The sequence below is a fragment of the Oryza sativa genome, chromosome 8, assembly GCF_034140825.1.
Source record: "Oryza sativa Japonica Group chromosome 8, ASM3414082v1".
Taxonomy (NCBI): Eukaryota; Viridiplantae; Streptophyta; class Magnoliopsida; order Poales; family Poaceae; genus Oryza; species Oryza sativa.
This window is the reverse complement of record NC_089042.1, coordinates 3967117-4038232: the sequence shown is the minus strand read 5'-3', so window position 1 is coordinate 4038232 and position 71116 is coordinate 3967117. Positions and strand designations below refer to the sequence as shown.

At 41.4% G+C, this 71116-nt stretch overlaps 6 protein-coding genes, 1 long non-coding RNA gene and 1 pseudogene across 8 annotated transcripts; 2 read left to right on the top strand and 6 right to left on the bottom strand.

Annotated features, from left to right (window-relative positions):
• Positions 1-2172: 2172 nt before the first annotated feature.
• Positions 2173-6607, bottom strand: LOC107276422 (beta-sesquiphellandrene synthase). The gene is made up of 7 exons (XM_015794080.3): positions 6467-6607; positions 5055-5307; positions 4609-4972; positions 4291-4509; positions 3773-3908; positions 2690-2941; positions 2173-2460 (listed from the first exon to the last, which is right to left on the bottom strand). Exons 1-7 carry the CDS (start codon positions 6605-6607, stop codon positions 2173-2175), a joined length of 1653 nt encoding a protein of 550 aa, XP_015649566.1.
• A 7025-nt stretch (positions 6608-13632) lies between these two features.
• Positions 13633-18888, bottom strand: LOC4344755 (zingiberene synthase). The gene is made up of 7 exons (XM_015793324.3): positions 18540-18888; positions 17907-18159; positions 17070-17433; positions 16761-16979; positions 15380-15515; positions 14275-14526; positions 13633-14162 (listed from the first exon to the last, which is right to left on the bottom strand). Exons 1-7 carry the CDS (start codon positions 18768-18770, stop codon positions 13869-13871), a joined length of 1749 nt encoding a protein of 582 aa, XP_015648810.2. The 5' UTR covers positions 18771-18888; the 3' UTR covers positions 13633-13868.
• A 6410-nt stretch (positions 18889-25298) lies between these two features.
• LOC9269911 (zingiberene synthase-like) lies at positions 25299-30501 on the bottom strand (annotated as a pseudogene). The gene is made up of 7 exons (XR_001547929.3): positions 30300-30501; positions 29404-29656; positions 28495-28858; positions 28186-28404; positions 26752-26887; positions 25931-26182; positions 25299-25825 (listed from the first exon to the last, which is right to left on the bottom strand). The product of XR_001547929.3 is annotated as a zingiberene synthase-like (transcript).
• An 8133-nt stretch (positions 30502-38634) lies between these two features.
• On the top strand, positions 38635-39608 carry LOC4344753 (uncharacterized). The gene is made up of 3 exons (XR_010734715.1): positions 38635-38772; positions 38915-38958; positions 39062-39608. It is a non-coding gene; the product is annotated as an uncharacterized lncRNA (long non-coding RNA).
• A 215-nt stretch (positions 39609-39823) lies between these two features.
• LOC4344752 (protein CHLORORESPIRATORY REDUCTION 6, chloroplastic) lies at positions 39824-41928 on the bottom strand. Its single transcript, XM_015793406.2, has 4 exons — positions 41591-41928; positions 40768-40902; positions 40471-40679; positions 39824-40363 (listed from the first exon to the last, which is right to left on the bottom strand). The coding sequence occupies exons 1-4, from the start codon at positions 41799-41801 to the stop codon at positions 40157-40159; spliced, it is 762 nt and encodes a 253-aa protein (XP_015648892.1). The 5' UTR covers positions 41802-41928; the 3' UTR covers positions 39824-40156.
• A 2517-nt stretch (positions 41929-44445) lies between these two features.
• LOC9269110 (putative UPF0481 protein At3g02645) lies at positions 44446-49944 on the top strand. The gene is made up of 2 exons (XM_015794087.3): positions 44446-44877; positions 48491-49944. Exons 1-2 carry the CDS (start codon positions 44480-44482, stop codon positions 49842-49844), a joined length of 1752 nt encoding a protein of 583 aa, XP_015649573.2. The 5' UTR covers positions 44446-44479; the 3' UTR covers positions 49845-49944.
• A 3533-nt stretch (positions 49945-53477) lies between these two features.
• On the bottom strand, positions 53478-54288 carry LOC107277531 (uncharacterized). Its single transcript, XM_026019953.2, has one exon. It carries the CDS (start codon positions 54238-54240, stop codon positions 53713-53715), a length of 528 nt encoding a protein of 175 aa, XP_025875738.1. The 5' UTR covers positions 54241-54288; the 3' UTR covers positions 53478-53712.
• Positions 54289-57386: 3098 nt separating this feature from the next.
• Positions 57387-62587, bottom strand: LOC4344750 (ABC transporter G family member 14). Its single transcript, XM_015795441.3, has 3 exons — positions 61914-62587; positions 60805-61681; positions 57387-58880 (listed from the first exon to the last, which is right to left on the bottom strand). The coding sequence occupies exons 1-3, from the start codon at positions 62217-62219 to the stop codon at positions 57790-57792; spliced, it is 2274 nt and encodes a 757-aa protein (XP_015650927.1). The 5' UTR covers positions 62220-62587; the 3' UTR covers positions 57387-57789.
• Between the last annotated feature and the right edge of the window lie 8529 nt (positions 62588-71116).

Below are 71116 nucleotides of genomic sequence, written 5' to 3'. Positions count from 1 at the left end.
TCTATGGGCAAGGTCCTCCTTTTATACTTCAAGGGGATACCACATGCACCCTCCCCTTTCCAAACTGGACTTTTCTTCTCTTTATGGACGGAGATTGGTATGGTTGCTGTCCGAATGACACTCCGATGGGACAGCCCACACCTACCTCCACTCCCGGCGGAGACAGGCGCAACGTGGGATCGTGGCTGCCCGTTGCTGACGCGACCAGTGCCAGACCGGTCATTCTTGTTCACCACGCGTCAGTTTAACAACATGCATGTTTGCCCTTCCTTGTGTAACACCTTGCCTGTAATGGTTAGGATGAAGCCTGGTATATATCGATCGGGGTTAACGTGCCATCTCTGGGATGTAACACGCTAGCTCCAGCTGGGGACGAGTGTTTAGAAGCTCACACCTTGACGGGATGGGGTAAGGCGTGCGTCAGACCGCCAGTCGCCACCTAACCCGTGATCTGACCGGTCTGTGACTGGTCACAGACCGGATAAAGGAACGCGCCGTACTGCGCTGTATGCAGCGTGACACGCTTGACCAGACTGCAATAAATGCTGTTAGGTGAGCACAGCTGTGCTCACTTATCCCATATATGTGGCGCAGACTTCCTTAAGGGGGTCGGGGTGCCTCGGCCCTCGGGGCCGGGGCAAGCGCAACCCGACCCCCCCTCGGGGGTAATCAGGAGGAGGGCGGACACCTCACCCTCGGGCCCGACGTCCCCGAAGGTGCCAGGCCACGTGGGCGATTGTGTCTGCCTCAAGCCTCTAGTCATGATACTCCCGGTCCCATATCACCGACAGTAGCTCACGATGGTTAATCGTGTTATGATAATTAATTGATAATTAAAACTTATCAAGGGTGGGTTGTGAGCACATGGTTTTAAAGGTTGTGCTCATGGCAATTAAGGACCGGTTCGCGAGCTACTGTTGTGAGAAATTAACCGTGCCAACCACAAGCCAGCGTGGGCAACGGCTTTACCTTTTGTATAGCATGGTTCATTGCGGGGCACCAGACTGTGAAGCGGCGAGAAGTCCGTGGGGGTCGCTGGGGAGTCCATGCCTCTGGTTATTGAGGGGGTGATTATGATCCAGGAACGGTGCGCTGTGGTGGATTGTGTTGTGCAAGGGGTACTGTCACAGTTCCTTTCTGAGGTACTGTGGTGGTATTGAGGCGCATGGTGACATGTCGTGGAGCTGTGTCTTGTGGGTACAGTGGTACACCTCTGGCCAGAGTAAAACTATTCGAATAACCGTGCCCGCGGTCATGGGTGAGTTGAGCAATGTTTTTCGTGATTAGTCTCACACCTCTCACAATAATTATTGATGCTATAACTGGTAATAATTTGTTTAGCTCCTGGTTTGGAGTTAGATCTGTACAGCCGGGTATGGTTGTTCAGGGTGGTTGGGCCTGTGCAGCATGGGTGTGCTGTGCAGTGTTGATTAAAATTGATGATTAATTACTCTACTGTTTTACTACTCTTAAATGTTTGCTAAATGCTGCTTTTGTAAATGAGCCTATATTATGACATCCTTTGGTATCCTTGTGCACTTGCATATTTACTGTGTAGCTTGCGGAGTATGTCATATGCTCACCTTGCAATAATCAATCAACCTCAGTTGAAGAAAAAGGATCCAGAAGGAGAAGACGTTTGGCTTATACCCCAGTTGAGCTGCCTGTGGGAGTGGAGCTGAAGCCATCGCTAGACCGTTAATTCCGCTGCTATTTTCTTTTCTTTTGTAAGTATGTAATGATGTTATTATGATGGATTTGTATATTAAATTGTCAGTTTGTGTACCTTGGCTGATTTCTGGACGAGGGTTTTATGCACAAATAAGTTCGGAAATTACTAGTGAATTTCCGGGCGTGACACAGACCCACATTTATAACATCTCAATAGTCAAAACTGACATATAAGTCGTCATCAATGGCAGGTGTTTGCTTCTACCTCTATCTATAACTGTCGAAATATTGAACCATTGTAGATTGTGTCATTACAAACGGTTCTAGCTGAGCCATTACACATAACAGGTCATAGATGAAGTTTTTTTTTTAAGTAGTAGTGATTTAATGTAGGGAAAGTATACCAATAAGGTGTAGATTTAGAGGTCATTAGGCCATGTCACATAATGTAATTTAGTACAAGTGCCAATAATTTTTTATACATGTATGAAATGCTCAGAACTATATCGGTTTAACATATAACGATGCTACCATATCCTTAATTGTATTCGCAAAAGTGTATGAGTCTGTTTTCTTATACATGTAATCGGCTGTTCGTGCAAGATCAACAATTGTCTCAGCCACTATTTTTGGTTGTTCTGTTGGTAGTGTAAGGTATTCTTTTACTATATCCTTCCATGAATCTTCAATCAACTCCTTTATCTTCACACATGCATCATGCATTGTTGTTCCATGCTGAAACATGTAACATTGCACAGTAGAAACATGGTGCTCCCCTTTTTGCTCACGCTGTACAAGGGATAGTAAGACAAAGTCAAACCACTATTAAGAAAAGATATGATGGAATTTTCCTTTAGTTTGGCCAATTATAAACTACATATAAATTTGTTAATCATGTGTTTGTTTGTATGAAGTTTATGTTTGTACTTCAAGTTCTATTCTAATAAAAGAATGGAGGTGTAAATGATGCAAGAATAAACATCTATGTAAATGCACATGTGTAAAACCATATAACGACCTTTGTTGAAACTATATCGTTGGATAATCTTGCCAATGTTGTGAAACACTTGAGAAGCTCCGGATATGTCAAAAGCCAATCAAGAGTTTCTTTAGTTATGATATCACCCATTACCACAAAGGAAGCACATGCTATCTCAAAAGCTCCAACAGTCGCTCTTGAAACCTCCAAATGTTCATCGACTGTTTTTGGGATATAATGTTCATCACGCCATTTAATCTCCTGTGAGTATCCTTGAACTAACCTCTTTAACTACAATGAACATAATGAAATATGATTTCAGATATTGAATTTCCATAAAATTAACTGTTGAGAAATATCATTTTACTAAAGAATTAGCTGAATAACAATATTAAAATACAATAGTTTGTTGTACTTATGCAAAGCATGTATACTTTATACGTACAATGGTTTGTTTTATATAGTTTAATTTGGAGCGGTATTTTTTGTATTAACCATTGTACATATAAATGATTTGCATAACAATGTGATTTCTACATACTATATAAAACAAACCATATAAAAGGGTGTTAATTAGTTTTAAGGAAATTCGAATTTAATTGGATTGCTCAACGTTTGTTTACATGGATCATACTACACATCATGATATACAGCCTAATCATAGGATGAAAAAAATATTACCTTCATCCCAAAATATAACTACCTAGGAGTGTAGGGGTGAGATAAAGGATCGGGGCAAAATGTCAAAAATGCCCCTCATTAATACATAGGGGTTTATGGGATTAAGGATAGTATGGGTGGTACATAGTCTCGGGAGCTAGTGAGGTGATGGGGCCATTAGGGGTAGCATGGGGAGTAATGGGGTAATTTAAACAATTTAAACATAAAGACTGATATATTTTGGGACGGAGGTACTATCGCTACGTAGCAATATCAAGATTTAATTTGGTCTAATATAAAATTGGATTATGTAAAGTAAACTTAGAGTGAAGAGGGCAAATTTTATTATTCTTGAACTCTAGTGTAGCTAACATAAATTATAATATGTCATCTTTAGCTGGATAAAGTATATAAATCACACATGTTTAACAAACTAACAAGTTTAATGGCATAAATACTTGCCAGCTCTTTGAGATAAAATACACGATAACTGTTACTTGTTCCAAGTTCCTCTTCAATCAAGTCAAATGTCTTCAATAAATACAAGTAAAAACACTTCATATATTCTGGAAGTCTCACTATTGCACTTTCATTACACCTGTATTTTACATTAGAGCATCAGGTATTTTACATAAACCAAAATACAACCATATCAGAAATTTAGAACTACAAGTCAATAATATTTCCCGAAATTGGTGCTACATGGCCCAGATTAATAATTTAACATACATAATGATTGAATAATCATTAAACCACATTGTAAGAATGGAGTTGCATTTTATACAATTTAATTTGTAAAATTTTTATTCTAGTTGGTTCAAGTCAGTAAATTTGTATGTACAAATGCATGCAATATATACCATCTCTGGGGGGGTTCGGGGTAAAAGTGAAGAAACCCCAAAGACAATGGTAAATTTCAGGAGGAGGATGAATATGAGATAAAAAAGCAACATTAACATTAGACTAAAACTAAAGATTACTTGTATATCGCTTCTGCAAGCATCATACTCTCCTCTGTTGTACCATGGGTGTCAAATATATCATCTATTATAGTGATATAGGCCATCATCTTTATAAGTATAATCCGTGACAGAGAATAATTGAATTCAGGGCATACTCCTGTCATCCAAAAATGCATTTCCACAATTCTATCTCGAATGAAACTTAGATTTGATTGAATATTAAGCTCCTTCCACCATCTGTAATAATGCATATAAAGATAAATCTACTAATTAAAAATAATAATTAAGAAGTACAACTTAGCTTTTTCAGTACATATCAAGTTTAAAGTGACTTACAATGTGATCTTTTTTAGCTCCTCACAATAAAGAAATTGAAGTAGGTTGAAATTCAACTTTGCAAATTCAAGTATGGTCTCATTTCGTCCAGAGATCTTTTCATAGATTGGGATATAGTTTCTTGTTTCTAATATTCGAACCCTCCTAAAAAGGGGTGTTTCAAGGGCAGAAGATACTTCTTCTTTTAACGGAGATTTCAAATGTTCCAATTTAGCTTCAAGGTGGGATTTCGTGAAGGCAATGGCTCCGTCAAGTACTTTGTCCCCACGAGTCCTTACATGTGCTGCATTATATAAGCCTAAGAGACTTCTTACTTCATCAGCAGCAAAACTTCCTTCCTTGTCTTTGAAACATAGAAATATATCTGCAAAGTTTGATAAAATAAAGTATTAATTTGTCACTGTCTTTTAACAATCTATTTTTTATTTTACCAATAAAAGACTTACCAGACGACACGTCATAGCCATTCTTCCTTAGAAGATAAAATCGAAGGGAAACTAGGTTTAGATCTTTATCGTCAAAATCGGAATTGTAAATGGAATACAGTAGATCATCTAGCTCGGTCTTGTAGTAGCTATCCAAACCAAGCCGTTGCAGTGTGAGCACAAGGTCTAGTATCTCAGATACTTCCTTTGAGCCCTTTACCATGCACCTAACTTCTTCTTTCAGCACCTCAGCCCTTTCTTTCATGCATGCATGCTTTAAAATGAGTAGGGTAGTGTGTATTAGTCAATTCTTCCATGCAATCGATCAGAAAGCTACGCCTATTACTTAAAAAAAAAGGAAAACAACTATGTTTATAGCTATATCTATACATATGCCTATAGTTATTAGGCATTGTTGTGATGCAAGGAATATCTCAACATGCCTAATTACTATAATATGATGTTAAATTATTGTGAGATATCGTACTCTTATTTAATATTTAATTGGAGTAGCAAAATTATCTGGGATCCATCGAGCGGAACATAATTATAATGGCTAATATTAAATAAGAGTCCACACATGCACAACTTATTATTATTATTATTATTATTGTTGTTGTTGTTGTTGTTGTTGTTGTTGTTGTTGTTGTTGTTGGTCCCTCCAAGGAAATTCACATTATAATTGGAGAAATAATGAATAATATATCAAATGAAATTAAAATAAAAGTAAGCACCCGTTACTACTTGTTAATTATTAATTCCTAATTTTGAAAATAAATTAACAGGAGTCCAATACAGATAGAACTTTGTATTTATTATTTTCGAAATTCTGAAATATTTAATTAAAAAACTATCACTGAGACTCCAAGGCTAGTACAGCTTTGCATTTGTTGATTTTGAATTTGGACATTATTTTTGTTAATGATAAATAAAGTTAAGACTCCAAACTTGGTAGAACATTACATGAAAAACTAAAACTGAAACTGTTGAACAACATATGAGTGCAAGTCAGGGATGGCATGCCAATTATTATTAATTTCAAGTTTTTATATTGTTAAACAACATGAAAAACTAAAACTGAAACTGTAAATCAGGTATAGTTTTCTTATTAATTCCATATTTATGATTTTTCTGTTCATTTAAACACTAAAATAAATAATCCATGAAAAATACAACTGTGTATTAATTTATTAATTTTGAGTTTCAAGATTACTAAATTAAGAAGATAAAAAACTATAAAAATATTAATTGGTATGCATAATGTTGTATATTAAAATTTTGGGAGTATCTATTGTTCGTTAAATACCATATACAATGTTTGTATATCATAGTATATATAAATAGCACGCGTGAATGCACGGGTTACTGAAATTCTTCAGCGCTATATTTGCAATTAATTGTTTTAAAACAAAATATTTGCGATTAATTGCTACCTGAGATTTATTTGGTGGCTGGTAATCGACGAAGAAATCACCCCACAGGGTGGGGTGGAATGTAGAAGCAGCCTTTTGCATCCTCTCGTTGTCTTCTTTCTCGGAGCAAACAGCTGCAGGTTTGATTACCATTCTATCCATCTTGATATATTAATTAGTTGTCTCTCCTTAAGTGTTCTTCACAATTTCTCTTCTTGCTGACTGAAACTGTGCTGCTCTGAACGGCTACTTATAGAGGGTGAGGCATCGATAGGCCAGCAACAAACGTTGTAATTAAAATGCTGGCATTGATCGTGTCCAAGTGAAGAATCTTTCCATGCAGCAGCCTGCCTTATGACCGAATTGGAAGATGTGATAGTTACAGTTGAACTTACATGAAGTAATTTTGATATAAAAATTTTTGACCATATGTAAATATTCTTTTGAGATGACGATGCAGGCAAGAAGAGGCCAACAACGTTCTAGCTTTGGCATTGAACAGGCCAAGTGATGCTGATGTATATATATATACTCTGACTGTACTGGCTGCTATCGATAGCGTTCCAAACAATGCAGTAATTTGATATACAGTCGATCCTGACCCTTATGTCAATTCATTCTATTTTTTCTAGAAGGAAATGTGCACAAGTGATGTAGCACCAAGAGTTAGAGTAGTACGTAACAGTAGTTTGACTCGGCAGGCTTTAAAATATTTCAGATCATTGTATTCCTATTCCAAACGAAGATAATTCAGGAAAGAGAACGAATGGGGAGAACAATAAAACTACCACCGATGAAGAGATTCCTTGCAGCACACTATAGAGCTCGCATGCTGTCGGTCGATCTTGGTGACAAAAGAAAGAGCTTTTTTACCGTCCATCCAAATTTCTTCTTACCTTTTGGTACCTGCAATCAGAACCATCCATATAGATAGATCCAACGGCTGTCAATACTTGGTACTGCTAGGTACAGAAATCTCCTCTGTGGTACCTCCCCTTCATCCGCATGCATTGAAAGAGTTGAAGGGCAAAATTGGGTTTTCACATGGCTAGGCTGGCTCATCCTTCTTGCGTTGGTTGTGAGTTTGATTCTCGCATGCCACTTATTTTTTTCTGCCGTCTTGCCACATTATTTTTCCCTACTGCCTGTGCTCCCGTTATCATCCTCGAGAGCGCGATATAAGGAGTTCTTCGTGCTCTCTCTCTCCATGGTGATGTGATTCCGGACTTCAATCTTCCTCTCATCCAAAATCAAACAAAAGGCTAAAGCCTAGAGGTGATGATCAGGTGATGCAAGATTTTTTTTTTTTAGGGGGGGGGGGTGGTGGGGGAAGGGAGGGCATCGGCTCCACCGCAACCACAGTCAGGGTCATGGGCGTCAGCGCATCCGCCGTTGGATCGCTAGCCGCCTTTAACAATAAATACAAACTGTCGCGCATGAAGGCATGTAAGTATAGTGGGCCTTTGATGGGATCACGATTTGCACGTGAGGACATTTGGCAGGTCACAAGTCCATTTCCTTCTTTTTCCTATCGTACCCTTACATAATCGACGATTAGATTTTGTTTGGTACCTCATAGTACCAGTACCTAGAGACATCATTTGCTGGACCGTAAAAGCCCACCTCATCAATCCATCAACCCTATGTAGTTTCACTTGCTCATCCCGTCCATCGCATTTACTCGCTAGATCAACACTCGCCTCGTGCTAGCTAGATCGTCTTCTCTTCTGTGGTCCACCCCATGTGATATATATCCCGGTCTCCGCATGCTATGAAAATTTGATCTATATAGTTGTGCTGTATTTGGGAAATTTTTGTCCTGTTCCTTTTTCTTATGTAAGCCTATTATTTGTTTAAGCAAAGTTGGTAATGGATGGATTTGGTTTAAGGAACAACACCATGTATGGGTGTACTATTCATCTAAAGCATGTATGGGTGTTTGGTGACTTCATTGAAATTCAATGTAGATAGACTAGTGTTCATGATGTCACACAAATGAATTAGTCTTTCTATATAGATCAATATTTGCCTATTAGGAAAGAGGATAGCAAGTTCGTAATTAACTTTTAAATTAATGAGATGTGTGATCTGCACATAGCTAACCAATATATTGTACTAATACGCTTAAATATGAGCAAATTTCATAAAACTACATATACTTTACACAATCTATCACAAAACTATATATTTAAGAACTTATTTCACAAAACTACAGATTCAATGTCTTCGTTTATCACAAAACTACAAGTACTTTGCACAATATATCATAAAACACAGATTTAAGAACTTGTTTCACAAAACAACAAATTTAATATCTTTATTTATCACAAAACTACAGGTTTAGTGTCTTCATTATCACAAAACTACATGTTTTAGCATTGTTAAAACCTGTAGTTTTATGATAATGGAGACACTAAATTTGTAGTTTTGTGATAAATGAAGACACTAAATGTATAGTTCTGTGATAAACAAATACACTAAATCGATAGTTTTGTAAAACAAGTTCTTAAATCTATAATTTTGTGATAGATTGTACAAAGTACATGTAGTTTTGTGATAAACGGACATACTAAATTTGTAGTTTTGTGAAATAAATTTTTAAATCTGTAGTTTTGTGATAAATTGTGCAAAATAACTATAGTTTTGGGAAATTTACTCCTTAAATATTAACTAGAAAATGACGTGAAGATAGCTATAACTAGCAAGTTTAATATTATAGCCAACTGCTAGCTCTAAAAATTGGCACATCATCTATTTTTATATAAATATATATTGCATCATTAATAATTGGCAAACCTCTCATACACATAATATTTTAAAGCCCATGTTATAGCTGTCTACAAATCTGCAAAGCTAACTTATTGTACTTGCTCACACCCAATTAAAGGCAGGCAACTCTTGTCTGAAAAATGCCCAAATTAATCTCTGCAAGTACCGATTGTAGCCATGCTTTTTTCTCTATATATGAAAAGAAAAGATTGTACCAAAACCATCTATATATGCAGTGGCATTGGCAAGTCCTTGTAGATACTCGATCATTATCATTGATACAGTGGTGGGTTATTGTCTCGTTTACCAGGACTCCAAGAAACAAGCTACAGATTCCCACCCAGAAAAAACTGCTGCAAATTCTCTCACGACAAAGCAAGTTTCAGATGTCTGAGTGACGCAGAAAATTTGCCACAAGCAGGGAAATTCTTCGTGCATTCATGGCATTTTCGTAGCTACTCCATGCAGCCTAAGTACATGTTGTAGTTAGTTAGCTGCCTGCGTACCAGCCGACGAAATTAACTTGGTCGATGTTGTAGTAGTCTCAGTGCATATGCTCGGAAAATCGCAACCTTGCTATATACTCCCTCCGTTTCACAATGTAACACTATGCCGGCCCATGCTAGCTGTGACGGGCCTAAACTATCATCTCTGACGGATTCGGCCCCTCGTCAAAGATTAGTGGTTAGTGATGACTCTCTTCACCTTTGACGGGTGAAGGGCCGTCAGTGGTGACCAGCCCCTATGACGGGCCACGTATAGAACCCGTCACAGGTAACTATTATCTCAAACGGCACATTAATTTGTGAGCCGTCAGTGATGTCTAAAATCCAGAAAAAAAAAGAAAAATAGACTGGAACCCGTCATAGGTGTGAAAAAACCCTAGCAAGAAAATTGGCGCACGCTGCATTGGTGGTGCTTGCTGTCATCAAACTGACAGCATCACAAAAACATCAAACTGACCACATCACAAAACTTCAACCTGACCAACAGTTCATTGTCCTCCATCACCGCATCACCATCTCATATAGCAATCATTCACAAAAGAGGATGGCAAGAATTTATCATACAACAATATCATATCATTCACAAAAGGGGCACACTAGCCGATAGTTCGTCGTCCTCCATGACGAACCAGCTATGGGAGACGCATGTGGAGGCGCCGCGCTCGCAGCCGCCGGGGAGGCGGCGGAGGATCTCGAAGAGGCACTCCACTGCTGCTGCACCACTAAACAAAAATCAAGAAACAAGAAACCACCATTAGAGCCCACATTCTCAAACCAAACACCTCAAATCAACAACAACAACAACAACAACAAGAACAAGAAGATTTAATTAAAAAAAAAACTCACCGAGGTGGCCGGTGGGTGGGGATGGAGGAGGCGGTATCTGTGCATCCCCGGCCTCTTGGAGGTCGGATCCGGCGGCTAGCGCGGTTGGTGGCGTTGGTGAGGGAGGCATCGGTGGCGTTGGCGGCCGGGAGGTGGGGGGAGGCACCGGCGGAGGTGGAGGCATAGGTGGCGGCCGGCTAGCGCGGGCGGAGGCGGAGGCGGAGGCGCGGCTGGAGGCGTCGCCGGCAGAGGCGGCGGAGGTGGAGACCGTTGCCGCCGTTGGGCCTCGGCCGCCTCCACTCCCGCCGTCGGCCGCCACCGCGCCACGGCTCCAGATCCATCGTCCGCCACCGCGCCTCCTCCCGCCCCTGTCGGATCTGGCGGCCGGGCCGCCGCCGCTGCCCCCGCCGACTCGGCGCCGCCGCGCCTCCCCTCCCGCCCTTGCCGGATCTGGCAGCCGGGCCGCCGCTGCCACCGCGCCTCCCTCCCGCCCCTACCGGATTTGGCGGCTGGGCCGGCGCCATCGCCCCCGCCGGCCCGGCGCCACCACGCCTCCCCTCCCGCCCCTACTGGATCTGGCGGCCGGGCCGGCGCTGCCACCGCCCCCGCCGGCCCGGCGCCACCGCGCCTCCACTGCTGCCCCTACACAGAGAAAGAGAGAAGTGGAAGAAATAGAGAACTGGAGAAGAGGGAGCCGGCCGGCCTTATCTCCTCCTGTGGGCCCCGCTGGGAGAGCAGATATATATATAGTGGCAGAAGTCATCTCAAACGGGCTAGGACTTAAAGCCGTTTGAGGTGAGTAACCTCACCTCTGACGGGCCGTCCGGCTGCGACCCGTCACAGGTAACTAGTCACCTGTGACTGGTTAGGACTTAAACCCGTTTGAGGTGAGGTAACCTCACCTATGACGGGTTCTATTTTCAACCCGTCACAGGTGACTAGTTACCAGTGATGGGTCGCAGCTGGATGCCTCACCGATGACGGCATCCCGTATGACCCGTCAAAGGTGACGGTCATCAGTGACCATTTTGTTTGCCCGTCACAAGTATCCCATCAGAGGTGTGAGGATCTGGTGTAGTGTACTTACATTGTGAAACAGAGGAAGTATATATATATCACTCTCATGCATACAGTTCATATCAAATGCGGATATATACCTTATCTGTGATGGCTCATGAAGGCTATCTCTATTAGTTGAACAGATTGATAGAGACAATTTGTTAGTGATGAGAAAGACTCATCCAGCCGATAGTGATGTAATTATCTGTAATGGTTATAATTGTGATTGTGACAATGTATGGTTGATCTAGCTGGCCAAGATGAGGGGGCTAGAGCTTTAACCATCTTTCGTACTTCATGGTATTTGTTATTTGATCCGCCCATTCTGCTAGATCCAAGCGGCTCAAGATGCAAGGTATCTAGTGGTACTTCAAGGGTCGTAACAACCTGTCTCTAGAACCGTATAGCCCAACCCATCCGACGAGAGGATCCACTTATACTTTTGTCATCGGTTCATGTAAAAGGGTTAACCTGGAATAGTATGGTTGGAGGGACAAACCATTTTCACCCTTACTAAACTAGTAGTGTGATACATAGTAAGCGTGTGCACCTAACTTTTATAGGCCACACAAGTGAATGGGGCTATGTCGATCGACTCCTCTGCGTGCAGATCTGAGTGATAGCCAAGAAGAAGTGACACATCATCAGCCATCCTGGTGATTTCATGGTTGGCCTTTGTTATCTAGCAATCATCGTTGGTAATGAGCGCGTGGTTGCAATGTTTCTGGGACCCCACGGATGCCTCTAATCGGGTTGGAGTAAGAAACAAGGACTAATTAAATGTTCTATATCTCAGAATTCATGTCCAAATTCAGGGGCTGCTGGCCTCAACAAATTAAGGCACAGTTGGATATTCGGAGATGTATTATATATATGCAGCATATATATGTTCTTTTTTCTCATTGATTTGATTTTTTTATATCATACTTACTAGCAATCATGACCGTGCGTTACAACGGGAATTAAAGAATTAATATTAGAAATTGCTTTGCACCGAACATTCGATGCTACGCATTATTGTCGGACATTGCACCTCTACTGTAGAGTTGACGTGAATGCTATCTTTATCCATCCGATCTATGCAAGCCCATACACACAAAAAATCATTCTCCAAGTTCTTCTACTTTGATATGATGTGATTTGCCAACTTTAGCCTAAAACATAAAATCACAATTATGATCAATGGAACACTCCATGATAGAACCGAACTGGAATCGATCTCCCTGATCGCATGCGAACTCGATGTGGCGCGTCGTGCGGGAGTATAGCAACGTACATGGGCAGGACAACGATCTAGTGTTGAAAACGGCTGCACCACGTGAGAGCGGGAGATGGACACACGGTCCCAATTCAAGACGAATGCGTCAGCGCTCGCTCACGGAATTATATAAAATTAAACCAACTTAAACACGGATGATGTACCAAGTCTTGGTAAGGTTCTCATCTTTGCATAAAATTAAACCACATTCTCCACTGCATGTGTGGGCCCCCTTCAAATCCTTAATTTGAGTTTCATTCTTGCGAACGTACTCTCCAGACGGGATACTTAACGTATTAGATATAGCACTACACGGGTCGGGTCACACAACACCTAGTATCCATCGTTTACGGCTAGGACTACTGGGGTCACCAATCCCATTTTCTCCCCTAGCTTTTGTTTCTGAGTGTCAATGTTGGCCTAGTAGAGTGATTTCGCCATTGGTGTCCTTTCCGATCTCAATGCTCAAACCATGCTACCATGCATTAACACAGTTGTAGATAAGGGTCCCTTGAGAATACGCCTCCTCAACGATCAATGGTTAATGGCGGTTAGGCTAGAATAGTTAATAGTGATATCATCATTTTAGAAAATGATGTGAAACTGGGCTTAACAACGGTGACATAATATTTTTTTTGTACCCATCAACTACGTACATGATGATCAGAACATCTAACCATTTATTCATCAGAATATTTGAACAATTTTGCCATGAGATCTATTCCAATTACCTAAAATATATATATAGTTGGAAACATAACAAGATCATATGAGCAATTAGTATATATCTTATTACTGGAGGGGAGAACATTGCACATAATATTGTGACAACAAGATAAGGAAAAACAATTCTTTAACCATGGAAACTTTCTAATGAAGCTTAACTAACGATGGTTTCATGATCAGCAGCCACCATCACATTATTGAAAACTAATTAATATTTGTTACAATTGTGAAACTCCTTACTTGATAATATAATATTTATAATGTAAATGCGTGTGGTGATTTAAATGCTATATGGCTCAACGTAAAGTGATGCTATCATATCCTTGATTGTATGTGAAAAGGTGAATGAATCTGCTTGCTTGTATATATAATCCCCAGTTCGTGCAAAATCAATAACTGTTCTTGCCACGATTTTTGGCTGAAGGTTTGTTGGTGCAAGGTATTCTTTCATCATATCCTTCCACGAATCTTCTATCAACTCCTTTATCCCAATGCATGCTTCATGTATTGTTGTACCATGCTGCAGCATGTAACACTGAATTGTGGAAGCATAGTGGTCCCCTGCTTGTTCACGCTGAAACATTCCATAGCATCATGTTTTAGTTATTTATAATTGAAGTTGAAGATTAATATTTATAAAACATAAATGAATATATAGGTGTAAAGATAGAGAGATATTAAATTACCTTTGTTGAAGCAATATCATTTGAGAGCCGTACACATGTTGTGTAAGACTTAATAAGTTTTGGATAAGTCAAAAGATAATCGAGAGTATCCTCTGTTATAAAATCACCCATCCCAACTAAAGAAGCACATGCTAGTTGAAAGGCACCAACAGTCATTCTGGAAAGTTCCAGGTGTTCCTCTATTGTTTTTGGAATGTAATGATCATCACGCCATTTTATCTCTTCAGAGTATCCTTTAATTAATATCTTGAACTACATTAAAGATGTAAAAGTGTGAATTCAGTCTGTATATTGGCATAATTTTGAAGAAATATCTTTTTACCCAAAAAAAAGATGATTAAGTCATTAGAAGATCGTAAAATAAAGTGGTTACCATAGTTCCCTCTAAGGGCATCCACAATGTGGTGCAAAAGTAGTCCATAAGCATTATAATATTTCATTCAGCCACCTATTACCTTTGTGCAACTAGTCCGTATAGAAAAAATAACAAAAGGTACCCATATGCAAATAGATTACCCATATGGCGGAATAAATAATATTATCTATCTCTACTCCTCTCTCTTTTTCTAATGATACCTTGTGTCTATATATATTGTGGGATTGCTATAGTTAAAGTTCATTTATATGTGTCCCATCTATATGGATCATTTTGTCATATACATAGTTGATGCCCTAGCTAAGGATAAAATAATCAGTTCTCTCCTCTAAAATACATATATTCTATTAAGCATATATATAATCATATCAAGATTTATATGTAGGATATGACCAACAATGAAGTTTCTATACGATTTGTAACAAAAGTTATATTGTAATCAAGGATAAATAACTATATCATTAAATTTCAGTCTATTTAATAATCCCCCCAACTCCCCTCCCCCTCCTTGTTCCCAAAATATAAAGCGACTAAGAGTTTTACATGGTCACCAAATATTGTACTTTGACCATTAATTTATTTCATGATATATCATCAACAACTATGAAAGTAACATTATATGAAAGCATATCCAAATACTACGAATCTAATACAAGGATATGGTAACTACATATTTAATTGTCATATATATAAGTTTTGCCACAAATTGTTTTGAGATAGGAGACTTACCAGCTCTTTGAAATAAAGCACTCGATAACTTTTGTTTGGACCTAGTGCCTCTTCAAATGAATCAAATGTCTTTAAATAATATAAGTAGAAATCCTTCATGTATTTTGGAAGTAGAACTGTTGCAGATTCATTGCACCTATATTTTACAATCTAGTGTCATTTAATATTTTCACAAAAAACAACCAAAAGTGTAATCATGTAGGGAGCCAAATTGCAAATATTTATTAGCGTATAGTGATTTTTGATTAAATGGTTGAAGATTGGCAAGTTTGTCTAGTATACACATTTATTTTATTGGCGTTAATATTTTTTTATGTATAACAGTTCTTATGTCATTTCTTGGTAGATCATATATCCAAGATATAAGATTAATTACGTGGCTAGCTTGATTGTCTGTTCTACCTTCCTAAACTCCTAAGGTTAAATAAAATGGAAGCATTATATATTCTTGGCAAAGGTTGGTGTATGGCATGACATAGGTTCAAAGTATTACTCATGATCATGGACTCATGGTGTGTTCAGTAGCAGTGTCCCAAATATAAGCTAGTGTTGTTGCATACATGTAGGATATTGCCAAATCATTACTTTGTCTAGATAATCCATGCTAAATTTATCTTTTGATGTTTGCATTATGATGATTGCTCTGGATTATATTTTTTTTGACCTCACATTGTCTTTCCACTACTTTATGTCCATAGTATGTGTTCTTTGATTTAAATTTTTAGGATGAATTACTTTAAATGAAATGAATGAATTATTATCAATTCTGCCATGTTTTATATCTATGTTTTTATTTTTTTATTTAACCTCAGAATAATTTTGATAATTGCAATATATGTAAGCATGGTATTTGTGGATTTTATATCATTGCCTGTATCGAAGAATATTATGATTTAACTTATGTATCAACTTCATATTGCATAAAACATGCATGGCAGCAAATGACCAACTGTTAATATTACAATGAGGTTTTAAGTAACCGTTACAATTAATGCCCAGATAGGTTAAATGTTTGCATTTCTTTTTCTAAGAGAAAATTGTTTTCCTTGATCTTTGGTAATTATATATAGGAGAAAATTTAATATGCTTACTCTTTTTCTCAATTAATGAGGCATACATGGGATTAATATATTAATACAACATGGTGAATAGATTACAAGTATCAGAACATGTACGGATATACATGTGCATTGCATATATATAATTTCATAGAGTTATTTGGCTCCTTTATACTATGATTTTGTTATAATTTACTTTTTATGTGTTTAGTCTATTGTGAAATTGATTCCACATACAACTAGAAATTTCACACTTAGTATAAACTAGCTACTACAAAATAAAGATGCAATTAATATTACCACATATTATAATGAAGGCTTACATATATATCGCTTTGGCAAGCATCATGCTCTCCTCGGTTGTAGCATATGTATCAAATATATCATCTAGAATGGTGATAAATGCTGTCATCTTTGTAAGTATAATTCGTAAAAGAGAATAATGGGGCTCCGAGCATGCTCCTGTCATCCAAAAATGCATTTCCACTATTCTATCCCGAATGAAGCTTAAGTTGGATTCAACGTTAAGCTCTTTCCACCATCTGTATTGTACATAAATGTAAGTACTAACTTATTTATCATAATTTCACGAAATTGTAGAATCATTATGCACTTTAAAGTAATTAACTTACCGTGTGATAGTTTTTAACTCCTCACAATAAATAAGTTGAAGGAGATTGACATTCAACTTTGCAAATTCTAATATGGCTTCATTTCGTGTAGTCGCGCTTTCATAAATAGGAATATAGTTTTGTGTTTCTATTATTCTAACCCTCCGGAATAGTGGTGTATCAAGAGCAAGAGACACTTCATCGGCTACCGGAGATTTCAAATGTTTCAATTCTGATCTTAGGCGGTTAGTAGTGAAAACAACTGCTTCATCAAGTACTTTTTCACCATGAGTCCTCATATATGCCGCATTATATAAGCTTAAAAGACTTCTTGTGTCATCAGCAACAAAACTCCCCTCTTTGTCTTTAAAATGTTGAAATATGTCTGCAATGCAAAGGTTGATCATGTTAACTTAAAAATACGAACATTAATTGCATGTCCCCAGCTATATATGTATAGGAGAATATGCAACACAATATAGTTATTAGGCTGCATGCATGAGTATACATGAAATACATTATACTGAAATATACTTCATTTAAATTTCTCCAATCTAATCTATATAGCTAGCTTGTTTAAAATATTTCAGTTACCAGTTGCCAGGGATGTTATTAGTATATAATATATTCAGTTCATAGATGCAAACTATATATTTTTTAAAAAAACTAATAGGGTATCAAATCCTTCTTGTGGTTTTGGAACAGGGAAAGTAAAAAAAAAAGGAATGTTCCTATGTGCTAAGGGTTTAATTATAGGCCAGTAGAAAATGCATGTCCTTGCATCTATCTGCAAAATTATTGGTTTGTTTATTTGAAAATCCTAATTAATTCTTATCATCAATAAGGCCTTAAAATTACCAGATGACACATCATAGCCGTTCTTCCGTAGAAGGTAAAATCGAAGAGAAACTAGGTGTAAATCTTTATCGTTGTAGTCGGTGTTGTAAACAGTGCAGAGAAGCTCATCTATCTCGGCCTTGTAGTAACTATCCAATCCAAGTCGTTGCAGCGTGATCACAAGATCCAATATCTCTGGTACTTCATTTGAGCCCTTTACTACCTTTCTAACTTCTTCTTTTAGCACTTCAGCCCTTTCTTTCATGTAAGCATGCTGCAAATTAAGGAATACACGTCTGTCAACGATGCAACAGAGAATTCTCCGTGTATAAATATAAATATCAGTAATGTTACCGACAGATGGCACAGATACACAATTAATCTCCAATATATACACTCATCCGCTAATAATTTACTATGGTAATATAATTAGTAAAAACGCAGTGTAAATGTAATACTAATGCTGAAGTGTTTCAAAATATTATTCTATCTTATTTCTTATGCCCAATATAAAAATATCCATGAACACTGGAGAAATTAGTTTATTATTAGAGTTTATAACGTTCAGCTATCACATAGTGTAAAATGTCTCACTTATTAATTTCCTATCTACACAGAGCCAGAGAATATATATAATTAAACAAGTATAATTACCTTAGGTGCAGTAGGTGGCTGGTAACTGATGAAGAAATCGCCCCAGAGGCTGGGGTGGAAGCCGGTAGGAGCCTTTCGCTCATCGTCTTCATTGGAGAAATTAGCTGCAGGTGTCGATGACATCTTCTGATCTCTTAACAAAAAGCTCTTTCCTATTAATTGTTGCCAACCTAATTTTATTATTGTTCTGCAACTATCTGGTGAGTGTCTACTATTTGCTGCATCTCGCATGGTATTTATAGACAGTTGCACAGGCAGGCTAGCTGAGCAAGCATCAGCATGATTTCATGTTGCCAAGTCAGAATGATGTACTCATGCTTGCGTGATCCACATGTGTATTTTTTTTCCCTGACTGCTTAGAGATACATACACACACATATGTCATGACTCAAGCAGATACCTACGAGTACACACCCCTTAAATAAGCTCGAGAGATGGTAGCAAACAGTTAGGTGGTGTTAATTTGGATCCAGGGACTTAACTTTAGTCTCTATATTTAGACACTAATTTAGAGTATTAAATATAGATTACTTACAAAACTAATTACATAGATGAAAGCTAATTTGCGAAACAAATTTTTTAAGCCTAATTAATCCATAATTAGAGAATGTTTACTGTAGCATCACATAGGCTAATCATGGATTAATTAGGCTCAATAGATTTGTCTCGCGAATTAGTTCAAGATTATAGATGGGTTTTATTAATAGTCTATGTTTAATATTTATAATTAGTGTCCAAACATCCGATGTGATAGGGACTTAAAAGTTTTAATCCCATCTAAACAGGGTCTTAATCTATTAGACTACCGTTACCTAGCTAACCAACATTTTATTAAAAGCATACATTTACATGTGGTAACTACAGAAACCAAGATTTAAATCTGATAGATGAAGTCATGCGCTCATAAGACCACGACTCCACCACCGCACTAAATATGATTCATGTATGTGTTTAATTATTCTATAGGCAAATACTGAAAGTAGGAGGGGTTTCTTTTTTAAAAAAAAATATCTAGAAGTATGAATTTCCTTGAGAAGTACCATTGCTCTTTTATCAAATAAGAACCAAGTCTGGCTTAGTATGAAACTGCTTCTTTAGCTTAGCTTTTCGGCGACAACTGAAACAAGACGAGTCATTAGCACAAAATTAGTTTTGTATTAAGTATGAAAAACTAAAAAAAAATTATTTGATCTTTTAAGACAATTTTTATAAAGAAAAGTACGTATTTAAAAAATGTATCGTTTATTAGTTGAATAAACATATATACTCACGATAAACAAGGTATGTCTCGATCGGTTGGTAGGAGGGGCCATGTGTATACAGTGTACAACGTACCCCTTCCACGTACGATTGATTCCATTAATTCAAGTGGTCTTGTTTTTAATTTCTGCTGATTGATTTGATACCAGTGTCCTAACTAATAAATAGGCTGTCCCTTATTTTCTTTTTATTTCTTCTTCAAATACATAAGTAATTACAAGGGAAAATTCTCACGTACGTGAAACATGTAGTAGTAGCTCACAGTCACAAGGACAAACATACCATGAGATTGATTGATGATTGGTACGTGTATACTATTCTCCCAGAAAACATTCAAATATGGCCAGCTATTTATCACTGGTTCAGCTTGCATCATCGGTCACACTCAGGCATATATAGCATTAATTAACATTAATATAGCATGGCCGATGCATGCATGGAGCATAGCCACATTCTTTTAGTGTGCATAAATGGACTTTGAACTGCCAGCTTGACACAAATATGAGAATGTAATGGAACTCTTTTAATCTCTCTAGCGGATCTCCACTCGTTTGTTCAAACACTATCCAAACAGTCATAAAAAATATCTCAAAAAATTGACAGCATATATTCATGTAACAAACATATATTGCACTCTGCAAAATCTCAAGTCTAAACTCGTCTCATACATTCGATTTTTTTATCATGTTTTAAAAAGGCAAATCAAGCGTATGAATGGTAGCGGTATTATATTCACACCTAAAATTATCATATCCTTTTTTTCAAATGAATATTAAGTTTGAAGTCGATTTTTTTTAAGTAGTAGTTGTGTCACTCTATACTGTCATTTGTTTCTAAAAAATTGCATCGAATTTAAGAGAAAAGGTCCCATATGTAAGGCTCAAGTGGGCCAAGACACTCACACTGCAAGAGCTAGAGAAGCAACGTGTGGCTTGGATTATGTCCCACCTCACCTAGCTGATGCAATTTATATGTTGGTAGTCACATGTAGCATGTGCCCTACGATGCTATATAAGGGCATGTACAATGGAGATCATAAGCACCTGTGGCCTCAGGCTGTCACATAGGATAAGGCCAATAAAAACCACGATGTCTACAATGGATACCACTGCTAAATATATTTTGTGTTTCAGCCCCTATCTATTTATGTGTTAGTCTCTATGATATTTGTTATTATAAAATTAACTATTTTAGACCTTCTAATAACAAAAAGAAAAATGTACAGATACCCCTAATCTCTATACGGACCCACTGTCAGCCTCTCCAATCCTCTTTCTCATTTATTTTCTCTATCTTATCCTCTTCCTCTCCAGCGTTCCTTTGGAGTCTCGTCGCCTCCGCTTCCTCTCAAAGCCGTCGCTCCCCCTCTCGTGTGCCACCGCATCATTGACTCCTCCACATCTCAACGCAGCATCCACCTCCGGCCTCTCCCCCGCGTCTTCTCTGCAAGCGGCGATGACGGAGCCACATGGCGGCGGTGACAGATTTGGCTGCGAGCTCGTCGGCTCTCGCCCTCCCTTCTCTACGAGTGGCGGCGGCCTCTTCCCACGAGGGCAGCGGATCTGGCCTCCGGCTTCTTCCCTCTCCCCCCCTCTCTTCTCGCGGCGGCCGAGGGACCACCAGCGGCAGGGAGGAGGAGTTCTCAACGGTGAGTACTCGGCGGCGGCGGGGAGGAGTTCACGATAGCGGATCCGGACGCGGGCTCGACGCTGCCGTACTCCTCCCCCCACAATGGTGCGGACGAGCTCGCCGACGGCGTGGCGAGCTTGGCGGTGGCGGGCTCGCCGGATCTGGGCGCAGGCTCGCCATATCTGGCGACGGGGGCCACAACGGTGGCGGTTCCTCTCCTCCTCCCTTCTTCGCGAGCGTCGGTGGCGGGGAGCAGCGGTGGAGGAGGATCTGGCGACCGGACGAGGCGATGCACGGGGCTTCGGCTCCACCAACGCGTGTCCTCGGGTCATGGCTTCGCCGTTCCCGAACCCAGGCGCAGCGCTTCGAGCGGTTCTTCTGCAAGCGCGGAAACGGCCCGCGGAGCCACGGTCCCCACTGCCACCGGTGCGCGCGTCCGACGTGGAGCCGTGAGACCACAAGCTGGAGCCACGCGTTGTACATGTCCTAAAGCAGGGTTCAATCTTTCGTCGTCGGCATTATTTTAAATTATTTGAATTTTCAAAAAAAATTGATCAAATTTGAACAAAATTCAGAAAAATGAAAAAAATAAAAAATTAGGCCAAAATAATGTCATATTGAGGGGGTCCGATAGAGCCAACATTTCTGGAATTTTGAACCCTTATAAGATAGTGATATGACCATCAAGTATATGCATACATCCCAGCATGAGAAATATAAAACATGGCCAAAGAATTCATCAAGTGAATGGAGGATCTACAAGATATTAAAATCCAATGAGTTTTGGAATCCAGTTCGGCCTCCGGAGACAGCACTGACTTCAAATGGACCTAGCGCCTTCATGCCAACTCCGATTTGTGTGATCTTGGACTTCGTGGAAAGCTTATCTCGCCACCTTTCAAACGCATCTGGTACCATGTCCAAATTCATCTCGAGTCAACGGGAATCGCCAAAACAAGACAGTGTTGTTGCTAAAACCGAACTTGGGCCTTGAGCCTTGTAATAGACTAGGCCCCCTCCACCTCCACGAATTTTAACTTAACCCTAGATTTATTTTCCTCTATAAATAGCTTTGTACATCCTCAAAAATATTTGGGTTTTGTTTAGTTGAATTTTGCCAAGTGCCATTCACCTTGTCTCTAGTCCTCGTTCGATTAGTCGACGACTTTAGATTCAGAGCCCCTAATAGTTGGTGTGTTGATTTGCCGGGTCGATTAGATCTACCACTTCAATCGCAACTATTTCTTTGTGCTTAATCACCTATTCGCAATATTTAGATTGCATCTTATCTTGTTCTTGCAGTGTTCTCTCGTTTGTATTGCAGGGATCATCAACCGCGCGTCACGGTTGGTACGATATCGTTTGTGGTGTAGCGATTGCACGGCGTCCTGGACTTGTTCTGATTGGTAGCCACGTCGCAAACATCGTACTCGATTATAGCGAGAGTTATCCCCTCACCAGAAGATCGGCCCACGAGAGAGAGCGTCATCAGATAGTAACAAGAGATCTTACATATGGTTGACCTCTCTTTTAGCCATTAGTGGCCAATTAATTAAGATGAATATTTTACACATGTAAATGTGATGTGAGGACCAACTTGGTCCTGTTGGTCTAGTCAGACTGATCGCTCTTTTTTAGTTAGAAAGAAAAATGGAATTCCTGATGACAAAATGGTTGACCTCTCTTTTAGCCATTAGTGGCCAATTAATTAAGATGAATATTTTAAACATGTCAATGTGATGTGAGGACCAACTTGGTCCTGTTGGTCTAGTCAGACTGATCGCTCTTTTTTAGTTAGAAAGAAAAATGGAATTCCTGATGACAAAATGTGGCAATAGCATGTCGAAATCCTAGGAGCCTATTCTTTTTTTTGTTTCTTACAAAACAGTGTTGTACCTATCTATATTAATTCGTCTGTGTGTGAACAGCAATAGCACGTTGGAAACCTGAGCTTATACGTATTTCGTCTTCCTACTTGGTACCTAAAAGTGTTGTCTCTATCATCTACTACCTCCGTTTCACAATGTAAGTCATTCTAGCATTTTCCACATTTATATGGATGTTAATGAATCTAAATAGATATATATGTCTAGATTCATTAACATCAATATGAATGTGGGAAATGCTAGAATGACTTACATTGTGAAACGGAGGGAGTATTCATCTCTACTTAAAGCTACCGCACGCCGTTGAAAAACGATTTTCACATGCCCTTTACCTCAGGGGGCGTTAATGAAAAACGTCACGCGTTGGTTTCTCTAGGGAACAGAGGTCAAGGACTGTCTGCGACAGCTTTCCGCTTTGGAAGCATCTCCCCCTCCCAACTGGTAGTGCTTTCTCTCTTGCTTTTAATTTTACTCTACTTCCTTGTCGATCCCCACGGACGGCGCCAATGTTGAAACAAATCAAACGGGAATCCAACAAGTGTTTAAGGTAGTCCTCTTTCTATATTCAACATCTCCCAATAGTGAGCCGATATACATTTATATACCCCATAGAAGTACAGGAAATTATGAAGGCAGCCTTCTCAGCCTCTACTCTCCTGCTAGGGACCAACAGGTGGGTCCCACAGTAATTAGGTAAAGTTCTAGGGGACAGAGGATGGGACTGCTCCCATTATGCCCGTTTCGACATCTCCCAATACTGAGCCGGTATACATTTATATACCCCATAGAGGTATAGGAAATTACAAAGGCAGCCTTCTCAGCCTCTACTCTTCTGCTAGGGACCAACAGGTGGGTCCCATAGTAATTAGGTAAAGTTCCAGGGGACAGAGGATGGGACTGCTCCCATTATACCCGTGTCCCCAGGGATCCTGCGACTCCCGGGTGCGTGGCTCAAGGGCAAGGCGGGAGACTGGGGCTCCTCGACCCTTTGCTCTGGCACCGCCGCTTGTGTCAGGGGTAGTTGGGCACCTTGAATGCGCCATCAATGCCGTTGGTGTCACGCGCCCTGGATGCCATCATGTTGTTGGAGGCCTAGGGAATGGGACTGACTTTCTCCCCCTGAGGCTTACTCCTGGAGCCCCTCGAGGGCTCCGCAAAGGGGACCTTCGCTAGTCTCCCCCGGTGGCTGGCGGGCTCCGAGGGGCTTCCCAGGAGCAAGACTGTAAGACTCCTTAATCAGCCACGAGAATGGGGACGACGGGGGATCCTCGGTCCCATGCCTCCGAGGGCGAAGCCACTTCCCCAACAGCAGGAACATAATTATAATGGCTAATATTAAATAAGAGTCCACACAGTCATAACTCCTACTCCGATTTAGTGATTACTATAGATGAACTTATTTTGGAATAAACATGAGGAGCTAAAAATAAACTAGTTACGGGAAGAAGGGAGTAATAAATGCTAAAATTATCTTGTAAATTTTAGGTATAAAGGTGCGGTTATAACCAAATCCATCGACCAACACGGCCCATGCGGTTGCAAACAAGCCCATGGGCTAGCATGGTTAGCTGAGATCGTTTGCTCACAATGGAGGTTGTTTGCGGAATCATGCTTACTGGAGATAAATTCTTTAGTCAAATGTAAGGCTAGATATAAGGGTTTTTTTTTTCTTTTGCGAAGAAATATAAGGGTCATATAGACTTGAATTCTTATTCCAACCACAGATCAAGCGTTGCTCCAGTGCTGTTGGACACATGGAGTTCCCTTGGTGATAATTAAGGTTCAATATATCTATCACTTCTGATCTAGACCATGTCAGGAGTCAATACATGAAAAGCTTAACAACGGTGACATAATATTTTTTTTGTACCCATCAACTACGTACATGATGATGATCATAACATCTGAACATTTCATCAGAATATTTGAACAATTTTGCCATGAGATCTACTCCAATTAACTAAAATATATATAAATAGTTGGGGGACAGAACAAGATCATATGGACTTAGTATATTGCACATAATATTGTGACAACAAGCTAAGGAAAACATTTCTTAGTTTAACCATGGAAACTTTCTAATGAGGCTGAAAGTAATGATTATTTGGTGATCAACAGCCACCAACACATTATTGAAAGCTAGTGAATATATATTACAATTTGAAACTCTATATTGGATAATATAATATTTATAATGTAAATACATGTTTTGATTTAAATGTTATACGGCTCCATATAGAGCGATGCTATCATATCCTTGATTGTATGTGAAATAGTGAATGAATCAACTTGCTTGTACATATAATCACCCGTTCGCGCAAAATCAATAACCGTTCTTGCCACGATTTTTGGTTGCAGGTCTGTTGGTGTAAGGTATTCTTTCATCATATCCTTCCATGAGTCTTCTATCAACTCCTTTATCCCAACGCATGCTTCATGCGCTGTTGCACCATGTTGGAGCATATAACTCTGAATTGTAGAAGCATGGTGGTGGTCCCCTGCTTGTTCACGCTGAAAGATTCCATAGCATCATGTTTCAGTTATTTATAATTGAAGTCGAAGATTACTAAACATAAATAAATATATAAGTGTAAAGATATAATGGTAGAAAATGACCTTTGTTGAAGCAATATCATTTGAGAGCCGTACACATGTTGTGAAAGACTTAAGAAGTTCTGGATAAGTCAAAAGGCAATCAAGAGTTTCCTTTGCTACAAGGTCGCCCATCCCAACAAAAGAAGCACATGCTAGTTCAAAGGCACCAACAGTCTTTCTTGAAAGTTCCAGGTGTTCCTCTATTGTTTTTGGAATGTAATGATCATCACGCCATTTTATCTCTTGAGAGAATTCTTGAACTAACCTCTTGAACTATATTAGAGGTGTAAAAAGTGTAGTGTTAATTCAGCCGTTATACGGGCATAATTTTGAAGAAATATCATTTTACCAAAAAATATGATTGAGTCATTAGAATGTCATAAATAAAGTGGTTACCATAATTTCCTCTTAGGATAAAACAATCAGTATTGTTCGTTGAGTTAGATATATTCTATTAAAACATACAATCAAATAAATATTTATATGTAGAATATAACTAACAATGAAGTTGTTATATAGTTTATAACAAAATTTGTATCATAATCATGGATAAATAACTATATCATTATATTCCAATCTATCTAATACTCGCTCCATCCAAAAATATAAGGCGCCTGATTCACATGGTCATCAACATTGCACTTTTGACCATTAATTTGTTTCATAATATATCATCAACAACTATGAAAATATATGAAGGCATATTCAAATACAGATCTAACATAAGAATATGGTAACTACATATTGTCATTTATTTTACAACCCATTAGATATATCGATGTATTAAAAATAAAACAATTCTACATCTTTAGCCATAAATAGTTTTGGGGTAGAATACTTACCAACTCTTTGAGATAACACACTCGATAACTTTTGTTTGGACATAGTGCTTCTTCAAATGAATCAAATGTCTTTAAATAATATAAGTAGAAATCCTTCATGTATTTTGGAAGTAGCACTGTTGCAGTTTCATTGCACCTGTATGTTACAATATAGTGCCATTTAATTTTATTCACAATTCAAATTAACCAAAAGTGCAATCATGTATGGAACCGCAACTCAAAATATTATATTAGCTATAGTGGTTTTTTTAATAAACGAAAGAAGACTAGTAAATTTGTCTAGTATATACATATTTATTGGCATTAACAAATTTTGACATACATCAGTTCTTATGTTATTTCCATGGCAGATAATATATCCAAGATAAAAGATAATGTTCGTAGCTTGATTGTCTTCTCTACCTTCCTAAACTCCTAAGGTAAAATAAAATGGCAAGCATTATATTCTTGACTAAGATTGGTGTATGGCACGATGTAGCTTCAAAGTACTACTCATGGTCAGTCATATGGTAGTCACTGAAGCAGTGTCCCAAATATAACCGTTGTTTGCACTGTCCGAAATATATATGGCAAAATTGTCATTTCGTGTCCAAACAATCTATCCAAAATTTAATATTTTGATGTGTGCACTATGATGATTACTCTAGAATTTTTTTCATCTAACATTTTTTCTCCACTGCTCTCAGTCTATGGTATGTGATGTTCGATTTAATTTTTTAGGATAAATTACTGTAAATGAAATGAATGAATTATTTTCAATTTTGCCCTGTTTTATATCTATGTTTTTACTCTTGTTTGTTTATCATCATAGAATAATCTTGATAATTGCAATATACGTAAACATGATATTTGCGTGTCATTGCCTTTATCGAATCGATTTTAGAAATATTAAATTACCTCAAACATTGGATTCGGATATGATTCAAGTAAAGCATTAACTTCATGTTGCATAAAACATGCATAGCAGCAAATGCCAACTATTATTATTGCTTTTAAGCAATTATTATAGTAAATGCCCAAATAGATTTACTGTTTCTGTTGCTTATTTTTAGAGAAAACTGTTTTCCTTGATCTTTGGTAATTATTTAGGAGAAAATTCAATCCACCTACTCTTTTACTCAATTAATGAGACACACATGAGATTAATATTTTAAGATGTTATGGTGAATACATTACTAGTATTTAAACTAAAAATGTGTGCATCGCAATATATAGTATTCATATTCATAAAGTTCCTTCGCTCCATTCTACTATGAATTTTTTAATAGTTGACTCCTGATGTTCATCCTACAGTGAAATAGATTCTACATACAACTGGAAATGTTTACACTTAGTAAGAACTAGCTATACAACTGGAAATGTTTACACTTAGTAAGAACTAGCTACAATATAAAGCTACAATTCATATTAGCACATATTGTAATGAAGGCTTACATATATATCGCTTTGGCAAGCATCATGCTCTCCTCGGTTGTAGCATATGTGTCAAATATATCATCTAGTATGGTGATAAATGCTATCATCTTTGTAAGTATAATTCGTGAAAGAGAATAATGGGGCTCCGAGCATGCTCCTATCATCCAAAAATGCATTTCCACTATTCTATCCCGAATGAAGCTTAAGTTTGATTCAACATTAAGCTCTTTCCACCATCTGTATTATACACAAATGCTAGAAATTACTTATTTATAATAATTTGAGGGAATTGGATAATCATTATACACTTTAAAGTAATTAACTCACCCTGTGATAGATTTTAGCTCCTCACAATAAATAAGTTGAAGGAGATTGAAATTCAACTTTGCAAATTCTAATATGGATTCGTTTCGTGTAGTAGCACTTTCATAAATAGGAATATAGTTTCGTATTTCTAATATTCTAACCCTCCGGAACAGGGGTGTATTAAGAGCAAGAGACACTTCATCAGCTGCCGGAGATTTCAAATGTTCCAATTCGGATCTAAGGCGGTTAGTTGTAAAAACAATTGCTTCATCAAGTACTTTTTCACCATGAGTCCTCAGAAATGCCGCATTATATAAGCTCAAAAGACTTCTTACATCATCAGCAACAAAACTCCCCTCTTTGTCTTTAAAATGTTGAAACATATCTGCAAAGGTGATCATGTTAACTTCTTAAAATTATGGATATTAAGTGCATGTCCCCAACTATATATGTATATGAGAATATGTAACAGAACATAATTAGGCTACATGCATGAGTATATATGAAATACATTATACTAAAATGTATAAATGAAATTTTATGACAGGTACTTCAATTAAATTTCTCCAATCTAGACTGTTTGTTGTTTTTCTAATATGATTTGTTTAAAATATTTCAGTTAACCGCAGCACTAATTTCTACTAGATGCTAGGGGTGTTATTAGTATATATTTAGTTTATAGATGCGAACTATATATTTTTCAAACTAATCTATAAGGTTCGTATTGATTCCTTCTTCGAGATCTTTGAATAGGGCAGTTGGATAATTGGAATAGAGTAGAAAAAAAGGAAAGTTCCTATATGCTATGGGCTTAATTATATAGGACAGTTAGAAATACATGTCCTTGCATCTATCATCAAATACTTTGTTAGTTGTTTCTTTGGAAGAAACTAATTAATTAATTCTTATCATCAATAAGACCTTAATTACCAGATGACACATCATAGCCGTTCTTTCGTAGAAGATAAAATCGAAGAGAAACTAGGTGTAAATCTTTATCGTTGTAGTCGGTGTTGTAAACAATGCAGAGAAGGTCGTTTATCTCAGTCTCGTAGTAACTATCCAATCCAAGCCGTTGCAGCGTGATCACAAGATCCAATATCTCTGGTACTTCACTCGAGCCCTTTACTACCTTCCTAACTTCTTCTTTCACAACTTGAACCCGTTCTTTCATGTAAGCATGCTGTAAATTAAGGAAGACACATGTTTCAACCATTCAAAAGCATACCATGTATACATATAATAAATAATCAGTTACCTATAGAAGGCACAAATACACAATTAATCTCCAATATGCACTCATGCATCCACTAATAGTTTTCGATGGTAATTAATAATATAGTTAGTACAAAACATGGTATAAATGTAATACTAATGTGAACATATATATTTCTCAAGATAAAGTCTACATTATTCGTTATGTCCAACAAAAAAAATTCCACGAAAACTAAGGGACCGTTAGTTATTTAGTTATAGTTTATTTATAAAGTTGAACTACCACATAGTGTAGAAATGTCACTTACTAATTTCCTATCAACTGAGAATCAGATAGTATATATATATATACTACTCCTTCCATATTTTAATGTATGATGCCGTTGACTTTTTAATCAACGTTTGACTATTCATCTTATTCAAAAAATTTATGTAATTATCATTTATTTTATTGTGGCTTAATTTATTATCAAATATTCTTTAAGTATAACATAAATATTTTTATATTTGCACAAAAAATTTGAATAAGATGAATGGTCAAACGTTGTTTGAAAAGTCAAAGGTGTCATACATTAAAATACGGAGAGAGTATATAATAAGAAAGTAATTGCCTTAGGCGCAGTAGGTGGCTGGTAACTGAGGAAGAAATTGCCCCAGAGGGGTGGAAGCTTGTAGGAGCCCTTCGCTGTGGCTGCTCATCGCCTTCATTGGAGAAAGCTGCAGGTGGCGACGACATCTCTTAGCAAATTAAAATTCTCTCTTCTATTGTTGCCAATGTAACCTAATTATATTTCTCTGCGACTAGCTGGTGAGTGGCTACGTCTGCTGCCTCGCGTGGTATTTATAGACGGTTTTGCACAGGCTGAGCAAGCATGCATCAGCATGACTTCATGTTGGCACACGTCAAAATGATGTAAGCATATGCTTGCATGATCCACGTGTGTGTCATCCTTCCATGATTGCCTAGAGTATGTCATGATGCAAGCAGATACCAGCGAGAGTACAGACCCCTAAAACTCGGTGAGATGGTGGCCAACGGATAGGCCAGGTGTTCGGTTCATAACCACACTTTATCACACCACACATTTAACCGTCACAATTTGTTAGCCATGTGTTTGGTTCACTCTGACAATTATACCTTGCCACATTTTCTTTTAATCACATGTCCCACACATCATATACTCAATTTTCTTGCTAACTTTTCCACACTTTATTGCTAGCAATTTGTCCACCACACTTTTGTGGATGCCTCGACTTGACCTAATTAATCTTTGTTAGGGGTAAAGAATGGCTGACAACCAAACACACCCTTAATCTTTTATAGTGTGTTCTCAACTACACATTTTCAACTTCTAGTCCCTCATTTAATTCTTCGCACGCGTGTTTCCCAAACTGCTAAATGGTGAGGGTTTTTTTTAAAAAAAAAAACCTATACAAAAGTTGTTTTGAAAATATCATATTAATTATTTTTTAAAGTTTTTTTTAGCGAATACTTAATTAGCTAGTTAGCTCTGAGCCACCCCTTTTTTACGTGCACAGGAGAAAAGTTCCTAACCCTCTCCTCCGAACACACATCTAATAGATGAATTCCCTAAAAAAAACATCTAATAGATGAAATCATGCATGCGTATGTAAGGAAGTTGGGAGGGTTTCTTATTTTCCAAGTAAATGTCTAGAAGTGCAAATTTTCTTGGGAAGTACCATTAATTGTTCTTTTGTCAAATAAGAACGACCGAGCCTGGCTTAGTATATATGAAAAACTGCTTCTTTGGCTTAGCTTATCAGCGGCAACCGAAGCAAAACGAGCCAGTTGCTTATAGCTAGTTGAGTCTTAATTAAGTATTGAAAACTGAAAAAAATAAATTTATTTGACTTTTTAAGATAACTTTCATATAGAAAGTATTTTAAAATAAAATAATATCGTAGTAGATAGGAAAATATGCTTGTCATAAACAAGGTAGTAGTCATTGCAATTTGCGAAGCAGTTTAGACAGCCTTAACTCGATCAGTTAGTAACTAACACTACCACGTACGATTGATTCCACGCATTAGTGGGTCGTCTGTTTAATTTCTGCTTAATTGATTTGATACAATATGTCCTAACTAAATAGGATTATTTCCTCATTTTCTTTTTATTTCTTCTTCAAATACAAGGGCACATTCTCACGTGAAACACGTAAAAGCTCACAGCCACAAGGGGAAACATATGACACTGAGTGGTATTTCCTCCGCCCCATAATATAGCAAATTTATTTTTGTCTATATTAATTCATAAATGTGTCATATCCCTCAAAATCTCTTATATTATAGGTCAGAAGAAAGAAATAATAGGTAAATACCACTATCCTCCCAGGGAGAACTTGCAAATTGGCCAGCTATTTCTCATTGGTTCAGCTTGCATCATTGATCACACTCAAGCATATATATAAAGCTGGCCGAAGCATGCAAGAAGCATAGCCAAATTCTTTTAATTAGCGTGTACTTTGAAATGACAGCTCACACTCAAAGGGAACGTTAATACCATCTCGTTTTAATCTTTCAGCTGAAAAGAACACCACCTTAGGGCCCCTTTGAATCGTAGGAATAAAAAAACAGAGGAATAGGAAAAACACAGGATTCTGACAGGAATACAATTGTAAAACAGAGGATTGCAAAACACAGGAAAAACACAGGAATGGCCGTTTGATTGGACCACAGGAAAAACGCAGGAATCAGATGAGAGAGATAGACTCAGAGGAAATGTTCCAAGAGGTTAGACCTCTTGCTAACTTTCCTCCAAAATGTGCATAGGATTACCCATTCCATAGGAATTTTAAAGGATTGGATAGGATTCAATCCTTTGTCTCAAAGGCCTTCATAGGATTTTTTTTTCCATAGGATTGAAATCCTCCAAAATTCCTACATTTTTCCTACAAATCAAAGGGGCCCTTAATCTCTCCAGCAAAACTCCTCTCGTCTGTTCAAACACTGTTCAAACAGTTACGAAAAAAATCCCAAAAAATTGACAATATTCATATACCACACTTCATTAAAAGTCTAAACTCAAGACATCGATTTTTATTAAAAAAAAGAGATAAATCAAACGTCTGAACGGTAGTGGTACTATTCACGCCTAAAATTCTCTCTTTTTTCTGAATGTATATCAAGTCCGAAATTGATTTTCTTTCAAGTAATAGATGTCACTCTGTTGTCAATTGTTTCTAGAAATTTGCATTAAATTGAAGAGAAAATGCCCCATGTAAGGCTCAAGGGTCGACAAATTAGATAGGTGTGGTCCAGCACACTCATACTGTAAGAGCTAGAGAAGCAAATAATGTGTGGCTCGCATCATATCCCACCTCACCTAGGGGTAATGGGCCCGTGCTCTTTGTACAACCCATCTTAGCTCTTAAATATTTTTAGCTTAAAAATCTATTAAATCTTATCCTAATCTTTTTTGACACAACTCTTATATATGTTTATAGGCTAAAATGTTGGGCACCTTACAACCCCTAAATACATTATGTTGGTGGTACATAATTAAACAGCATGTGTCCTATGTTGTATATACAGCCGTAATAGGATGTGTTCCATATATATGTTCGACCTGTCTTTGAGCAAATAGTGGTCAAGATTATGCATATTTTACAAATTAAATTCAAATGTAATGTGAGGCCCAACTTGGTCCTGTACGTTGGTCTAGTATAGGACTGATTGCTCTTTTTTTTTCCAAAAGGAAAAAAGGGAACTCGTGATGAAATAATATGTGTGGGTCTAAGTACATAGCACGTCGAAATCTATAATGTTATATTTTTTTGTTTCATAGGTTACTTACAAGTGCTGTCCCTATATATTTATACGTCTGTGTTTGAACAGCAATGACATGTTCGAGACCTAAGCTTTATACGCATTTTTGTCTCAAGAGATGCCTAAAAGTGTTGTCCCTATCATCTATTCATCTCTACTTATAAGTTACTCCCTCCATCCCAAAATGTTTGATGCCATTGAATTTTTTAAAAATATTTGACCGTTCGTCTTATTTAAAAAATTTAAGTAATTTATTGTTAAATATACTTTTATGTATACATATAGTTTTACATATTTCATAAAAGTTTTTGAATAAGACGAACGGTCAAACATGTTTAAAAAAGTCAACGGCGTTAAACATTTAGGGAAGGAGGGAGTATAACGATACCACCGTTCTCATGCATATGGGCCACAATTTCGAAGGTTCCCCGAGTTAGACCTAGCCAAGTACTGATAAGCTGCCCGCTACAGTAGGTGGGATATTGATTTAATCACCTCCCTCTACCATAAAACCGGGTATAACATCTCCTCCATATTTAAAAACCGGTGCAAATCAATTCCTTTAGTTGTTTGGAAGGTGGTTTCAGCTGACGTGGCATATTGACCGCAATTGACTAGCTAAGTCAGTGGGCGGGACCCATGTATCATCCTAATCTTATCTTCTTCCTAACCTCTCCTACCCTCTCTCTCACCAGGATGCACCGACGACGACACGTCCCACGGAGGCAGCAAACCGGCGGCACCCACTATCAACGCCGCACTCCGATCCCAACCTTTAGTTCTCCGGGACAGGCAACTTCTCCAGTTAGGACTATGGCTTTCCGGTCGGGGTCGCCATGAGAAGTGGCTTGGGAGGATGGAGGAGCATAGGAGAGTGGAGTAGCAGGTCATCGTACCACTGGCCTCCCGCCACTGCATAGTCTCCCATGGGAGAAGGGAGAAGTGGGGTTGACAAGTGGGCCCCACCAATTTTTTATTTTTTACTTTGGGGCAATTGCGCATCTGACCCTGTTTTGAGACCTAACTTCCAATTTGACCCTCTTTTTTCAACTTTGCTCATTTGACCCTCCTATTTAAAATTGAAGATACAATCTAACCATCTTCTATTCAGGGCATGTAACGGTGTCAATTGGAACAAAAAAAATACCCCTTCTGCCCTTGTTTATTTGACTCTATTTTATCAAAAATATTACAAAATTTTGGATTCGAACCACCATCCTCTTCACCACGGCGGCGTCGTCATCGTTGCCGACCCGGCGGCGGCGCTTGCACGGAGGAAGATGGAGGCCGGCGCGCGGGGAGGGAGGGAGCGGCGCCGGAGCTTGCCGGCGTGCGGAGGGTGGGCTGTGGCATCACACGCACGGAGGAAGGAGGCCGGCGCACAGAGGACGAGAGGTGACGGCGCGTGGGGAGGGAGGAAACAGTGCCTAGTGCGGCGCCGGAGCTCGCCAGCACGCGGAAGGAGGTAGCGGCGGTGGCGGAGCGCCGGCAAGCTCTCCGCGCCCTGGCCGCCGTCCTCCTCACCTCACTCCTGCGTGCTGGCGAGCTCCGGTGCCGCACTAGGCACCGTTCCCTCCCTCCCCGCGCGCCATCACCGCTCGTCCTCTGTGCGCCGGCCTCCTTCCTCCGCCGCTCGCTGCTGCTCCTTCCGCTCGCTGCCGTCTACACCCCGCATCCGCCGTCGCCGCTCCTTTCTCCGCGCGCGCGCCACCAGTACCGCGGCGCCATCCCTCCGCCGCCGCTCGCCGCTGCTCCTTCCGCTCGCCGCCGCTCCTGTTGCGCCCCGCATCCGCCACCGCCGCTCCTTTCTCCGCGCGCGCGCCACTAGCACCGCGGCGCCATCCCTCCACTGCCGCTCGCCACCGCTCCTTCCACGGCGCCCCGCAGCTGCCATCCCTCCGCCACCGCCGCTACCTCCTTCCATGAGCAGCCGCGCCGGCTTGTCCCCTCCGTGCGGCGCCGCCGCCGAGCCCAGCTGCCCCCCGCCCTTGAGCCAACGCAGCCGCCGCCGACGGTCCTCCAGCCGTCATCGCCCCTCTGCAGCCGCCGCTGCCGCCGGCGGTCCTCCTCGTCATGCCGCCGCCGTGGAGCCAACGCAGCCGCCGTCTCTCCAGCCATTTGTGCTCTAATGAAGGAAGTGGTGAGAGAGCATGGAGAGGATAAGGAATGAGTGAATAAAGGCATTTTAGTCATTTAGGCTTGTAAATTCATTTTTTTTAATTTGATCTAAATGAAACCCTAACGGTGTTTGAAAATAGGGTCAAACGGTAGCTTCAATTTTGAAAAACGGGGTCAAATAAACAAACTTGAAAAAACAAGGTCAAATTAGTACTTAAACTTCAAAATAGGGTCAAATAAGCAATGTCCCTTTTACTTTTGTCACCTACATGTCAGACCAACTTCTATTTTTAATTTTTTATGACGCTGCCACGTCAACATACTTAAACCAAGTCAATGTGCCACGTCATCAGAAAATGCTTTCAAAAGCAACGAAGGAGTCAATTTGCACCGGTTTTTGAAGTTCAGGGAGGCATTATATCCGGTTTTACGGTTGAGGGATGCGATTCAACTAAGTGCAAAAGATGAGGGAAGCAAAATAAACTTATTCCTACATTAGGTAAGTTTTTGAACCCCAAGAGTCTAGTAGCCCACAATATATCATTTCCAGAATTTTTTAATTTATTTTTGAAAGATTTAAAAATAAGTCGTCGTTTTAAAGTTTTGCGAAATTATACTCCTCCCATCCTATGTAGGACGTGCTATGCGACGTGGCACAAGGCTGGAGGGGCGCACCATGGTAATTTTGCAGGCGCCCCTTCTCGCCCTCCCTGAGGGTGATTTATCGCCGGAGAAGGCCGGCTACAAAATTGCCATAGTTGGTCCCTCCTACGGGTTCCATTGCACATAGATTGTCTTACCATATGGTGATTTATATGCCCCATCCTATGGTAGGGCGGGAGGAGTATATTTATATACAACTTTGAAATGGAATTTATTTTTTAAAACTCTTAAAAATAAATATAAAAATAACAAAAAATTCATCATTTCCAATGCTTGCTTTTTAAAAGAGTAAATTTTGTAGAACTTCGGATTTATGGTCCAAATTATAGATAACCACTGAAATTTTGACATATATCACATAATCACATATGTTCCTTTTTGGTATTGTAGTTTCACAAGACCTCACCTTAATTAGATTTTAATTATGCTGACATGTGGGACCCGCTTAGCTCTACTTGGTGTAATCGTATAGATGGGGCATATAGCCGGCCCAATGGTTGGAATAATCGCGTCCACACGTACTCTGTAGAAATCGCGAGTCGCGGCGAGAAGCACACACGCAGCCGGCGCAATTGTCGCACGTACGATCGCCTGAAATCAGTACAAGTATATCTATGCAGGCAAAGTTCCATAAACCAATTTATATGTATATATAATAATCTCATTTTTACAACACACTGTTAAATGTAATTGAATTTACATCAAATTAATTAGCCTGTCGTCATGTCACTGATTGAGTCATATACAAATCGATAGCATCAAGATTGGCTACTCGATCCGTATTTGTTAAGAATCAGCCCCATTGACTCAATCAAGTATGATGCCGTTTACAGCAGCACCAGGAGGGGATGGCCTGATGCCGGCCAGCGACGAGTCAGACGAGAAGCAGGGGGAGGCGACAGCAGTTTAGGCTGGTCAGGGTTGTCAATTTGCGTAATTTCGCACCCTACCGGCATTCAAATAATATCCGTCGAAATTTTTGGTTTTTTTTAATTTGGTCAAAGTTTATTAAAATTCAATCAAATTTTATTAAATTTTCAAATAATTTCGGATAACAGAATGAAAATTTTCAAAAAATTCGGTGCACCAAAATTTCTGAAATTTTAGCCCAAAACGAAATTGACCACCTCATTCGGCCCCAGCCTCACACAAAGAGAGGAGAAGATAGAGCAGCAGTGAGAGAGAGAGAGGAGAGAACGAGATAGAAATTGACTGAGTTTAAGAGAAAACTTGGCAGTGATAGCATTTTTCAATTTTACAAAATTTCAGTGACACCTAGCTGATATTGTGAATAGTAATGGTATTTTTTTAATTCAGCATATTTGTAATAGCATGATCAAATTAATCCAAGATAAAAGTCCGTATACTATTTTAAAAACGATTTTTTTCATGGTGCCACACTTTTCTTTCGCTAGCGGTTGATAGTGGGTCCCACCTGCGAAGGCATATCCCGTGGGGACTGGGGAGGGGGCACGGCCCACTGGCGTAGATCTATTATCACCGATGGGCTACGTAAGTTAACTGCCAGCACAAATATCTGCATTTTAACGGTTGGCGTCTACCATCGCAAATAGTTATATTCACTGGCCTTTGGTTTCTGATGGCACTACTAACCACCTGCAAAAGTCCATTTTGGCCGACTGGAAAAACCCATTTTATAGAGTGATATTATAATTCTTATATTGAAGACCATGCTAGCTATAACTTACTAATTATTAATTTCGAATTTTTACGTTAACTTAATAAGATACTAAATTGAGTGTACAAAATAGACGCTGCTTTGAATTTATTATGAATACTCCACGAACGAGCGAATTCACTCGTTCCAAAAGACCCAGTAGGAGTATTTTCTTGTGATTTAGTTTAAATAAACAATTGCTGCTGAAAAAAGAAACAATCATCCTTAGATTTCATATCAATATTTTATAACTGCAATACTACATAGGATCAGGATCTGAATGGTCCAGCAAGGCTTTGAACACAAGTTTACTGTGACATGGATCATGATCCTGACAACCTAGGCAGTAGTAACAAAAGTTCAGATAAAACCCTGGAATATGGCATAGCCCAGAGTCAGGACATGCACTACATACTAGGTCAGAGTAAAACATGCAAGCACCACTTTTCAAGGGAAACACCAATCCTGAAAACGTGGCATCTTGACTCAAAACCAAAGCTACATGTGCTCATAAAATAAATCACATCCAGGACTCTTCCGTTTTGATTCAGACTAATTAACAAGAGCTTGTGTCAGAAAACACCCAGCTAGGAGACATGCATGTGAGCATCTGTGATTCAGATTTCCAAAGCATTCTGAAATCTGGGAACAAGCTGTTAGCTGACCCCATATATATATATGCAGACAAAAGCCCTCAGTTTGCATTGCCTTGGGCTTCAATTGACAGACCTCAACTCTCTTGTTTTGGAACTTCATTTCATCAGCACTAGTAACTGCAATGAAGAGTTCCATGGTATTGGCTTCTGTCATCCTCCTGATCATGGCAGCAACAGCTCATGGTAATGTTTCAGGACAAGTAATATCTAATACTCGTTTTCATATTTGAGTTCAGCTACATTTTGTTTCTACCTCTCATTGTTGTGTATCATGAATGTAAAGGTACTGATTCTTGTTACATACAATCCATTTCATCTTGTATAGGACTTAGGCTGGACATGGGGTTGCATGCAGCTCTGAACAATGAGGTCAGTACAATCTGTGAGCCTGAACACAGCTCCACTAATTAACATGCTGAATCGCAGCACGGAAATGTAGTGATCAACTGAACTTGAACACCTAAATTGACAGGGGATGCTGAACTCCAAATGGCAGTCAACTGCTAACCGTCCGATCGACACGCGTCGCGCATCCAACGACAGGCGTGGCCCAGGTAGAAGTAGAACGAGGCCACCGAAGATGAGCAATCCCCATGACATGGATCCAAGGTTCAGTGAGGACTACTCCGGGCCCGGTGGTCATTCACCGAATCACCACCGAACAACTCCCTGCGGTCCATGCTAGATTGCAAGTAGCAGATAGATCATAGATGATGAAAACTTGTCCAGTTTTCTCTGAAGATGCTACCTCCATCAATCTTCAGAAAGATGAACTGGACCATGTGAGCTCTGTGGCTCACTAGTTTTTCAGCACATTAGTTAGTTCTGAAGAGTAGTTTTTCTTGTATGATTTGATTATGTCCAATTGAATTCAGCTTCAGTCTGAAGAGAACTGTTAAGGAACAGGATTAGTACTGTTCTAGGATTGTCATTCAGGCAACTGTACCGGACGGCTACATGTCATTCGACAGTCCAATCAAACTGTCAGTTAGAGTAAACTCAGGCTTAAAATTATCTTTGTTTTCTTGTTCTCAAGGCATTCAGGTTAGACAGGGTTGCAGGAAACGCTGCGCCTTTTTGAAGGAGAGTGTACAGTTTGTGCTGCAAATTCTGCTCCCTAACAAAACTCTGACGACTACTGATGAGCAGAGAGATGATTGCTTATCTCTTCGAATGTCGGATGCTTCCTGGATAAAGACAGGGGAGACAGCTGCAATTAAAATAAGAGGAGAGATTTCTTTCTCAAGCAAGGCGTTAGTGGCAAAATTATATTCATATCACAGTTGCAGGAGCTTACAAAGTTACTAGCACCAGAAGCAAAATCTCAAACTGTACTCCTGAGCTAAAATTTGATTTCTTTGGCACTATTTACACATTGAATTGTTTCCTGTAGACAACAACAACATATAGCAAAGCCCAGACGACTGAAAACAGTTATCATTTGATTCAGTATGATGTAATCCATATTCAGGTGAGCATTTCGCCCCGGGTGATGCTTAAAAAAAAAAGAAAAAGGTATGATGTGATGCCTATTATTGACAAAATTCTCTAGGTTATGGAGATAGATTCATGAAGGACCAGCAGGATACTTCTCAATCAAGTCGAATAATTCATCTCCTATACCGAAACCAAGCATCCTGGCCATGTCAGCCGTCTTGAGTCCAGGTTTAGGATGTTCCTGCTGCTTTAGCCATGAGTAAACAATGAACACCTTCTTCATCACAAACAGCTCCAGCGCCTCCGGGTTGAAGACCACACCAAGCCTCATGCTCATCTGCAGATTTTTGCAAATATGAATTCATCTTAAACTCCAAAACGACATGGAAGTATATGTAGGACCAAATTATTTGGGGATGCAAAATTCAGGTTATATCTTGTTACCTGGTGAGGGGCCAGCATTGCGGCATATCTGGCAAGTTCACCAGCTCTCCAATCAAGCACAACAGGGAACCAAGGGTAACAAGCATCAAGCCTCACAAACCATAGCCTTATATCAGGGAACTCTGACAGCTCCCTCACATCATATGGATCCTCCCTCTCATAGTTTATAGTAAACCCGACCGTTCGATCCAAGAGATTTCTTGTTTGAGCTGAATGATACACATAAGATTCTTGTTAACTATAACATGGAATTGACTGTTGAAACAATACAATGTCATGACTTTCATTGTTGCGCACCTGGTGTCAGGGAATTCAAGTCACCAAGTACTTCATGAACAGGCGAAAGGTCGAGCGTCCGGATGATATCGGTGTTGATGACAATCTCAAAGCGACCTTCTGTAGGTGGTGGTGGAGGCTCAACTTGTGGGGCATCTACAGCAAGCCGTCGAAGATTGTCATTTGCAAGCAAAAGAAATGGATTTACCAAATCAAGGAACAGGTGCATATTATACACACAGAACGACTGATAGGCAACAAATAAAGTTTTAATTGTAACAAATTTTACTAGGTAACATGAGGTCAACCCAGCATGAAGAAATAAAATCACTTCCACCCTTGCTTTGTTTCAAGCATAATAACAACTTTTACCCTTCAGGGAACCTCTAGCAACCAATAAACAGGGTTTCACATAAATGAACCACCCTGTGGTTAATTAGGCATTTCCAAGCCACATCCCTCCCATGCAATTGAAGTTTGAGAACATCTTTGACTGAATCAAACGATTGAGTGAAAAGCTCAAATGTTTTAGTCATAACAAGATTAGTATTCTTGCAATTTGCACATCAACTGCGATGGTTATCAACTGTGATGGTTGATGTAACTTCACTAAGAGTCAATCATCTCAGTCAGATACTCATATGTAGCAGATTGACGGTGCACTGTAATAGTTAGCAATGGAAGAAAAAAAAACAAGTCAGTAGTATTGTCTTACTACAGAAAATTATATAGTTTTCAAACTCAAACACAAAACTGAATAAAATACGGAATTTTGGTTTTCAACCGCTCTCCATGGAGAAATTTATTTCCAAATTGGCAGTAGTTTTTACTCCTAGTCGCTCACCGTCTTGGTCGGTGGAGAGGGAGAGGTCGAAGTTCCCGGAGGGGTTGAACGCGACACGGAGACGAAACCCCTCCTCCGCCGCCCTCCTCGCCTGCGCCGCGACGGGCCACCGCAACCCAGAGTACCGACCCAACGAGCCGCTGCCGGGGAAACGCCTCAGCGTCAGACGTTGCGAGCTGGCCACTGGGAGTTGGAGTGCGGTGGCGGCCATGGCGGCGACGGCGACGCGATGGACGCGCGGCCGCCGGCGGCGAGGAAGAGAGGTGAGGTCACCGCGGCGGGAGACGCAACGCCGGCGAACGGTCGTGGCTTCTCCCCGCCAAATTTTATTATCCTTTAATTATCTCGCTTTTTCTTCTTCTTTTTTTATTATTATTACAAGTAATTTATATTTATTTTTTTTATGGAACAGCACATTTGTGGGCCCATATGGGCCTTTTAGCTTCTCCCGGCCCGGCCCATGAAATGTGCGGCCCAATTTGTACAGCTCAGCTCCTGGTGTTGACTGTCGAGACAAAGCAGGGCACAGATCACATGCAGTTTGACATCATCTAACTCCATTTTCTTCTACTTCAAAATTCAAGGTTGATGAAATATATTAACCCATGTGTTTCACATACACATGTTCGTTTCAATTTTTTTTTTAAACTAGTGCGTGCATGTGAGATGAATCCTCACAAAATCAAAAGTAGTATGGCCTTTCAGAACATGCATGCCGTCGTTTTGGAGCTCCAACTCTTGTTGGTATCTGCTGTGCGTCAAACGATAAGACATGGAACTTTCTTAGCTCAAAAAAGATAATCTTTGCTCGATTATATAGAGACAAAATTAACATGCACAAGGAGGTCGTGACCCATCACACCAAGTTTCATCCCAGCTTGAAAATGATATTAGTTGCATAATGCCCTTTATTAATGACATGTTATAATATCACTTGATGTGTAACCGAGCAAAATTTGGATGCTTTCATGCTTAGGATGTTGTTGAGCCGTTTTCCATACATATATATGATATATAGTCACTCCGTTTTCGAATAATTGGTAATAACACTATTCAAGTTTAAATTTTGACCACTTGTTTTTTTATGAAAATTTATAGGTATTCAAATATACTCCCTCCGTTATATCATCGAGTGTGTGTAGCGTTATAAATATAATCATAAAACTTTTATTCATCATAATATATAACCATTTAATAGTAATTAGCAAATCATTTTAGTCAAATTGTTAGTTATTATAAGCATGCATATGTAACCTATTAAATTTTCGTGCTTTATCATGTGTTCAGTGTGATAAAATCAATTAAATAGGTATAGTTATATCCTGGTATATGTTGTGTACAATACAAATACAAATATGAAACCCTTCACAAGTTCGATCACATGCTTCTTTCTTTCCGTCGTTACACTTATTATAATTGCGTTGACAATATGTAATGATTTTTTAAGACCATTTACCGGCTCTGCCTTCCATTGGAAATCACAAACTATTTGCAACAGCGATTACAAGTGGCCAAAGAAAAACACTACGTACGTACTGATTCAATTTCTTTTCCCCATTTGCGGTATACGTAAGTTGTTCATTAATTCAGCCGGTATTATACGAGGTGACATAAATGTAATCAAAATCATAATGCAAACACAAGTACCCATCAACTCATATAATTAACCAATCTGTGTGTTACTCTAAATAATCATCGTCGTTAGCTAGCTGAATTAAGCTGTACCGTACTATATATATACTTAACTCCACATGCATATATGTCTGCAAGACGGCAACGCTGTATCATTGTCCTAGATCGATGCCCTTATCCACTGTTTTGGCCAGTTTCAAAAAAAAAAGAAAAAAAAAACACTGTGTGGCCCCTCCACGTTTGCAACGTTTCTTTAACTAGGGCTCAACAGTATAATATGAGATGCTCATCATCATTGACATGCTGTCTAATTAATTATTAAGAAGTTCACATAAAGATGGAGTTTAACCTAAGTCACCTTTGTAAGAGGTTTTTTTTTGGGGGAAGGAGGTGACGATTGAAGACCTTCATCTTTGCATCAACTCCAAAGTTTCTTAGAATATATGAGCATGATTCATGTATGCTCTTGCTTATGACACGTTTTCTAACCTAAAATTATTAACCTTCGAGAGCGAATCCAGGATAAGATTAAAGGGACTCATCTCCTTTTTCCTCCTTCAGCCCTCTAACTTTTTCACCTCTCCTCTTCTTCATCCTCCCCTCTCTCCTTCTACATATCAATGGTGATCTAGTGGAATACGGAACTCAAGTTCTCCCAGCATCTACGCACGTTGGATCCGTCCCAGAATCCAGTATGCCTTGATCTCAGTGGTGGAGCCCTGTAGCCAAATCTTATATATATAGAATTTCGAAGTTTTCGGGTTTTCCGTTTATACAACAATATATATGAGTCGTTTATGAACTTATTTACAAAACCTGTGGGGGATGACTTGACATAGTCTATATATACTACATAGAACTTACAGTAATTAACAAGTTCAGATATAAAATGTTCACAACCTCATCAGGAGAAGAAATTAAAGTCTCACACGTGCATGCATGCATCCGTGCATTCCCGTTCTTCTTCATTCACTCGGTAAGGACGACTCTGTGCAACTTGATATATATAGATCACATATATATGATGAGCATGTTTCACGTAGTCTCTGTGGCTTACGCGCTGTCTAGCCCTAATTAATCTAACTTAATCCCCTTTTTAACTCCATCTAACCTCCCACTTGCACTAATCCATCATTCCCTTGACCTAATAACTACCCCACATATACTGCTATAGTGCTATATATACATATATATAGAACCCAACTCAAATTAAAGCTAGCTAAGAGGAGGCCGGAGACGACGACGACGACGGCGGCGATGGGTAGCGGCGGCGAGCAGATGGCGAGGCTGCAGGAGCAGGCGAGGTTCGTGGGAGTGGCGGCGGGGAACGCCGGCGTGGGGTTCGACGAGGGGCGGTGGCTGAGCAGGGTGAGGGAGAGCATGGCGGAGCGGGCGGCGGAGGAGCTCGGGGCGGCGGCGGTGAAGGTGTTCGACGTGCCGAGGGTGCTGAGGTCGACGAGGCCCGAGGCGTACGCGCCGCACCACTTCGCCCTGGGCCCCTACCACTGCCGCCGCCCCGAGCTGCGCGACATGGAGCGCTACAAGCTCGCCGCCGCCAAGCGCGCCGAGAAGCTCTTCGCCGCCGGCAAGAGGTTCGACGACCTCGTCCGCCGATTCTCCGACATCCACGACAAGATCCTCGCCCCCTACCACAGGTATATATGTACTGTGTATTGCCTAGCTTCCAGCTGAAACTATATACACTTGGGTTTGTAAAACGGACACTAACCATGCATTAGTCTATAATTAATCAAATGTTTAGTGCCATAAACTTGAAATTTTGATTTATTGTTTTAAAGAAATTTCTATTAAAAGTGTTTTCATAAAACGTACTCGCTCTATTATAAGCCATGATCAAACTCGACATGATTTTCAAAATTAATCTTTGGTTTATAATTTCTCGTATACTGTAAAGTTTGTAGCAACAAATTATAACCGTATGAAACATATTCAAATCTCAATCCAATGATATTATTTTCAGCAAATAAAAATTCATATTATTTATACTAATTGTTGGTAAAATATTTTTAAAGTTAATGTTGAAATATGTGTGCGCCTTTTATATTATTTGATGGACGGAGTATCACTGTATTAGAGAGAAAAATAAAACGCTTGTACCACAACATTTTCTTTTTAGAAATCACGCTCATGGATGACAAATTGTAGAATTGATTACTAATTGTTAGCAAAATGTCCCTCAATAAACATAAACAAAGACATAGACCCTGTTTGGATCCGGAGGGCTATCTATTAAATAGCCCTCCAGAATCTTGCTATTTAAAAGTATTAAACGTAGATTACTGACAAAACCCATTCCATAACCCCTAGTCTATTTTGCGAGACGAATCTAAAGAAGTATATTAATCCATGATTTGCTAGAGTGATACTCACTGGTGGAGAAAGGGGCTTTACTCCCGGTTCGTAACCCCCAAACTGGGACTACCAATCCGGGACTAAAGATAGTGATCTTTAGTCCCGAGTGAAAAAACCGGGAGTAAAAATTCATCTTTAGTCCAGGTTGGTGTTACCAACCGGGACTAAAGATAGAGCCTTTTTAGTCCCGGTTGGTAACACCAACCGGGACTAAAGACAGAGCTAGCCTAGCTAGATCCGATTGCTCTATTATTATTTTATTTTCTTCATTTTGTTTTTAATATATTGATTTCACTCCATCCCCATCCCAAAATCCCAAATAAATTATCCCCAAATCCTCAAATCCCCAAATCGGCCATATTCAAATAGATCACAAAATCTTAAAACAAAATTACATCACAACTTCTACAAAATTCATCACAAATATATCACATATTCACAGACATCACACACAAATCAAATACACAGATCTGAATCACAAATTCTTAGAAAAAAAAGAAAAAAAAACACAGGCTGCTGCAGCCGCTGCCGCGCCGCCCGCCGCGAGGCCCCGCGGTCCGCCGCCGCACCGTCATGAGGCCGCGCCACAGCGCCGTCCGCCGCCGCCCGGGCCTCTGCCCGCCGGTGCGCCGCGGCGAGGCCGCCGGCCGCCGGATCTATCAGTGGGATGATGGGGAGGGAAGGAGAGGAGTTAGAGGAGAGAAGTTAGAGAAGAGGAAGAGGAAGGGATGCTGGGGGAGGGAAGGAGAGGAGTTAGAGGAGAGGAGGAGAAGGAAGAGGAAGAGATGGGATGAAGAGATAAGGTCAGTGGAGGAAGAGGTGAAGAGATAAGGCTGCTCGTCTCCTCCTCCTCGATCTCGCAGATGGCAGATGCCTCGTACTCTCCGCCACGATCTTTTGTTCCGGTTGGTACCAACCGGGACTAAAAATAGATCTTTAGTCCCGGCTGGTAACACCAACCGGGACTAAAGATTAAAAAGCAGCTCTAAACTTTTGAACCGGGACTAAAGATAATCTTTAATCCCGGTTTTTATTGTAACCGGGACCATTGTGGGTTTTGGCCGACCGAGCAAAGATGGTTTCTCCACCAGTGACTACAGTAATCAGCCGCTAATTATGGATTAATATACATCATTAGATTCGTCTCACAAAATAGCCTAGTGGTTATGGAATCGGTTTTGTCGGTAATCTACGTTTAATAATTCTAAATAGCAAGATTCCGGAGGGCTATTTAATAGCCCGGAGGATTCAAACAAGGCCATAGTGGTGACATGACACTCTCGTTGAAAGCCAACACTAACAATCAGACGGAAAATAGAAGATTAAAACTTGAGAAGGAGATTCGTTTAGACGACGCTCCTGTCAAAACCGTTTGATCTCCTCTGCGTTAATTCCAATTTAAGAGGTCAAGAGGATGTGTTAGTCGTCTAAGGCGAGTCTGAGATTATATAAGTATTATGCCCAAAATTTATATCTCATGTACGGGTCTTATTATATATTTATTTTCATTTTTATCCTTGCATCTATCCTAAAAGGCAATAGCCAATAGGAATGCAGCTGAGAAAAAACGACAAGCAAAAACCTTTGACATCGAGCTTGTTTTTGACCAGTTGGCTTGATGTAGCTTTCAAGAAACAACAACGAACTGGGCTATCTACGTGGCATGGTGTAATCTAGCACGTAGATATATATGGCTATATAAAACCATTTCTACATAACATCATTATCTTACGTATACATAAGAGGATTAAGTTAGGTAGAGAGAATTGACGCGTTAACATCTCAATGAGCAACTAATTGCTAGAATAAATCACCAAGCTTGCAAGAGAGCGAATAAGTTAGAAAGTCACCAAGCTAGCCAAGTGAGAATGAGTATCCTCTTAGAAACGCCCAGGGGTTTTCCGGCTAGCTCCATAAGGTGGTGGACTAGTCGATCTGGGTTCGAAGCTCCATCCCTTCTAATTATTTAATATTAGTTCCTCCCTAATATTCGCGTATTTTAGAGCGAGTATCCTCTCGTTGTAGTGGTGTAGTTGTGGGTCTACAAGGTTTAAATTCTAGTTAGTTGTGTGTTCATATTGTTAGTCCAACCTCATTGTTAATTTGTTTGCTGAGTACATTACTAGCAAAAATGTTCATGCTTTGCTATGGATTAAAATATATTATAATATATGTTATAAAAATATTCTATCACATATGGCATAGTATCACTTGTTTGTTTATTTTAATATAAAATATTCACTTTTAAAATAAATATTGGATTACTTCATAATATCATAAATTAATTTTGAAAAATGCAAAAGTAGTGGCTAATATTGTTTTTATAGTATAGATAGCAAAAGATTTTTGAATTTTTATATTTTCTTTACCATTTTCTTTTCTGATCAGCCTTGGCTTCTAAGCCACTTAGAGCTAGCGGAAATATATAGCCCAACCATAAAATTATTTTTAATTGACTCGCTTATTTTCTATGCCTTATCAACTGAGGCGACCATTAATGCCCAAAGGTAAGTAAATAAACATACTCCTTCATTTCATATTATAAATCATTTTTTTTCTAATCAAACTTATTAAAAATTCGATTAAGTTTATAAAAAATGTAGCAAACACCAAATTAGTTTGATTAAAACTAACATTTAATATATTTTTATAGTTTGTTTGTTTTGTATTAAAAATATTGCTATATTTTTCTATAAACTTGATTAAAGCTAAAAGAGTTAACTAGAAAAAAAATCAAAACAACTCATAATATGCAACGGTGGTAGCACTAAAAAAAAATTGAAACTGTGTTTGTGGTTAGTTTCCCCAATTATGGGTTTGCCTTTGTAATTCAAGCAGTTTCTTGTGCTAAATTAACTCAATCAAATTAACACATAAATCGATGCATGTACGTAGGTTACTGGAGCTGAACGAGCAGACGCTGGCATGGATGATGGCCATCGACACGTGCTTCCTCCTCGACTTCCTCGAGAGCTACCACCGCGACGAGGCCACCGACATGGTCTCGTCGGCGGCCAACTGGATCAACGCCGTCGTGCGCGACGCCATCATGCTCGAGAACCAGATCCCGCTCTTCCTCTTCGCCGCCGCCCTCGAGCTCCGCCACGGCACCGACCAGGCCCAGGCCGCCTCCGCCGCCGCCGACGCCCTCCGCGGCGTCCTCGGCCGCTTCATCACCGAGGTGTCCCCCATCAAGACCACCGCCAGCGCCGCCCTCGCCGTCGCCGGCGACGACCTCGCCAGGCACGCCCACCTGCTCGAGCTGCTCTACCACTTCCTCGTCCCCACCGACGCCGTCGCCGAGGCCGTCGGTAACGAGCCGCCGCCGCTCGTCCCCGAGGACTTCTCCGCCGTCGACGTGTTCGACCAAATGCAGAAGGAGATCCCCGACTACGACAAGGTGAAGCAGGCGTGCGTGCAGGTGTCCAGCCTCGACATGGCGCCGATCCGGTTCATCAAGAAGAACCTCATCTCCCGGCCGATGGGCCTCGCGGCGAGCCTCCCGGGGAAGCTGATGCGCAAGGTGCCGCTGCTCTCGGCGGTGGCGCCGCTGGTCGGGAAGCTGTGGTCGTCTTCGTCGTCGGCGGCGGACATGGAGGCGCGGCTCAAGGGGGTGAACCTGGGCACCATCATCAACTCCCCGCTGGCGCAGGAGCTGATGATCCCGTCGGTGGCGCAGCTCGCGGCGTGCGGCGTGCGCTTCGCCCCGGCGCCCGAGGGCATCGCCGGGATCGAGTTCGACGCCCCGGCTGCGACGCTGAAGCTCCCGGTGATCACCGTCGACGGCAACACGGAGACGGTCCTCCGCAACCTGGTCGCGTACGAGGCGGTGGCCGTGCGCGGGCCGCTGGTGCTGGCGCGCTACACGGAGCTGATGAACGGCATCATCGACACGGCCAAGGACGTGAAGATCCTGAGGCAGAGCGGGGTGGTGGTGAACCGGATGAAGAGCGACGGCGAGGCGGCGGAGATGTGGAACGGGATGTGCAGGGCGACGCGGCTGAGCAGGGTGCCGAGGCTGGACGGGGTGATCCGGGCGGTGAACGAGCACCGGAGCAGGAGGGCGGCGGTTCGGCTGAGGAGGATGATGAAGCGCTACGTGTTCCGGTCGTGGCGGGTGCTCACGCTGCTCGCCGCCGTCGTGCTGCTGCTCATGACGGCGCTGCAGACCTTCTGCTCGGTGTACCAGTGCAACCGCTGGTTCGGCAACATGCTGCAGATGCCGCAGCCTGGAGGTAAAGGGCCCTAGCCCTACGGCCTTGTTTTGTTTTCGGGAGCTTTCTAGCAGCTGCAGCTTCTCTCTGTATTGAAAATATGCTTGAACGGTTGAAAAAAAAATCATAAATGTTATAAATAGTAACAAATTCAGTATCTAAAATTTCATGGACTTGTTGATGTACATGAATGGTATAAGCTGATACCTGTAAAATTCGCGAAGTTTTGTGTGTGCTTTTACCCATATGGTTTAGTGTATCTCTACTCCCTCCCACCGCAATGCTCTGCTTGGCACGATAGAGCCGCCGACGAGGTGTTATGGGCTGGTTTGTTCCATGTCATACGGGCCGTAATTTTCCGGGCCTTGCCCCGAAATCCCTCGAGCATTAGCTTACACGGGCTGAAAACAAGGCGTTTCATCGGCCCACCAACCTGGATGAAACAACAAAAAATAAGTCTATTCACCTTCCTCCTCTTTTGCTCCTAACTGAACCGCCTCCCTCAACCGTAAAACCGGGTACAGCACATCCCCATCTTTAAAAACCGGCACAAATAAACTTATTCAGTGATTTGGGAAGCGGTTTCTGCTTACGTGACAAGTTGATCGCGGTTGGCTCGATGAGTCAGGAGGTTGGACCCACATGTCATCGACTATCATCTATCCCCCCCCATCTCCCTCTCTTCTACTACTCTCTTTTTTTTCTCCTCCTTGCTCCTCAACGAGTGCAGCCGAGTGGCACTATGGTGGCTACGGGTCTTGGAGATGAAGCCACTGGATCGGTAGCGAGCAGTGGCCGGAAGAGCAGCGTTCGGGTGAGGACGGATCAACTCGGCGTGTGGGCGACATTCGGGATTAAGGAGGTAGCAGTGGTGGAGGTGCTACAGCGAGGGGAACTCAGCATGTTGGGGTTCACGGCTATCAGAGAAGCACGGACATCTAGCGATGAGTGGGCTTGGCAAGAGGTGGTGGGGTAGAGGAGATCGAGTGGTGGATGGCATCGGTGGGGAAAAAGAGAAAGGTGCTGGAGCAAGAAGGTAGAGACGTTGTTGGACCTAGGGGGAGGGGGTAGCCGGGGCGCCAGAGGCATGGAGCAGGTTAACCTCTTGATTGTTTGAAATGTTCTTCATCCTCGTCATGTTCTTCGATCCACCGGTCCAAGGGACGGTCATGACGTGTGGCGCAAATCATGGTAGCAGGTGAGGCGTGCGGCAATACGTAGATGACAACGAGCATGACCTTGGCGTCATTGATCCTGGTGAGGAATGTGGCCTCACTACCTCAATGCCGGAACGCCGCCGCCGCTGCCTTCCGATCTCCTGCTTCCTCCCACGCCACTATAGCCTCCCCGAGCTTCTGCTCTAACCGTGACTCTGAGGACATGGATGGAGCCTCGTCTCTAAGGCCGTTCCCAGTGCATCACACAAATTTGAGGAACCTCGAGGTGCCATGTAGGCTAGAGCTACAGGTCCAACCTTTGGGTTCTTCACAGTGCAAGTGGCTCTAGGAGTAGCTTTAATTTTGTATTTTAGCCCCTAACACTTTATGTTTCAGTTCTCATTTTTCCAATTTATGTGTAGGTCTAAAATTTACAATAAACACCCTCAAATCTAGAAAAAATATTAAAACCCCCTTTCCCCTCTCTCTCCCTTATCTTTTCGCTCATCTCGCATTCTCGTTGCAACTCTCCGGCCGCTGCGCCTCCCCTCCTCCATCTCCAGCCGCCGCGCCTCCCCCTCCTTCGGCCACCGCGCCTCCCCCAACTCCTCCAGCGCCACTCTCCCTCTCCCCACCGGCTGCCCCCTATCTCCCTCCCCATCTCCGCGACTTAGAGCCAACAGTAGCTCGACGCTGGCAACTCCGCGCCCCTCCTCGCCGGATCTGGCCTTGGGCGATGGCGGGTCGACGACGGCGGGGGCGGCGGTGGCGGCTCGACGGCTAGGGCGGCAATGGCTCGACGACGGGGGCGGAGACGGATGACGATGGCGGCGACGGGTCGATGGTAGGGGCGGCAGCAAGAGGAAGGTTTGCTTCGCATTTTGGGACATGGTCTCTACAACGTAGTGTCGACCCTCTCTCGCCGCGTCACAGGGTTTCTTCCTGACAAGTTATGACGAGGTTTGGGTGGCCAAACGATGCTCCGCGTACTTCATAGGGGCTCGCTCCACGCCTAGATGGCTCGGAATCTCTGCGCTGGTGAGGTAAGGCCGAACGCCACCTCACCGCACTATGAATGGCCTAAGGATACAGATGGAACCGAAAATTCCCTTGCCTCTAAGAATGCACTGCCATTGCGATCTCCCTGATCTTCCATCTTTCCATGCCATCTTCTCCTCCCTGAGCGTTCGCTCCCGTTATGACCCACAAGCCTCTCGGATTATGAAGCCATCACCAATACCATGGGGGGTTGTCTTCGCCATCGCCTACCTCGACCTCCATCTCACGGACCTTGCGAGGGTTCCAAGGCAGCATCATCTTTAGGATCATCACTGACAACCCGACAGGCCGATACCTCCCTGCGGACACTGGCTCCTACTGCCGCTTGGACTTCTTGGACCTCTCCATCACCCTCTCTATCTTCACAAACCAGTTGTCCTCGAGTTCACTGTCCTATGCCTCGGGAACCCTCTCTGCCCTCCCTGCTTGTCTCGTTGCTACTATGCTTCTCACGGTGAGACAATGCTTAGGTCACCCTCGAACCCAGCCTCGGGCATGGGGATGACTCAGGATGGAGGATTTGTGCCGCTGCCCTCGGGGAAGAGATGGAAAATAGAGGCGAGGTGGAGAGAGAGAGAGGAGGGAGGTTAGGAGAGTCGATGACATGAGGGTCCCACATGCGAAATCAGCGAGTCAATCATGATCAACATGCGATGTCAGTAAAAGCCATTTTCTCAACCAATGAAGGAACCAATTTGCACCGGTTTTCGAAGACAGGAGAGGCATTACATCCAGTTTTACGGTTGAGGGAGGCGAATCAATCAAGAAATAAGAGTTGAGGGAGGCCAAACAGACATATTCCAAACAAAAAAGTCTATGCAGGCCGGGCTATACTGCTATAAATGGGCTCGTCTGTTTATTGGACAGATTGGGCCCAAACCTGAACCTACACTAGTGGCATATGGACTGATATTCAACAAAAGCCGGGCCCCACCACGGTTTGTCGGAACGTAATCGCCAGCCGCCCTTCCGTTCCTTGGCCTCCACGCCCGTCCTTTCTGAAATGTTGACTTTCTTCTCTCTCTGCCGCTCTGCGTTCCTTCAACGCAAGCAACCACGCATCAGGTCAACCGACAGCATCTACTGGTACTAGCAGCCTAGCAGTACAAAGCTTCGAAATTCTTGGGCCAATCCAGCTGTGCTCTGCATCCCGTTGACCCGTTGACCGCTGAATCAAAAACCGACCACATTTCAGCGTGCAGCCTCCCTCTCCACTCCATGGAATATACTAAAGAATTGATAAACTCCTACCACAAGAAAGAAACCAGCGACTCGTTTAGTTAGTTAGATTGATTAGCCGGTCAAGTTCGCTAATTACTTGCATGACTCGTACTTGACGTCCCCCAATCTGAACGCAACAGATACGCGCAGAAAATCTTTCACTATAGCGACTTTATTCTGTACGAAATTTCACTAATCATTTCTGCAGATCTGAATTAACGTACGGGAGGCTTTTGGTTAAATTTCCATCCACGGATCGAATTAATAAAGAACAAAGAAATTGTTGACACAATGTTCTACTAATGCTAGTAGTAATAATGAACAACATGTTGAGATTTGACGAAGAGATGAGATGCACTCTACTATGAACAGTACAAAAATCTCCGGCGAGAAACAGGGGCATACAAGGATTCAAAATTGCCATTGGTTGAGATCGTAGGAGGCGTGACGGATTCGCGGTTTGTGCTCATGGCGACGAGGCGGCGGCGGCGGCGGACATGGCGGAGAGGCGGCTGGGGCGCGGGCGGAAGGCGGCGCGGCGGCGCTGGTGGTGGGAGGACGGGCGGATGAGCGCCGCCACGGCGCGGCGGACGTGGTCGCCGCCCTCCACCGCCGCGATGCGCACCAGCGAGTTCGCCATCGCCGACCTCCTCGCGTCCTCGCGCAGCCCGCCGCACGCCGCCGCCACGGAGGGACGCGACGGCGACGCCGCGCCCCGGTGCAGCGCGCACCGGAAGGAGCCCGGGTGCGTGGTGGGCGAGCACGCGCACTCCCTCCTCCTGCTGCGCGCGCCGAGGCCGCCGCCGCCGCGCGACGACGACACGACGGCGGCCGTGGCGTGGGGGAGCGCGACGCGGAAGGCGGACGGGAGGAGGCCGCCGCCATTCGGCTGGCGCGTGGGCGGCGGCGGCGAGCGTGCACCGGCGCCGGATGAGAGCCTGACGCGGCGGCAGACGGAGGGGGACGCCGGCGTCGGCGTGGTCGACCTCGCCATCGGTCCAAGCGCGGCGTGGCGTGGTGGCGCTTCGGTTGCGGCGCGGCCAAACCTAGCGTCGCCGCCGCGGCGTGAATTTATAGGCGGGAAGCGGGTCCATCACTCCAAGCCCAAGCAAGTGGTCTCTTCTTCTTCTTCGGTGTGGCTGCCTTTGTGGGCCCTGGGCCGAGGCCCACATGCATTGTTCACACTTCAGAGAGCTTCTAGAAGCATTGAAGACACAAGACTACCTCAAAGGAGGAGAATAATGAGAGCCTCAAGTCCTGTGATCTTGCAATCAAAAGATCTTGTAAGATCATTGACAATCTGCTTACAAATGATTATACACTACTAGTAGTATTTACTTGACAAATTCATTGCTTTGATTTTGAAGGATTGATGTCTACAAGATTTTTCACCGTGCGTCTTGGATTCTGATCTCATGGTAGCTACTGACATAAAATTAGTCCGAACTAGCTGGTAGCCCGCGCAATTGCGCGGCTAGCACCCAAACAAAATCATATATTTTTTAAGTATGATTTTACTTAAAATTTATTAAATAACTATCTCATTTTCTTAAGACTTTAAAAGACCAAATCTTATCATCCTCGTGTTTCTAATTATATAGTTTTTAAAAGTAACACCAGTTGCTACCTCTTATGTCATCTCCTTCTTTGTTTGCTTGCTCGATCTACCACTATTTCTATTCATTTTTCTTGGAACCTTTAAAAATTGGATTTTATAGTTTTTAGAGTTTATTGTCACGTTGGGTTTCGTTTTTATAATATCTAGATGTCCTGTCAAACGTTGCCATTATACTCCTCTACGGCCCATCCACTGTTTCTTCTCTTTATTGTCATTAAGATTTTAAAAATCGAACATAATTTATCGTTTTTGTTCATTTTTTACTTTCTAGAAGTCCCGCCAAACCGTCATCGGCTTTGCCATTGTACTCCTCTACGGCTCGCCCACTGCCTTCCTTCGTTATTGTCATTGTGATTTTAAAATCGAACATGATTATCATTGGTTTTTTTTTACTTTTTGGAAGTTCCAAACCTTTAAAAATTCGACTTGTAGTTTCATTTTTTTTATAATTTTTAGAAGTCCCATCAAACGATGCCACTATGCCCTTCTACAGCCCGTCCGCCGCCTACTCTTTATTATCATTATGATTCTAAAAATCAAACATAACTATTGTTGGAATTCATTTTTTATTTTCTAGAAGTCCCGTCAACCGTCGGTGGCTCTGCAGCTATACTCTTATACACCCTGCCCGCTGCTTCTCCTTTTTATTGTCATTGAGATTTTAAAAATCGAATATGATTATCAATGGTTTTTTTTTTTTACTTTCTAGAAGTCCCGGCAACCGCCCTACTTGTTTGCTTTATGGCCTGCCTGACGTCCTTCCTTTTAATCGTCGTTAGGATTCTATTTGGTATTTTATTAATAATTTTTATATATCGTATCAACTGTCACCACTCTACTCCTTTATAGGCATATTACTTAATTTATCTCGTCATGTCGTCATGTGCTTTAGATTGTTTTTTCTTTCAATAATCTTTATTTTTATCACAAATTTTAGTTATTTATAAATTTTATTCCTAATTGAAATCTTATTTTCCTTTTTCTAATTTCAGAATTTATTTTTAAAAAAAATTTAGTTACTACCATATTGTGTTCTTTTAATGTTTTTATTTTTTCATTTTCAATTTCAATTGTTTCAAAATTGTATTCATACTTGAACTTTCTTTTAATTTTTCTAATTTTGGATATTATTTTATTTTTTTCAAAATTTTAATTAATCTCGTATTGCGTTCTTACTTGGATTCTTCTTTCAATATTACTTATTTTTAGTTTCGAATTTCAGCTAATTTAAAATTGTATTCCTACTTTAACTCTTCTTTTATTTTCTTTTTCTAATTTCGGATTTATTTTTATTTTTATTCCGAATTTTAATTAATCTCGTATTGGGTTCTTATATGGATTCTTCTTTTAATATTCCTTATTTTTAATTCCGAATTTTAGCTATTTTTAAATTGTATTTATACTTGGACTCTCCTTTCCTTTTCTAATTTTAGATTTTATTTTATTTTTATTTCGAATTTTGATTAATCTCGTATTGGGTTCTTATATGAAAACTTCTTTCAATATTGCTTATTTCTAATTCCGAATTTTAGCTATTTTTAAATTATTTTTCTACTTGGACTCTCCTTTCCTTTTCTAATTTTGGATTTTATTTTATTTTTATTTCGAATTTTGATTAATCTCGTATTGGGCTCTTATATGGAAACTTCTTTCAATATTGCTTATTTTTAATTTCGAATTTCAGCTATTTTTAAATTAGACTTCTACTTGGACTCTCTTTTTTCTTTTTTTTCTTTTTCTCTGATTAATGTGGGAATTTCTAGCCCCCACAGCGATCATGGTGTCTTTTTTCAAAGCTGTTTTAATAATATAATAGATTCCATGTGAATTTAACAGTGGCGTAATTGTTCTGTTTCTTTACTCCATGGTTCTAAATTCCATTTCAGAATTCAGTTATGAGGTGACAACTGTCGAGATTTGACATGCTGAACTAGTCCAAGCCAATATGGAACTGGTTTCAGAATGGGCCACTCGAATTGAGACATTTCAACAAACTGAATCTTTTTTTGTTTCTCACTTCAAAATCCCAATGGCACTTAGCTCACATCATTTCATACGCTGTTAGCCTTATGTTAGCCCACCTGCTGGAAAACTCTGCTCAAACCTCAAGCTTCAGCAGGACATCAAAACAACAAAAGCAACAAAAAGTAACTGCTATATGTACAGAATTTCAGATGCAGAAAAACAGTGAGGCTGTTGATTTTTGCAGAGGAGGAGGGTATTCTTATTCTTCAGGGTTCAGAATAGCAGCAGCACAATGCACAAGCATCTTTTCTCTGTATACATTGCACTTCAATCCCATTGTGCTCTGTGACTCTGTCCTCAACTCCACACTGCAAAAAGGGCTTTGGTGCACTGGCACATCCATGCAAGAATTATTAGGCTTCTTGTTTATTTTTTATTTGGACAGACAGCTGAATTCTGTTTGTGAGGAGCCTCATAAAAAAAATACCACTTCAATTTGGAAAGCTTTATGAGGAGATTAATTAATTAACTAAAATTGCTATGGATGACAAAGGAGATAACTGAATCAGCAGTGGCATGAAAAAAATTGCTGGTCAGAGCCAAGCTGCAGCTGCTGCAGGGTTTGTATAGTGTTCTTGTATTGTACAGGGTTGAGGGTTCCAACTCCCTTTACTAGCACTAGTTATTATTACATGATGGAACATGTCATCATCTCATCTCTGCTCTCTTATACTTAATTAATTAACTCTCTTCATTAATTAATCACTCGATTAAGCTATAAACTCTCTGGGTGAAGCAGCAGCATCCATCCAAGAAAATTAAGAAGAAATGAAACTTAATTTTCCAGGGTTAATCATTAATTGACCCTTCTTGTTCTTGTCTTGGATGGATCAGCAGCTCTAGCTAGATGGATACTTGGATAGCTGACGCCGCCGGCGATGGCGATGGCGACGGCGAGCTTCACCTTGGCTTGAGGCGGTCCAAGGCGAGGTAGGCGATGACGCGGTAGCCGACGAGGAGGAGCGCCATGACGCAGACGTCGACCCAGTGGTTGTTGAGCCCGACGGCCTTGATGGCCGGGAAGTCGGCGACGAGGCAGCGCGCGCCGCCGCCGCCGCAGTCGTAGTGGGCGGCGCCGTCGCCGAACTGGATGCCGATGAGGAGGCGGTAGCAGTAGAAGCTGTAGTTGAGCCACCGGAGCCAGCCGACGAAGGGCGGGATGTGCTGGACGTAGTAGCCGCCGGCGATGAGGAAGACCATGGTGATGACGGAGGCGAGGGTGGTGCCCTGCTTGACGTCCATGAGCACGGCGCCAATGGCGAGCCCGAGGCTCTGGGCGACGAGGACGCTGTAGAGGACGACGAGGAGGGAGAGGAGGAAGGGGCCAGGGCGCGGGTCGAGGCCGCCCATCCAGTAGAGGATGACGACGAAGGCGGTGGGGAGGGCGAGCTCCATGGGTAGGTCGGCGGCGGTGCGCGCGGCGAAGTAGGAGGAGAGGCGGTACATCCCCGACGACCTCTCCTTCACCAGCATGGGGCGCTCGAGCGGGAAGGTGAACACGGCGTTGTAGAGCGGGAAGAAGCCCCAGAAGACGGAGAAGAAGAAGATGAGCGCCGTCCGGTCCTGCAGGTGCGCCGCCGGCGTGCGCCACCACAGCAGCCCGGCGAGGCTCGCCACGCTCAGCACCTGGAAGATCCGGAGCTTGTTGAACGACTCGTACCGCCGCTCCTTCACCCCTCGCCGGAGCAGCACCGTGAACTGCGCCCACCACCCGTTCGTCCACTGTTCCGCCGCCGCCTTCCCACCACCACGCCTCCTCCTCCCCGCCACCGCCGCCGCCGCCGCCGCGCCCTGACCACCACCACCGCCTCCTTCCCGCGCGCAGATGTCCAGCTTCACCGCCGGCGCAATGTGCCGCTCGTACGCCGCCGCCAGCTTCCCCCTCACCTCCTTCAGCTCCGCCTCACTCCCCCCGCCGTTCGCCGCCGCCGCCGCCGCGCCACCACCAACATCCCCATCACCACCACCGCCGCTGATCTGCGGCGCGATACCTGCACGAGCAAGAAGAGAGAGAAAAAAAAAAACCGCACGTGAGACCGTGAGCTCGACAAGTGTCCCGCCATTGTTCACAAAAGATTTGGAGGTGCAATACAATCATGAGCGCGCGCGGCGCTGTCGGGCGCGGGGAACGCAAATGCGCCGCGCCATGATTGGGCAGCTGCTCGATCGATCCATCGATCGAGACTCGAGAGTGCGCCAAGCTAAGTGTGTCCCCATCCATGTCCCTCTGATCTCCACCCAACTAAGCTATTGCGGCTGCCGATCGATGCCGGCCGGCATGCCGCTATCGCTCGCTCGCCATTGCGCACGCAATGTAATCAAACACTACCGCGACACGAACGCGTGATGGCGATCGATGATCAAGTGTGAGGGCTGTTCAGATTAATGCTATTTTAAAATATACATTTTTTTTAAGTTATCAAAGATATGCATACATTTATTTTTTTTAACTTTGGTAAATATATAAGAAATCCAGCTAAAATTTCAGCAATATTATTAACTTACTAAAATTTTGGTACTAGTTTATTTTGACTATAATCTAAACAGTCTATAAGTATTAAGTATTGCTATCGTCAGGGGACCCATGGAACGGCATGCGCGCACCGTATCAAGGACACAATCTCTCAAACACGTTGGCTCGTGCTTCTCTTCTCAGTGCTCACCAAGCTCACCCTCCTCTCTCTATCTCTGCTTATGCTTTTCTTTTTCTTTACTTATTAAAAAATTTATGAGCCCATGGTATGTGTAAGTATAAATTGTTTGATTATTGCTTTATGTTCACCTTTTTGCAAGGTGGTTAACTGAACAACTGTGGGGAGAATTATATATTATGAACAAGTGTTGAAGGATCTGATTCCTCTAGCTTTTTTATATGGGACGAATTGTACGGGAGAATAATCCTGTGAGGCCCTGTTTGGAATGTGGGGAATTTTTCGTTTTCTACAGGAATTGAAATGTTTGCTTGTGAAATTTCCGCAAAATCCGTTTATTTGAGGGTTAATTAGACTCTGTATTTTCTTCAGTGGTTGGACTCTGTTTGCAGAAAGGTACCCTCACAGAAACAACACATGGTATAATTCCAATTCCAAAGTATAACCAATGAAAAAAAATGCTAATAAAATGGAATATGCCATACTGTGAATTGAGTCCAGTTAACCACACATGTATGTGACACAAATTCTTATAGGGCGACCTTTCAAGATCACTGCATTACTTTTCAAGCTCAGGACTTTTAGCTGATAATAGTGGTGACTAAGGGCTACGAGCCTATGATCAAGTGTATGGTACATGTTCTAAATGTCATGGAGATGCCAAGAACTGATGGTTGCAATGCTTGAAACGATTTTAAAAAAAAAGGAATTGATGTTGTTGCCGCCATGTTGGGAGGCAAAGGGGAGAATCCTAATGACAAACTACTGAAGGGTGAAAATCTACACGGATGCTCGTCCATCGTTTACTTTTCAGCTTATAAGTCGCTGGAAAAAAATAAATATTAAAAACTTATTTTTAGAGTTGGTTTTGGGAATTTTCATCATAGTTTATTTTTCAACTTCCGCTTTTATATCGCTAAGAACATTTATAAAAGTTTTACCTCTAAATTATTCTTTGATCACTTATAAACCGTTACGGGCTTATAATCAGCTATAGGCGAAACGTTGAAACACAAATGTGTATCATGATTTTTCGACGATATAAATAAACCTTCTAAAAATCTATGATACAAATTCTTCTGTGGTAATTTCGCCGATTTGTTGGACATATGACGTGAGCGTTAGGAATAGAGTGTCAGATGCCAATATGCCATGTGAATTGGAGAGCATCACAAAAAGTTAGAGAGAGAGAGGAAGAGAAGATGAGGAGGAGGAGAGGGAATAATAATGGCGATCGAGGAGTGGGGATCGATGGCGTACGTACCGTTGGCGAGGTCGAGCATGAGGTCAGCCGGGTTGAGCGACAGCGGCGAGGCGAAGCCGACTGAGGCGAAGTAGGAGAGCGCGTCAGCGGCGAGGCCGTAGTAGATGGGGCAGCCGTCGGAGGAGAGGAGGAGGACCTTGTCGAACATGTGGTAGAGCCTCGACGACGGCTGGTGGATGGTCACCACCACGGTGCGGCCGCCGCCGGCGGCCATGCGGCGGAGCGTGCCGACGATCCTGGCGGCGGTGGTGGAGTCGAGCCCGGAGGTCGGCTCGTCGAGGAGGAGGAGGCTGGGGTCGACGAGCATCTCGAGCCCGATGCTGACGCGCTTCCGCTCGCCGCCGGACAGCCCGCGCACGCCGCGGACGCCGCCGATCATGCTGTGCGCCACCTTGCCGAGCCCGAGCTCCAGCATCACCTCCTCCGCCTGCGCGCGCTTCTCGCCGGCGCCGAGCGCGCGGGGGAGACGGAGCAGCGCCGTGTACCAGAGCGTCTCGGCGACGGTCAGGTGGGGGTAGAGCACGTCGTGCTGGGTCACGAACCCGGTGCGCCGCTTCACCGCGCCGGAGAACGGCTGCCCGTTGTAGGTGATCTTCCCGGACAGCATCCCCCGCCCGCCGCCGCCGCCGCCGCCGTGCCGGCCGCCCAGCGCCGTCAGCAGCGTCGTCTTGCCGCTCCCCGACGGCCCAAGCATCGCCAGCATCTCACCCGGCCGCACAACCCCGGACATCCCGCTGATGATCGTCTTCTCCTTCGCCACTGCCGCCGCACCCTTCTTCCTCCTCCCCTCCCCGCCGCCGCCGATCGCCGACGACATCCTCGCGCACCACCCCGCCGCCGGCTTGCCGATCTTCACCTTGTACACCACCTCCTCGAACTGCACCAATTATCACAAAAAAAAAAGCATGGTCACGTCTCATCACCAACCTCCCTCATGCACATATGTCAACATGCTCATGCACGTAGCTCTACAAGTACGTACGTACGTACATACATACATACCCCTCCGTCCCAAAAAAAGATCAACCTAGATTCGTAACTAGGAATTCATTTTTTTTGACAGAGTAGTATATATGTATATATACACAAATGTGTACTTGTCTACTCACCTTGAGGACAAGAGGGTAAGAGTTGGCGGCGGAGTGGTGGCCGGAGGCGACGGAGGGGTGACTTGAGGTAGTGGGGTGGACGATGGCGGCGCCGGAGGTGTTGGTGGAAGAGGACGACGCGGCGGTGGCGGTGGGAGAATTGGTAGAAGAAGAAGAAGAAGAAGAAGAAGAAGAAGAAGTGGTTGAAGGTGGAGAACTGAAGTCGCGGTGGTGACCGTCACCGGCGCCGCCCCCGCCGCTGCCAGCGGGTGTCTGGTGGTGGTGGTGGCGGCCATGATCATCGCCATGCAACTCCTGAGGCGGCATGGCGATCGATCGATGGATGAAAATCTCTCTGTCTCTCGGGTGTTTTTCACACACAAGCCACTATACCAACACCACAGCTAGCTAGGCTGTGGGATTGGATGCTATACTACTACAGCTGCAGTAGTGGCAGCTAGTAGCTAGCTAGCTTGATCGAGCTGAGTTGACACACAACCTTGTGATGATGGTGATGATGACGATGTTGAAGGAGAAGGGATGAAGGAGAGGGCTTTGCCTTCTCCTACTACTTCAACTAGGCTATCTCACTCCCAAGTGAAGTGCTGTCTGGTTTTTGGCTTGGTGATTGCAGGTATATTTATCATAGCTGAAGAGGAGAGAGAGAGAGAGAGAGAGAGAATGTGAATGTGTTTGTGTGTGGAGTGGGGGTGAATTGGCAAAGGCAAAGAAAGAAAGGGAGGGGGTAAGATGGACCTACCAAATGGGGCAGGGGAGCAACACTTGTTGCTGTCACTTTTTTTATTGGCTAGCTAGGATGGCAATTGGCAAACCCTATAAATTTATTGTTAGTTACTACCCAGTAATATATGTGTGTAGTTTTTTTTAGTGATTTTGTATATAGTTGATTAACAATTTGTGTGGCGTATTATCTAAAAAAAGAACAATTTGTGTGGTGTGCAAGGTAACACACCACTAGATGCATATGCTGATGATATCCATTAGAAGTTACAAATGGTGGTGGTAGTTATTGTTGAAACCTGAAAGGGAGTTTATATCACCCATATGGTGGTTTTGTAGCTCTAGCATGGTGTGGACTGTGGATCATCTCACTTTCTTTTCAAAGATATTAGAGAAATATTACTGATGTGGTGTAGTGCGCATAATGATTAAACTGGGCAGTTGGTTTGCAAATGGGATCTAAATGTAAATCTGGTTACAACTTACCCCAACAAACAAACATTCTAGTAATTAGGTATATTTACACGGGATCGGAAATGTTTGCAAGATTGCAGGAATAGAGATACAACTTGTAGCCCACAATGGCAGCCATACACAAGACAACAATGATTAAGATGGCAGGAAAGTGATGTGAGTTAAAATTTTTTTAGGGAAATGACAAATTACATACACCCAAGAGAAAGAAAGGAGAGAAACAAAAATAGTGCGATCTTGAAGGAGAGAGGAGGAACAGAGAAACTTAAACTAGAAAAAGAAAAGGGAAGCTCTACTTGTTTTATTTGTGTACTTGAGACTAATGAAAGTCATGTGTGGATTCGCACTTAATTTGCCACCAATTTTGCTGCTTAGGCTTCATCATGATGTCCTGCCATTAATTGTTCCATATTTAAATAGATATGGTAGCATCATAACTGTCACTTATGCTAACAACGTTATTAAGGCTTAGTTCGAACTAGATTGTTGGCTCGGATTTTAAACAGCACAGTAAACAAGATAGCATTAGTATTATTGAGTATTTTTCAAACTTAAAAAATAGATTTATTTATTTTTTTAAAAAACTTTTATATAGAAAATTTTTACACGAAACATACCATTTAATTAGCAGTTTGGGAAACGTGCTCATACTAAGGCCGGGTTTAGTTCCCAACTTTTTCTTCAAACTTTCAACTTTTTTATCACGTCAAAACTTTCCTACACATATAAACTTTCAACTTTTTTCTTCAAACTTACAATTTTAACGTAGAACTAAACACACCCTAAACGAGGGAGAGACCAAACGAATAGTGTCAGAGAAGTGGGGACATGGGTTCCCACCACCAACTATTAGGGACACCGGGGGTTTCTGAACCAGGCCACGTGGCACCAAGCCACGCCAGTCATAGGTGGGACTGAGAACTCGGTCTCTTATTTTAACAAGCCGAATCTAGAGTTCGGGATGCGAGCTCAGGGCACGCCCGAGCTCAGCCCCGTTGGCTGCTCGGGGCCCCTGTTACACCTTAAATATGACAGTACCTGGAGTGTCGGTACTCCTCGTCACAGAGATGCTCTTGCATTTAGTCTGAGGGATACGAATCCATCCACTACGCGTGGGGAATGATAAGCAACAAAACAACGCATGTCGATTGTGGAACTAACCATCATTATGCCTAAAAAGATGGGCATGGGATGTCAGGGGACGTGGTTGACTGTTATGTCGCTTGGCCAGACCCACCACAACATGACACACCCAGTTATCTAAGGCCGATAGGTGGGCCCAATAGACGTCATCTACATCCTAGTCACCTACCCCGAGCTACGCGTCGACGCGAAGGGCAAGTGGCTAGAGAGGAGCCGCCTCGTGTGAAGATAGCTCCGCTAGGCCCTCCTAGGGTCCTGTAGTGAGCCCTACTTGCCCGCATGCCGTAAAACTTTACCTACCTAATGCCCTTCTGTGGGACCCTTTTGCAACAGACATCAAACTATAAGGGAGAACCAAGGCCATGCAAGGAAGAAAAAAAACTCTAGTAGCTCTAGCTAAGAGAGTTTCACACCTTATAAAAGATTGAGGCAGAGATCTAAGGAAGAACACAACATGAGTAGGGTGCTATGGCTATGAGCGGCCCGATCCTACATAAACTGTTTGTCTTTTGCTCTTTCACGTGTTCATGACTTAGTTCCCACGGACCTGCTCCTTGGCCCATATCCACAAAAGGGGTGTTTCTGTACTCCCTGCTAGAGGAGTCCGGGCTCCGACAAATAGCTATTCTGAACGAAGCCTCCTTTGGACACAGTGACTTTCTAGATTCCCAAATGAATTGAATTGATTCTTCTAAAAATCGTGAAATTCTTACATAAATCTAGCAAAATCCGTATATATCAAAGGAGGTTTTACATATATATCTTTATGTTTATTTTTTTTAGATAATAGAAATGGATTACATCTCCGGCCTGTACCCGTAGGTACACAGCCAAAAAGTCCAGAAGTGAACAGAAATAAGTTTTAAAAAGGCGAGATGGGACAAACCCCCAACTTTTGGCACTAATATGATCTACTAAAATAATGTTTCTAAAGTCACATAGATTCTATCACGAAATTCTGTAGATACTATGCCATCTAAACTGGAATAAAAGTTCCTTGGCTACCAATTCCAAACGTGTAGCACCATTGCGCATAGTATCCTGTTGTTCCTGTGAAAGCATCATACACCAAGAGTGGAGCCAATTGGAACACATGAAGATAACCTGCATGATGTTAGGCATTTTATTATGGTTAAAAACTATATCATTACAGCAACGCCAGATTGACCAACATATAGCACTAGCTCCAAATAAAATCATTTTTTTGGGGTCTAGGCACTCCCTTAGGCAGTTACCAAAAATATCTTTTGCATTGTGGGGAAGGGGGATATTGAAGGCAAAGAAGATACATCGCCAAACAAAACGTGCAACATGACAGTCAAAGAAAAAAAAGTGTTGGATGGTCTCTTGTATATTACAAAAATAATATTGCTTGTTTCCCCTCCATTTTCTCTTTACGAGGTTATCTTTCGTTATGATTACTTTTTTTTAAGAAACACATAAATACTTTGATTTTTTGTGGTACCTTTACCTCTCATAAGATCCTCTTGTGGATCTTTACATTGGAATTGATGATCGCATTATACATGGATTTGACCAAAAATTGGCCATTTTTATGTAGCGACCAAATAAAGCAATTTTTTTTTGTCATTTAACAGGGTTATGTTAGCTAGTCGAAAAATCAAATCATTCCACTCAACTAACTTTGGTCCTACAATTGATCGTCGGAATGAAAAATTCAACGGTGTTGTGCTCATAACCTCTGCCAATATCTTTATGTTTAATGTAGCGCTATATTTATAGTATATATACAATTGTAAGTTTAAAGTATTAAAACTATGATAACATATGAAAATGGCATAAACTACATGTGTACGTATGCAATAATATGAATGATCCAAGTTTTTTTTTAAAAGAACATTTCTAGTGATGGCAACTTATCGGTTTTGATGAAGCCGTTGGGGACAAGTTTGTGGAAAACTAAGCGGTTTTAGCTGGTTTTTCATATAGTAGAATTGACCAAAAGTTTTCAGTTTTTGGCAAAGCGACAGGACTGGTTTTCACCTTGAAAAGGGTAATGTAAACCATACTACAGTTAACTTCATATAACTTGTCAGATTATTATATATCAAAATGTTCACCCTGCTCCATCTACAAATGCTCGCACTGCATCACTACAAATAAAGTGAAGAAATTTCAATGCATGCACACACAGTTGACACAATGTGAGCAACTCATGTTAGCCATCATTAATTGATGGAAGTGTGTCACTTGCCACTTTTTCCTCTTTATTTTTTAAAGTCAAGTACAATATGCAGATATGTTGGATTATATTTGGAATACATCACCTCTGATAATTTTTGGATCAGGTATCTCGAGGCAACACTAGACGAACCCTTCTCACCTCCACCATAACTTAAGGACATGGATCCTCTGCAGTACTGCATTTGTATTAGCAGTGGCTGACAGGTGGACCCGATCCCATATGTCAGCGGCTACTACTGCAGGTGCAGTACTGCAGACAATCTCCACTGTTAACTGAAGCCCCTTGAATTAGGGTCATTTTATGGTACCTTACGCTAGTAGCCTCTATGCAGTGGTGACGGGAACGTATTTATAGTTTCTCGGCAATGGTGATTAGGCTATGCCATTACACAAAGCATGTTTGGTAAATACGTACAAAGAGGATGTATAACATATGTAGAACATAAATGTTGCATTTTGGGACCTGAAAACATAAATTACACATTGGACCTGCAAGCCTAGTTACACTAGATGAGACGCAATACAAACATATACATGAGTTCATGTCACTATATTATCATATAGGTAATCGCACTTTGTCTTGTAGAGGTGAAACGGTAGCTCTGCTGCTATATGTATTAGCCTTTTCAGCTTTAATTATGTTATGACCCATTGACGACGAGAGTACTGAATTTAATCTCAGTGGGCTGGTTGTGGAGGCTGACACAAAGAGATCTAGATCATCCCTCGTTTTCCAAATGCTAGCTAGCTAGGAAAATAAGAGCTCATTTGTGTGATGTGTCTACAGAAACTTGTGTTTCCTCTTTCTGGTTTTACTATTAGGATGTTACATGCCTATGCTTTAGCTATAACTATATATCCTAACCTATAACGCTATCTGCTATCAAAGACCACAGTTTTAGTGGTGCGATAAGTATTTATCCTAATGGCCTCGCAACTGAAACCGGTACATTTGTGCAGACGGTCTATAACCCGTTTTCTCAGACGTTTATGCAAACTTCCTGCAACTAAGGGCCTATAAAAATCGAGGATTATTTGTGCAGTCGAATTCCACGACAGCCACCATACTAAAAATATTATGGAACTTGACATCAGCGAATGACCATACTAAAAATATATTCAAAAAAACTGTTAACTAGGAAATACTGTAAGAATCCCATGCATAGAACTTTGGTTTACTTCATATCGGGCTTAGTATATATGAATTTTCTAGAAATTTTCAAAGTTTGGATTTTCTAAATAATCCTTGTAAGAAAGGTAGCAAAGCTTGTGATGAATATTTAGCCACCTAAATAATCTCATATACAAACAATTTCAACTATAAAGTTGGAGATCTTATCAAGCTCTACAACTCTAACATAGAAGATATATGTCTCCATAGGAGATCATTTGGAAAAAAAATGTTATCACAATTGTTTACAACAACCAATCTTGATTTTTAATATGCACATGTGTACGTATGCTGATAGGTGATACAATAATCAACCTTGATTTTTTAAAAAAGAAATACTCAGAACTATTTAGATTGCTGGTAAGAAACAAGGACACATATATATACCCTTAAGGATTTTAGAATCCAAACCCGTTATATTCATGGCTTAATTTTTTCTCTAAATTTCTAGGATATATATGCTGCATGGTATATATTCTATTAATTTCATTGTCGCAAAAGAAGCTCCAATTACACGGACACAAGTCATAAGTGAAACCTAAGTGAAAAAACAGATTATACAGAGGATATTTAATAATCCGTATTAAAAAAAACTCATGGGCCACTTCAGATTATACAGATCAGTACTTTGAACTGAAAGTAATACTAGCTAGTATATATGTACCTAGGTATAAATATACTTGCTGTTAAAGTACATTCATGATCACCAAAGGGGAATCCGGCCTATTGGGTGCCACCTCAGGTCCATACTCATCCTAAGCTATGTCTAACCATCTTATATATGTGAATTACAATACAAAGAAATAGACACCATATTATCTATAATTACTACCTACTTTCTGCACTACCCATCTCTTCTCATCAGTTTTGACTTGAACAAACCCGACTTATTTATATAATCCAGGGTACATTGAACCTCTCAAAAAGATATGTTTGTTAATATTGGTTTAGGTAATCAAATAAAGTATATATTTTTTTTATTGCATTTCACAAGTTATCTAGGCTAATTTTGGTTATGTGTGTAGTGCAGTGGTAAGGTCTCCTTAATAGAGGGGGATGCCGACCTACTGAGGTTGAGCGTGCTCGGTCGCACGCCGCATTCGAGAGGATTTTTCTCAACTTAAAGAAAATATAATAGCAGGCTATAAGCCAGCTATAACCATATATCGAGAAGAAAATAAAAGAGAGAGAAAAAAGTGGGCTATAGATTTGTAACTAGTTGCAACACGGACTCCAAGACGTTGTGTGTGTATGAGAGATAGGACCGGGTATTAATGGTGTAATATATTTTTATAGGTAACTATTGTATGCATGGTTATTAGATTAGCTATAAATGATTTGTAGCTAACATTTGACTATGCTATTAAACTTGCTCTTAGTTCAATGGCATGGGCTGTCTTACCCTGCCGATCGATTTTTTTTTTAAAAAAGTTTGGGCATGCATGATTAATCACAATTACAATGAGAGACAAAAAGTATTCTTGGCCAGGTATGACAGTTGTATGTGTGTCAATAATTCAAGGGAACCTAAGTAGAGGATGTCCCTAGCACATAAAACGAGCAGCATTTAGCATATGATTAATTAAATATTAGCTAATTTTTTTTAAAAATGATCAATATGATTTTTTAAGCAACTTTTGTATAGAAACTTTTTGCAAAAAATGCACCGTTTAGTAGTTTCAAAAGCCTGCGCGCGAAAAACTACGATGGGGAGTTGGGAACGGCCGGGAACGAACGCAGCCGTTCGAATGATGTAAATATAAGCAAGGATGATTGCAAAAAATAAGCAAGGATAATGGAAATATAAATGAACTCGAATGGAGATGATTGCGATGTCCGGCTGTTGGGTGCGCTCTTGCCCAAATTTATTCTAGAACAAATTAATTATCTACAAGTACATGTACCCGTTGCTGGCCCATCTTTTCATCCCTTTTCCATTTCTTTCATTAATTTATTTCTTTGAGAAGTTTTAAAACATTTCATCTTCATATGGAATCCATCCATTCCTATGTGCAATCTAATCTAGTGCTCCACACCCATCACCTTTTCCATTTTTTTTCTCCCTTGTTTATTTCCTTGTCTTTTTTTCCCTTCAACAGTTCAACTACCCAATCACTATATATATTTGTAGACAATCAAGAAAAAACTGTATTGTCACTCACACCTAACTGGCTCTTGAAAAACATATATAGAAAACATTAATAGTCTTAATTTATACTCCCTCCATTTCAGGTTATAAGACGTTTTGACTTTGGTCAAAGTTAAATTGTTTCAAGTTTGACTAAGTTTATAGACAAATATAGTAATATTTATAATACTAAATTAGTGTCATCAAATCAATAATTGAATATATTTTCATAATAAATTTGTCTTGGGTTGAAAATGTTACTAGCTTTTTCTATAAATTTGGTTAAACTTGAAGCAATTTGACTTTAACCAAAGTCAAAACGTCTTATAACCTGAAACAGAGGGAGTACATTAAAACTCGCTCATGAAATGGTTAATTAATATCTGTGCATGGAAAGCACATAAGAGTACATCACTATATATTGAGCATCCGTTGAGAAATGAGAGAGATCTTGAAACAAGATATGCCTTTGGGCAGTGATGTCACATTAACATTAAAGCCCATAACTTTGGCTGCTCTTGCTGCACAATTATGCAGGTCCCAGCGCCTTTATTTGCAGCACAAAGCTAGATACCATGGAAAGCAGATCATATTACTGATCATGCATGTAGCAGTGTACACCCATGCACTGGGATTCTGATGGAGTGAGAGTGAAGAGATTAAAGAACATGCTGCATGGTAATTTCATTCCTTCTTGCTCCAAATGTTTGGGTGTATGACAATATTTTATGTATTGTTGGAAAGGCACAGCAGCAATCCAGCCATGCACCTTTAGTAACATGTCACCAAAATTGTCCAGGGAGGTGAATCTGTGCCACTCATGTCAAATTGTCATTTGTGTTTATGCTTCTGCCACTAGCTTCTTTTTCTCTCCCTCTCCTTCTTTTCCTTTTCTTTCTTTTCTTTCTTTCTCCCTTTCTCTCTTTTTTTTTCCTTGATTGCCTGCACTAGACTTGTAGCTAGCAGCTTGTTGATAGATCCTACAGATTTGTAAAGGCTGCCAAACTTGAGATCTCAGCTGGTAGTAGATCAACTGTTTTGTTTGCAGGGAGAGTTTGCATAAGCATTTTGCAGGCAATGGTACATCTGAGGACCAAAACCAGCCACCTCATAACTATATACATATAGTACAACCAAATCAGCTTGCTAGTTACCTTTGCATGACATGAGAAAAGCATAGTGGTACTTGTTCAGTTTTTTCCCAACAGCTACCATCTATTGCCTATTCCTGCCTGACCTGGCTGCAAATAATCATGATGTGAGCCCTCCCAAAGATTTAGTATAGTGTCCATAAAGGGCTGTGGTGTTAAGTTTCATGTTTCTGGCTGGTGTGCTTACTTTACCAAAAGAAAAAAAAAATCG

Coding starts and splice junctions, on each gene's coding strand:
- LOC9269110 (XM_015794087.3), top strand. CDS start 44,480: ATGGGTAGCGGCGGCGAGCAGATGGCGAGGCTGCAGGAGCAGGCGAGG. Junction 44,878..48,490: donor ATCCTCGCCCCCTACCACAG/GTATATATGTAC, acceptor GCATGTACGTAG/GTTACTGGAGCTGAACGAGC.
- LOC107276422 (XM_015794080.3), bottom strand. CDS start 6,607: ATGGATAGAATGGTAATCAAACCTGCAGCTGTTTGCTCCGAGAAAGAA. Junction 4,973..5,054: donor TGGCTATGACGTGTCGTCTG/GTAAGTCTTTTA, acceptor CAAACTTTGCAG/ATATATTTCTATGTTTCAAA. Junction 2,942..3,772: donor TATTTTATCTCAAAGAGCTG/GCAAGTATTTAT, acceptor TGTTCATTGTAG/TTAAAGAGGTTAGTTCAAGG.
- LOC4344752 (XM_015793406.2), bottom strand. CDS start 41,801: ATGGCCGCCACCGCACTCCAACTCCCAGTGGCCAGCTCGCAACGTCTG. Junction 40,903..41,590: donor CCTCTCCACCGACCAAGACG/GTGAGCGACTAG, acceptor GGCTTGCTGTAG/ATGCCCCACAAGTTGAGCCT. Junction 40,680..40,767: donor CTTGAATTCCCTGACACCAG/GTGCGCAACAAT, acceptor TGTATCATTCAG/CTCAAACAAGAAATCTCTTG.
- LOC107277531 (XM_026019953.2), bottom strand. CDS start 54,240: ATGGCGAGGTCGACCACGCCGACGCCGGCGTCCCCCTCCGTCTGCCGC.
- LOC4344750 (XM_015795441.3), bottom strand. CDS start 62,219: ATGCCGCCTCAGGAGTTGCATGGCGATGATCATGGCCGCCACCACCAC. Junction 61,682..61,913: donor CTTACCCTCTTGTCCTCAAG/GTGAGTAGACAA, acceptor TAATTGGTGCAG/TTCGAGGAGGTGGTGTACAA. Junction 58,881..60,804: donor CATGCTCGACCTCGCCAACG/GTACGTACGCCA, acceptor TTGCTCGTGCAG/GTATCGCGCCGCAGATCAGC.
- LOC4344755 (XM_015793324.3), bottom strand. CDS start 18,770: ATGCGAGATGCAGCAAATAGTAGACACTCACCAGATAGTTGCAGAACA. Junction 15,516..16,760: donor CTTGCCAAAGCGATATATAT/GTAAGCCTTCAT, acceptor TGTAAAATATAG/GTGCAATGAATCTGCAACAG. Junction 14,527..15,379: donor TGCTTTATTTCAAAGAGCTG/GTAAGTCTCCTA, acceptor TCTTTAATGTAG/TTCAAGATATTAATTAAAGG.